Genomic DNA, 72,089 nt, shown 5'->3' with positions numbered 1-72,089 from the left:
AGACATGTCACTAGCACCGTTAAGCTTGATTGCATTTTCAGTTCAAAACAATTCACCTAGATTGTCAGTATATCGGTCCACTGAAATTTTCACACAAAGTTCAATTGATCCGAGATACGATATTAATGTCTTAAGAACTTAAACTTATCCGTGTGTCCCACTACTTCAATATACTCCCGTATCCAGATCCCAATATTCAGTCTTACAGGTGAGTATACCACAGATGATATCTGTTCAGGGGTTAAATGTGAAACCGTGAGAGCTCAAGTCAGAACTTCCGTTCAGCAGAGAGATGACGGCTCGACTTTTGGTGTGTCCCCTTTAGAGGATCTTTTGATTACAACAGCAGCGACTATCAATTTTATTGTTTCATCAGCTTGCTGAGGGCGATGCTGTGTTTCAAGCATTTGCGGAAAGCATTATCCGGGGACTAGGTCAGTACTTCCATACAGCAGAAGTCCCGGGATAATACCCCAGATATCACTGAGCATAAAGACCTAGTATCTCAGAATAAGGGACCTATCAAACAAGATTTCAGGGGTTACCTATATATCCAAGTTTGTGTTAACCCACAGAACAAGCAAGTTTGAAATTTAGTTTATATCTCGTCACAATTTACTAAATGTGTAAAAACCTACTGGCATATCCTCAGTGAGATTGTTTATCACATTTTATCTTTACATTTCTTTAGCATGTTGTGACAGCCTACTGATGTACTATCATTTCCTCTTTTCACAACGAAACTCATTTTTGAATTTTATCATGTTTTTGTCTTTTTCAAATTTTCTAATGTTTTTGGATTTTCTGAAATTTCCCTACTCCCCCTAAAATGCAAACACATTTCAAAGAAAATTTGAAAACTTCTAGACTCTTGACCCACTAGAAACATGAAAAGTAAAACAAACTGTACAGAAACTTGACAACTGACATCGAATCACATCAAATCGCCATTCACTAGGCATAAACAATCTGAACTCCCCCTTTCAACAAACCATTTTCTCATTTAGATCTCAAAACACTTAAGTTTGTTTTAATCGAAATGATTTTTCCGGAAAATGAGTTTGTGTTTACCACTTTTAAGTTTACCACTTATGAAGCATGGGGATATGGTTCATCATCTTGTTTATCAATCTCATATGAATAATAAATCAAGTACAACTTAATGTCCCTGATTTATCATTTGTAGTTCAGAATCACTGTACCACTTGTAAATGTAAATTCTTCAAGGTATAACCACAAATACCACTTGTAGATCAAAAATACCACTTGTAGGTTTTACTGTAGGAATGAAACATCTACTGAAACCTTTACCACTCGTCGAATTATTCAGAAAGATGCCGATTCCTGCTTCTCAATTACCAACCTGGAAGCTCCGGCGTAGTCCTTTCACCTGTAAACATTCAAACACTATTCAAAATCTTTCAAACAAACTTTTCAAACACTAGAATGATGCCGATTCCTGATCCACGATATAAACTTGGGATCTCTGGCATAGTCCTAAGACTATCATGGAAAGCATACATCCATCCAAGTCTTCTCAGACTTGATGGATTTCAACTCTTGAGCAGTAGGATTGTATGTTGCCTTTTTTGTGGCATAAAAATCTTTAACCCCCTTTGCTCTCCCACTCAGCATTTTCCCAAAAATCTTTTTAACATTCTCGTTGAATGTTTTCTCGACATCAAAATCTTTTTTCTCAATGTAAAACTGATTTGAAATCTCAGTTTTTCCAATTTTCTTCTTAACTTCCTCAAATTTTAGTGACGGAAATTCTTCATCATTCACTAAAATTTTCTTCTCAACTTGTGGCTCTTCTGGCTTTGTGGAACCAGATTCATCGCCGACATTCACATCAACCTTTTTAACAACGCACACCTGGTTGTCTTTTTCTTTCTTTTTGTAAAAATTCTTTTCCGAACACTCACCAACCTCATATTTAGAATTTTCAAAACAATTAAGTCTATCGGTTGGTGGTTCAACATCAACAACTTTTTCTTTTAGTTTCTGAGAAACTCCATGTTTTGTTTTTGCATTTGCAGAACAGTTCCATGCAATGTGACCAGTTTCATTGCATCTGTAACAGGTACGAGTCTCCCTTTGATAAAACACTTCAGTTCCATTCTTCTTTCGCTCAGCAAGAAACTCTTGGTTTGACTGTCTCCAGAATGGTTTCTTCTGTTCTTCATCTGAGCTTCCACCTGACACAAATTCTGTTTTTGTTTTAGAATTTTTATCATTTTTATAATTTTCTGGTGGAACAAAGCCTAAAACTTTCTTTTTGTAGCTACGATTTTGGTTAGGTTTCTTTTGAAAACCCGAACCAGAATTGTAACCTTTTTTCTTGTTTAGTCGTTGTTGAACTCTTGAGGTGTAAAATTTAGGTTTTACAATAAGATTTTCATCTTTTATTTCAGAAATATTAATTTCTGTTAGTTTGAAAACCTTTTTAATCATTTCAGTTTTGACACCTCTTATTGGAAACTCTTTGTTGTAATATAATTTGTCAGAACCATTCAAAGTATAAACAACTTCGAATGTTTCATCATTCAAATTTGACTTTGATAACAAAAATTCTAAACTATAAGACCGTTTGACCGATGAATTTGGACTGTTGACTGACGAATTTGACCCTCCAGACTCAGATTTCGACTCGGACTCCTCATCAGTATCCAACACCTGATCGACCACCTTTTTAATTAACTCAGACTCATGATCGGTATCGGACGAGGTAAACGTGATATCAATGTTATCTGGTAAAACGTCAATTGTGTCGGTTTTTAACTTTATATTGACTGCTTTCTCAAGTTGCTCCTCGTTTGGTTTCCTAGGAGAATACCCATCCCAAGTTGGAGGCGGACACTTGTTATAGCTAACAGTCGGTTTCTTACCATAGTCTTTCTTCTTCTTTGGCTTCTCGTCTTGAAAAGCTTCCAATCCTGCAACAGTTGGGTAAACACGATCAATGAGATAATAAGAAGTAGAATAGCTTAACAATAACCGCCTAATTCTCTCATTTTCGATCTTTTCAGTTTCCAACTCTTGCTTCCATTTGGCACTCTCTTCAATGTAGAAATTGATCGCTTTTTGTTTTGACATCAAAGTTGCATTCATCATTGTCAGTGCCTGTTCTCTTTCTGAGTTTGTCGTTTGGAGACCAGTTACTGTTTTGTTCAAGACATCGTACGATTCTTTCACATAATTAAGGTTGAACAGTAACTGCTCCTTCTTCTTCTCGTACTCAGCTATAATGTCGTCTTTTGTTGCACATTCCTTGCAGGTTTCCAAACACTTCTTACAAGGCTTGACGACTTCAACAATCTTCTCAACCTCGATTGTTTTCACAACTTTAATCACCTTTTCTACTCCGATCACCTTTTCTTCTTCTTTCTCAACCTCGGTAATTTTTTCAGCAACACTTTCAACATTCTGAACATCATCTTCAGATTCTTTCTGTTGTTCTCTAGCAGCTCTTTTCTCCTTTAGTTTCTCCATGCGATCTGCAAAATAAACATGAAAACTTTTAGGAGAAAGATGAGTTTCAGCAACATTTATATATTTTTCTTCTTCATCATCACTGCTTTTGTCAACCGATGATTGATCAAACTCTACAAATTTTTCAGAATCAGCATCTGATACACCAGAATCAGATGGTGTTTGATCAAATACAACTTCCTTTTCTGAAGTAACATCATTCTGTATACTCTCATCTGAACTCTCTGAAACCTCCCCAGATCTTTCTGAAAGTTCATCAACACTTTCTGTATTTTCATCAGAAGCAACGGATTTGACCGTTTCACCGATAGACTTCATCCAGGTGACAAACATGTCTGGCTCCCTCATAATCTTAGCAATGAAAGCTTTAAACTCTCCCTTCTCATCCACAAACATATCCCAACTAAAACCTTCTGGTAGTTTCTCATCATCTTGATCAATTATGCGTGCTGCTTTGCCTTCAGATGATATGTAATCACTCCAGCTGAAATCTACCAAACATGCTCTTTTGGGATCTTCAATCTTCCTCCCATGAGCCGTCTGTGGTTCTTGAGATTGACCAACTTGTTGATAGATAGCTTTGCGGTAATAATCATCTTTCCCAAATGGATTTTGTGCTCCGCTAGCTTCTCTTCCCTTGCACTCCCGTTTGAAATGGCCTTTCTCCCTGCATCGAAAACAAGTAACTTTAGATTTATCAAAACCTAAGGTAGATACATGAGCATCAAGAAAGTCATTTCTCCCGGTAATTGTTTTGAACTTCTCAGCACGTCGAAGAACACTTGCAAGACACCATTTAATATCCATGAGTTCCATTTCTTCGGCGTCTATCTGATCGTAATCCTCCTTTGTAAGCATAGGATTTCCGATCCGACCAGCAACAAGCCTTTCATAGGATAACAACACAGAACCCATAAGTGCCATGTGGTCTTTCGCAGTGTCTTCAGAGAAGCTTTGACATTCTGGAAGATTGACAGCTATGTTGCATTGAATCACATATCCATTTCCTGTTTTTGTACTCTGAGACTGAAAACTTGTGTTTGTCTCTTTAGGATTTACACTTGGAAATGATGAAAACCCGCTGCTATTATTGTTTGAACCCTGATCAGCTTTGTCTAATGAATCCCCAGCACTGAATGCAGTTTGTATTTTCGGACTTCTCTCAGACTCAGTGGCTGAAATGCTACCCTTGTAGTACATTTTCACATCTTGTTGACCACTCGGACTATTCATCCTGGTGATCTTTTGCTGTTCCAGATTCTGAGCCTCTAATTTTTCGATAAACTGTTCAATTTTCAGTCCGTCATAAACACCCGTGTTTTTCAATATCATCAAATACGTTCCCCACTCCTTCTGAGGTAATGCATCAGCCAACTTATCCACATACTCTTCACGACTTTTATCAACACCAATCATTGTCAATGATCGCACTAAGTGACAGTATCTTTCAATCAGCTTCTTAGTACCCTCTCCTGGTAAGCTGCTAAAAAGATCAAACTCTTTCTTAAGCAATGCCTTATTGCTTTTAATCATACTCTCACTTCCCTCGAATTTGACTTTAAGAGCATCCCATATCGACTTAGCAGTTTTGTCGTGTTCTAACAGAATGAATATATCTTCTTTAATCGCTTGTTGCAATAAACTGATCATCATTTTCTTCGTTCTGTACATTGCACGTTCTTGATCTGTGAATTCGGATATCTGTTTGATAACATTCACCTCCGTTCTCGGTAACACATACTTCTTCAAGATACATTCCCATGATCTAAGATGATTTGCTTGATCCCAGTTTTCAAATCTATCCTTCCACCCGTAGTATTCTTCGATACTCATCAATTTCGAGGGTTTCTGGGTGGTTCCCGTCTCGTTTTCTAGATTCATGGCTTGAGCAATCGCAGCTGGTGACGACGATGTTGCAAACGCGTTGTAAAACTCGGTATCCATGTTTCACACCTATATCACCTGACGTACACAAACAAACAAAACACAATTAGTTCTAAAAGTACTTATCAACCAACTGAATCAACCTGATACTTCGTGCGAACTGAAACACTCGAACTGATGAATATTCTGTGCAGACTGAAGTTTAACTTGGCAAACTGTGAGAACTGCTTTGACACAGATCACAACAATTAACTGATAATTGTGATTGAGTCAAAAAAACTGTAGTGGGCTGATGATATAATAGAAAATGTTGGGCTGAGAGCTTTGTTTACAACAGAGATTCACATGGACTACCCAAAATCACGTTATAACAATTGTGGTTTAATATGACTCCAATACTTGTTGACTGACAATTTGTACAGTAATATAGCCGACAATGATTATCTCTTTTTAAAAAAACTTTGATAGGACCTATTACAAGTGGGTTGCCAAACTGCTGATTGGACCATTTAACACAATCAATCACATGGGCTGCAGGGCCAAAGTTATGAATATTTAATAAGTGGGCCGCCAAACTGCTGATTGTTTACCGATTATAAAGACAAATCACATGAGCCGACAACTTCTTAAAAGCTTTACATACTCATTTGACCACCCTTCCATTAAGACAAAAGATTATTGGGCCTTTACCTCCACTACGTTAAAATTCAGCATATTCACATGTAAATGCTTATTTCAAGATATGGGCCGACAACTTCTTATAATCCAAACAATATGACTAGACCTTTTTTGTTTTTATATAATTGATTGATATCTTTTTATAAATGTGACCGATATGTTTGTATTTAGTCGATGACTGATAAACGAATCAACTGATGACCAAATAAACGAACCAGGTTGACCAGATAAGCACTTTGGAGCGGACCAAATTATGATGTCAGAAAAGCGAACCTAACTGTTGCCTTATGAGCGGACCTTGGTGTTGAATTGACATAAAAGCGAACCTGATGGTATTTATGAGCGAACCTAAAGTCATTTGAAGCGGATCTGTTTTTGAAGCGGACCTATGAAGGATTTGGAGCGAACCAAACACATTTTGAAGCGGATCTAACAATAATATGTCCTAAAGGCGAACCTGATCCAAATTTTGGAGCGAACCTATGACGATGCCGTAAAAGCGGACCTACATCGGAACACGTTTTGACCCGTTTTTATTTTGAATTTCAGCCTCAAACTTTCAAGGATTTGACAATATACTGTTTCGCACAATCTGTGAAATTTTTAGCAAATTCCGACCGTAAAATCTCGCTCTGACGAAGAAAGAAGGTGTAGAAGTAAGAATATGTGATAAATCCAGCAAATTCCAATAGAACTCCTCCTCCTGAAGCTCTGATACCACTTGTAGGATCGGATTCTGACCCGAACGAGTCAATCAGAGGAGTTTGATCAGATACAGGTGCGGAAAACAAGTACCTGACGTAGAAACAGCTAGATATCTTCTTAAATCTCTTTTCTGATTAATTTGACAGCTTTTACATTCAATTCTCACACCGGCAGCACCTCGGTATGGAAATCAGAAGGTTACAAATGAGGTCCTCTTTTGTGGTATATATAGGTGAGTAGGTTCCCTTATACGGCATGTCCATATAAGCGAACCTGATAGGTTCCCTTATACGGCATGTCCGTATAAGCGGACCTGACATAAAAGAGGACCTACTATGTCCGTATAAGCGGACCTACACACTAAAACACGTAAACTCTCCGGTTTTCTCGTAAAACACGCCCTAATCTATACATTATAATGAAAGACTCGATCTAAGACAAAATCAACAGATGCAGTGCACCAACATTTATTTGTAAAAATGTTTGTTTCCTGGATCTGGGTGTTTCGTGTATGCAATGAAAACATGTTGTGAAAACATTTTCGTGAGAGCCCTAAGGATTGTAGTCTAGACTCGAGAAGGAATCCTAGTTCGCTACAACCGAAGCTCTGATACCAAGCTGTCACACCCTGACTTTTGCGGAAGCGTGACTATGGTGTGACTTTCTTAATACCACTGCATTCAATCATAACAACAACTATATGATAAAACAGAAGATGCTCATCCAGAAATTTAGTTTGAAAATATCACAACATAATTGTTTGGAACGTAGACTTCGAATTTAAATTACAAACCATGCAACATGTTTTAAAAAGTTCACGAGGACTCGACAAAAGACCGTAAATAAAACCAAGTTTAGAACCATGTATCTCGTCCAGGATTAAGATACATATTCTAAACCCATTGACTTCGGATGACATCTTTTTGTTCTTAACGCAACTTGAAACATCCAACGCCCGCCAGATTCACTACTAATTCCCTGAACTACATGTATTTTGAAAACATCAACAAAAGTTGAGCGAGTTCATGTGTTGTTTGTATGAATGAATAAAACCTTTGTAATCACTGTATGTGTGTATGTTTGTAAATCCCGGTATGAAAGCAAAACAAGGAAACAGATCAATCAATGGTTTGCAAGGACATTAACATATGTGTAACGGTGTAGGAAGGCTCAAACCTAGCAAATTTGTACCGGGCCTCCGGCTGTAAGACATAGTCACCTCATGGGCCACCCTGGTCCTCATGGGTGTGGGTTCGCTACACCCAAATAGATCTATCACTCATGCCCCTCGATCCTAATACGAGGATTAATGGTATTAAGAGTGCGCCTACCCATTCACATGATCTACTGTACTTTCCGTAGCTAACCATACCAATTGTAATTGCTTTGTAAGCATTTTGTAAACATTTGAAACATGTACTTCACCCCCGAAGTTATAAAACTGTAAACAGTTAAAAGAAAAGGGGGACATGAACTCACAGTCTTGCGTCTTCAACAATCGTAACTCAAGTTCCTTCGGCGAACACGACCACCTACAATGTACTAATATCTATTAGACGGACCGGTCGTGCCTTGTCTTAGTATTAATGTTTTTGAGTTACGTTTCTTTTATGTCTTCGGTATCATCCCAAGTTATGTAAGTATTTGTTAAAATAATTTAATGAGTTAAATGCTTGGTTGGTCCCTATGGTTTGTAAAAATTTCATACTTGGTCCTAGTGGTTTACTAATTACATGCGTGGTCCCAAAAGATGTAAAAAATGAACTCGATTGGTCCCCTGACCTAACCTCTGTTAAATTTCTTAGTTAACTATGTGTGAAATGATTATATTACCCTTAAACAATTGAAAAAAAGGACATACCCATCATCTTCTTCTCCACCCTTTCTTCTCGACTCAACCTGCAACACCCCCACTCAATCCCCCATTTCTATTTCCCGCACACCATACCACAATCACCACCTCCTCATCTCCGCACACCATATCACAATCACCACCTCCTCATCTCTGGCTCAAACCTAGCCACGGCCACATACTAAAGATGCTTGCCTACTTTGTTTGAGGTGCTATTGTGCTCCGTCTTCAGTTACCACTATGACGCGTAATAGGTTGAGCGACTATAATTGAAAAAGAACCTGTTATAACCAAAATGAATACAACCAATGCTGAATCTGGAATCATTGATGGTAATAGAAAACTTGAAAACTTACCCTTGAAATTTCGATCGGAACTAGTTCGTCACAGCTCTTCATCCATTTTTTCGATTATGAGAAAAATTGAGATCTCTTTGCCTCTTGTTTGTTCTATTATTGCCCCCAAACTACGATTTCAGATCAGAACTCCATCAAATTTCAACTCAAATAAGATTTATACTTGCTGTTAGTTGGGTAATTATCTTGACTAAAGTAGCAACATACCTTCATTAATGTAAGATATGACACTAAACAAAGACGATTTTATACACATTCCTCATGAAGTTTCAAGATATTTCTCTGAGTTAAATGCTTGGGTGGGGGTGTTGCAGGTTGATTTGAGAAGAAAGGGTGGAGAAGAAGATGATAGGTACGTCTTTTTTTATTGTTCAAGGGTAATATAGTTATTTCACACATAGTTAACTGAGAAAGTTAACAGATGTTAGGTCAGGGGACCAACCGAGTTCACTTTTGACAACTTTTGGGACCACGCGTGTAATTAGTAAACCACTAGGACCAAGTATGAAATTTTTGCAAACCACAGGGACCAACCAAGCATTTAACTCTAATTTAATACTTTAACTCAAATTAATTTTTGGAATAATCGTTAAAACAATATATCTTAATTTAATACTTCCCAAGTATTTATAATTGCACTTCCTTCCCAAGGATGGGTATATTTGTATTTGTATTGAGATATTTTGCCATGTATTGGTGTCGTACTCCGGTGTGTATTTATACGTACGAGAATACGTATTTTCTTGTAATTGTTAAGTATTCTTATACTTAATTTTTGTGTTAAACTTTCCGGAATATTATTTCTAATAAAAGGTTCACCAATATTTATATATTTCCAAAATATATATATTCTTAAGAAATATTACTTAGAAAAATTATTTATAATTTTTCTTTTTGATAAAAATATCTGTAGTTCCAAAATAATATATTTTCAAGTCTAACTTTAGAAAATATATATAATCTTATTTTTATCCAAAAAAAATAACATATTTCAAGTTTATCAAAGAAAATATATATTTTTCCCAAAAATAGTATATCGCCTAATAACTCCAAGGAAACATATATGTGTATTTTTATTCACCAAAAAATATGTATTTCCTTCTTGTCAAAATATGATATAACTTTGTGATAATCATAAAAATCATATTTTCATTTCTTTGTGTCCAAAGTACTATTTACCAAAAATATACTTATAATGTATTTTTCGGAATATTTTGTAAGTTACATTCTTTCGTTCGGTTTCCCAATATTATGTGTGTAACTTGTATATTTATTCCTTGAGATTTTTGGTAATATTTTGGATTGTAATTTCTTGGTATTTTGTTAAGTTATATTATTTCAAATCCTAAAATAATATAACTAATACACAAAGTATACAAATAATCACACACATGTGTCTTCTAAATATATATCTCCTAAATACATATTTAGTTTTTTTTATTTACAAAACCCAACCTCCAATATTTATACTTTTTGTAATAAACATCATGGCAAACTCTTATATGAAAAACAATGGTTAAAATATACTTGTAAATACTTGTTTAAAAATATTTTTCTAAGTATTTAATTTTTTAGAAAAATTTTGCCATAGTTTCCCCTTAAAAATGGAGGTTTCCGTGCTTTCAAGGCATATCATTTTCTTTTGAAATCATCCCAAACAATTAACAACTCAATCAACACTTACTAAGTGCCAAAATTATGCAATTTACACAACAACATGAACTTGAACTTTTATAAAAACTTGTAGTAAGTTACTAGTGTGTTTAGTAAGCCTAGTTACCCTTTAAAGTATGGTTATTTATTTAATAACTTCATTCTTGAAGAAATTAGAACTTCACAACTTGTAAATCACTTTTCTAAAAATACTTCTTCTTGGGTTTTTCTTGTTAGATACATGATCCTACTCTTGATTAACCATTTAAAATGTGATTAATTTCCTTAAGAACCAGGTTTATGTAAATCTTGTTATTTAACTTAGTTTCTTGAGAAAACTATCTTTGAAGTTATCCACTTACAAGACTTATATTGTGTTTAAATCATCATCACACATGAAAACAATTTTTATTATTCAAGTTCATGTATACATAAAGTATGATCATCTTGGTTTTTCACAAGATCATCACCTCAACTTGCTAGATCATGTGTTTAATCACAGTCTAGTAAGTTTCATATGATGGTTTACATCATAAACACAAATAATCTATCATCAAGAAGCAAAACAACACTTAACAATATGTATTCTTATGGTTTTGAGCTTTTTGTTAAGAATTATCTTCTTATTCTTTAGTGTTCTTCATGATTAGTGATATACATATACTTTTAACCAACATAATAAGAAGTAAGAAGAGATTATAAGAGCCTTACTACTAGAACAAGGCTAGGGATGAAACTCAAGAAGATGAAGATTATAAACTAGGTGGTTAATAGCAAATGGTGAAGGTCCTTCAATCTCCAAAGCCACCAAACTCCTTTGTATGCCTTCTAGCACCCTTGTGAGTGTATGGATTGTATGATATCAAAGGAATGTAGGTGGTGGTGTGTGGGTTGGGTTCGGCCGAGAGGGGGAGGAGGAGAAGAGAGAGTAAGTGTGTGTTTGAGTGTGTGTAAGTTATGAGTTCAAGATCTCAAGGGTTCTTCTTATAACCATTCTAACATATTAACCTATGGTCCTTGTGTTCTAATCAACCCAACAAGATCAATTAAACAAATAAAAGAAATCAAGGGTGGGCCACCCTTGTCTAAGCGTCCATAGGTGGGGGGGTCTTGGTTAGGAATCAATGGTAAGTTAAGTTAGTTTGGTTGAAATCAAATGTCTAGTTAGTGTATTATGTGTGTTATATCTTTATAGGATATGTTATGATGTTCGGGGATCATAACTAGCTTGGTAATATTAAAATAGTGCTTCTAGTGTAATTTTGATTTTTCGGGTAGTGTCCGGTTGTTTGGTTAGATACTGGTTTGTTAATGTGCTAAACTTGCAGTTTAGTGTGCGTTATGTATCCTTTTGTGACATTTTTAATTCCTGCACTTAGGAAAGCATTCAGGACCATTTAGTCATATTTTTGCATGATACTAGCTTGTTAAAATGTCGATTTTTGCTGAATTTTGCAGAATTTTGCACTTTGGGTGAGTTTTAGGCATTTTCCGACACTTAAACTATCCTTAGAAATGCAGTTTTGTGATCCTTACTTTCCTACACACTATACTAGTGTAATCCTTGGTTTCTATCTCATTCTGTGTCTCATTGCACTGTCTGTCTATGTGCTGAGTTCTGTCAGCATTTTTCTGAGTTACCCGCCACTGTGCTAACTGTGCTTTGTGCATCATTCTTGTCAATAAGGTTTGTATGTAATAATGATGTGACATTATGCAATATGTGATGCACATGTAAGTATGATGCAGTAATCAGAAAGTAGTTAATTGTAATTCAGCACAGTCATTAGTCACTAATCATGGTTAATTAATTGTACGGATACCTAGATTTTTGACAGTTGTCACAAATTAAATACTCCACCTTTTTTAAATTCTCTAACAAATACGCTGCTTAGCCAAGTCCTAGTTAATTACGCTAGCTCAATAGAGCAGGTTCTAAATCACTTGTTCAAATGCACTGGCCATTCAGTCAAATTCTTTGGTCCAAATACGTTGAGATTAATTACGCCGGCTGATCAGTTCACTATTAAGACGACTAGTAAAGTCGCCAACAGTTACCAAAGTCATCTTTGGATTTAAATACACCGGTAATTACGTCGGGTCTTAAAAATGCTGGTTTGTCAGTAAATACGCCGGAGCAAACTCGATCAGCAATTCAGTCAAACAAATCCGCCGGAAAATGTGAAAATCCAATCTTTTCAAAATTTGAAAATATTCTCCAAATCCTTTTAACACTTTCCTGCAAAATCAACCAACCAAAGTCAGCAACTTTCAACAAAAAACTGAAGAACAGAATGAAGAACACAAAGAACAAATCTTCAAGTTTCCCGCAACAAAAACACTAAAAACAGCAAAATTGAATATGAAGAAAGATCAAAACAAGCCACAAAATTGTAGAACTATATCAAAAGTCCAAAATTTTGAAACCCTAATTTCAGCCTCCAAAATTTTCGAAAATTTCACCAAAATTCCACCCTTTTCTGCAGAACACAATTCTGAACCGAGCCAATTAAGAGCCTAATGCTCTGATACCAATTGTAGGTCCCCTAATCTGTATGGATCTTTAAAGAATTGTCGATCCAACCCAGAGTGCGGAATCCTCTAGATCAGGTTTCACAGAACCGAGTAGAAACAAAATTCTCACTTAAACCCGATCTTTATTGATTATCAATCACAAGAATTACAATCAATCTAGATCTCCCAAATTCGTTTAAGCCAATGTCTTTCACGAATTCTCTCTATAGTGACTAACTGAGCAACCTAAACCCTAATGCAAAGCTATGTATTTAAAGCACAAGTTTACAACATGGGCTAGGTCAAGACTCATGGGCTACGATTTGGACTAGGCCAATTCTCCTACCACCACCCTTATATGTGGGTTTAGTTAGCTCAATTGTCACACCCCCAAAATCCACACGCGGAGTACCACCGCTTGGGAGCGTGACTGACCAGGATCAAGCCACCAATCATATTGAACATGTAGTTAATATCAAGTAAAATAAATGTAAAACATACATCCAATACGATAGGTGTTCAAAACATAACCATAGTTTCAAAGTGTAGCGGAAGCATAGTAAATAATCCAACACTAGTTAATAGTTTTAAATGTCATAATAGTTCAACGTAGAAACCACGATCCTTGCCCACAACGACCCGCTTCTCCAGTGCAAGCTCCATAAGTACCTAAGGTCCTGCAAGGCATGCAGCAGAGAGTCAACAACTAGTTGAGCGAGTTCACAGATAACAGTTCAATAATAGTATAGTATGAGTAATAGCAAGTTCGTTCGTTTATATCATGTATCATATTTCCATCGCGGCCTCCCAGGCAGGTGTGCGAAGATATTAGGGAATGTTCATCCCAAGCATTCTAGACTAGGTTTATTTGTATCGCGGCCTCCCAGGCAGGTGTGCGAAGGTTAGTAAGTTTAGTTCGCGGCCTTCCAAAGGCAGGTGTGCGAAGATGTCATAGTATCGCGGCCAACCCGTGGCAGGTGTGCGAAGATCAGTTCAATGAGTGTTACTAGTCTAGTAGGTTCGTATCCGTTAAGTTCTACCATCTGAGTGTGCATAACAATCTATCAAATCCCATTCCCCACCCGGGAACCCATGCCTTGGCTGTGTGAACTCACCTTGGGTTTGCTCGGTATGCTAAGTATGTGCTCAAAGTAAATCAATCACGTCCTAAAGTATGCACGTATACAATCAGTTTGAATTCATACAGTTCACGTATAAGCATAATCAATGATCACCAAGTAGTGCACATCACTAATCAACATCACACAAGTCATGCATAGCGTTTGACATCAGTTAATTAACTCAGTTAACACTTAACAGAATTACATCAGTTACTGTGCAGGTTGTCCAGATTGGCGAAACAGAGGTTGGCGAAACATAGACTGTTTCGTCAACTATTCTTTGGCGAAACACAATTCAATTTCGTCGAAACCCTTGGCGAAACACATCCTTGTTTCGTCAAGCGTTCCATTCCGTCAATGACTCAATTTCGTCAAACATTCAAATTCGTCAAGACATCAGTTACGTCAACATGTCAGTTACGGATATCATGCAGTCAATTACAGAAACCCTAATCATGCTAACTGCCGTCATCAATCATCAAACCAAAATCATACAATCATCATGAAAATCATTTGTACCATAATGTAATCATACAGAAATCATCATACGCAATCATTATCATCATACAGAATTATCATTATAAAGGAATCTATCCATACCGCACATCATTATCCATCTAACACAAAATCAGCAAGGCATAACTATATAAACAGATTCATAACATGTAACGTGTATTCATTCCGTATACATTAACGAGTTTTGCAACACTAAATCGATGCTATAGACCATAGCCTAATCAAAACATCAACCAACACATGAATACGGTCATAATCTAGCATGCTCCTTCATGGTTACAACAAGAACAATAATAGGTGATATAGGCAAGCAATCACACATAGAGGAACACTAATCGTAAAGAACAAGGAAGCAACAAGATCGGTTCGGAGTTTCGGGTATGCGGGATCGCCGTCACAGGGAGAGGGAGTTCTAGGGTTTCAGTAGTTTTGACAAAAATGGCGAATGAATAGAGAGTTCGGTACATATATGATTACGTAACGTGTTGGGCCCTTACTGGGCTTCGGCGAGACTGGGCTCGGCGAAACACCCTGTCTCGTCGAGATTGGGTTTGGCGAAACAAGTTTCTGTTTCGTCGAGATGTTATTGGCGAGACACATTGTTTCTTTGTGAAGGTTATCCAGGACTTAAGGAGATCAAGTGTTTACTAGCAGGTTCACACAATAACATTAACACGATAACATTAACACATATCCAAATGATCATCACCATGCATTTTATCATATATCACGTAATATATCCAACAATCATAATATGTTTCATTATAACATAACGTATGCAATTACAAGTCAAACAAGTTAAACAGTCAAAGTCAATGGTCAAAGTCAACGTGCATTTAAAGTCAAAAGGTCGAGTTGTCACATTATCCCCAACTTGAAAGAAATTTCGTCCCGAAATTTGGTACGTACATACTGAGGAAGCTAGGTAGGTTGCATCGTTCACTGGTTTTCCTGGGGTGTCACATCCTCCCCCCGTTGATCTGGAATTTCGCCCCGAAATTCCGTAGTAGTAGCTTCAGCCTCAGCAGTGGTTGTATTGGTTTCGAATAACTGGGGATACTTTTCTTTCATTTGGTCTTCGCGTTCCCAGGTGTACTCTGGGCCACGTCGGGAGTTCCAACGAACTCGAACAAGAGGGATTCTCTTGTGTTTGAGGACCTTCACATCCCGGTCCGTAATTTCAACAGGTTCCTCGACGAACTGCAACCGCTCGTCGATAGTGAGTTCCTTAAAAGGAATGATAAGGGTCTCATCTGACAGACACTTCTTCAGATCGACACGTGAAAGACATTGTGAACTGCCCCGAGTTCTGCTGGTAAGTTCAATCTGTAGGCTACCTTGCCGATTTTCTCAATGATCTCGAATGGTCCAACATATCGCGGATTTAACTTACCCCGTTTGCCAAAACGTACCACACCCTTCCAGGGTGAAACTTTTAACAATACCCGGTCCCCAACCTGAAATTCCAAAGGCCTTTTACGCTTATCCGCGTAGGCTTTCTGACGGTCGCGTGCTGCCGCCATGCGTTGTCGTATCTGTGCAATCTTTTCTGTGGCGTCCACTACAATCTCTGGACCCGTAATCTGACTATCCCCCACCTCTGCCCAACAGAGAGGTGACCGGCATTTACGCCCGTACAATGCCTCGAATGGAGCGGCTTGAATGCTGGTGTGATAACTGTTATTGTATGAGAACTCCACCAAAGGGAGGTGCTTTTCCCAGCCGTTGCCGAAATCGATAACACATGCCCGGAGCATGTCTTCAAGAGTTTGGATCGTTCGCTCAGACTGCCCATCCGTCTGAGGGTGATATGCCGTGCTCATGTCTAACTTTGAGCCGAAAGATTTGTGCATTGCTTGCCATAGCTCTGACGTGAATCGTACGTCGCGATCTGAAATGATGGAGATGGGCACCCCGTGCCTCGAAACAACTTCTTTGAGATAAACGTCTGCGAGAGTGGAGAACTTATCTGTTTCCTTTATAGCCAGAAAGTGTGCAGACTTGGTGAGTCGATCCACGATCACCCATATGGTATCATTCCCGCGCTGGGATCTAGGTAAGCCTGTAACGAAATCCATGGAAATTTCTTCCCATTTCCATTGCGGAATCTTGGGTTGCTGAAGTAGACCCGCTGGTTTCTGATATTCCACTTTGACCCTTGCACATGTCAAACACTTGCCGACGTAGGTGGCGATGTGGGCCTTCATGCTTGGCCACCAATAAGTAGTTCTGATGTCGTGGTACATTTTGTCCGACCCTGGATGTACCGAATAACGGGACTTGTGAGCTTCATCCATTACAAGCTCTCGTAGACCGCCATAAAGTGGAACCCAAATACGACCCGTTACATAGTAGGCGCCGTCTTCCTTTTGTTCCATTTGTTGCCTCGAACCACGTAAAGCTTCAGCCTTTACGTTTTCTAGTTTCAATGCTTCCACCTGAGCATCTCGTATCTGGGCGGGTAGGCTAGACTGAATAGTGAGCTGCAAAGCTCGTATGCGTCTAGGTAGAGTGTCTTTCCGACTGAGGGCGTCAGCCACCACATTGGCTTTGCCAGGATGATACTTGATGGCGCATTCATAATCATTCAGTAATTCAACCCATCTTCGTTGACGCATGTTCAAGTCCTTCTGCTTGAGGATATGCTCGAGACTCCTGTGATCGGTGTAAATCGTGCACCTGGTACCGTAAAGGTAGTGTCGCCATATCTTAAGCGCGAAAACAACAGCTCCCAGCTCTAAATCGTGCGTCGTGTAGTTCCGTTCGTGAACCTTGAGTTGACGAGAGGCGTAGGCAATCACTTTATCCCGCTGCATCAATACGCAACCAAGACCCTGTATTGATGCGTCACAATAAACCACGAAATCTTCCGTGCCCTCTGGTAACGAGAGAATAGGCGCACTGCAAAGCCTATCCTTTAAGTACTGAAAAGCGGTTTCCTGGGATTCTCCCCAGCGATAGGTGACACCCTTCTGTGTCAGCAGTGTAAGCGGTTGAGCGATCTTTGAAAAGTCTTTGATGAATCGCCGATAGTAACCCGCCAAACCCAAGAATTGGCGTATTTCCGTTGGTGTACGCGGTGCAGGCCAGTTCCTGATCGAATCTACCTTGGATGGATCGACATGGATCCCATCCCTGTTCATCACATGGCCTAAGAAGTGGACTTCACGAAGCCAGAAGTCACATTTAGAAAACTTGGCGTACAATTGCTCCTTTCGAAGGAGTTCCAAAATAAGACGTAAGTGCTGCTCGTGCTCCTCCTGACTCTTGGAGTAAATCAAAATGTCGTCGATGAAAACAATGACGAACTTGTCAAGATAGGGTTTACACACCCTGTTCATAAGATCCATGAATACGGCAGGCGCGTTCGTTAACCCGAATGGCATGACAAGAAACTCGTAGTGACCGTAGCGAGTTCTGAATGCGGTTTTGGAGACGTCCTCATCCCGGACTCTCAGCTGATGGTAACCCGACCTCAAGTCTATCTTGGAGTAGTAACTCGACCCTTGCAACTGGTCGAATAGGTCGTCTATACGCGGAAGAGGATAACGGTTCTTCACCGTCACCTTGTTCAGTTCACGGTAGTCGATGCACATCCTGAAGGTACCATCTTTCTTTTTCACGAAAAGTACCGGAGCTCCCCAAGGCGATGAGCTTGGACGAATAAAACCCTTCTCCAAGAGTTCTTGTAGCTGCTTCGACAGTTCTTCCAGTTCGGTTGGAGCTAAACGATACGGTGCGCGGGCTATTGGTGCTGCTCCAGGAGCTAACTCAATCTGAAACTCGACTTGACGATGAGGAGGTAAACCAGGTAAATCTTCAGGAAACACTTGAGGAAAATCGCGCACAACTGGTATATCCCCCAGTTTCTTTTCCTTTGCTGATGCGTCAGTAACGAGTGCCAAGATGGCTGTGTGCCCTTTTCGTAAACATTTCTGCGCCTTTAAGAAAGAGATGATGCCAACCACAGCACCACTCTTGTCACCTTGAACTTCGAGAGGTTCCTGACTAGAGCGAGGAATACGAATAACCTTCTCCTTGCATAAAATCTCTGCGCGATGTTGGGATAACCAATCCATACCGATGACGACGTCGAAACTACCCAAGACTATGGGTATAAGATCAATCGAGAAAGTCTGACCAGCTAGAACGATGTTACAGCCCTTGATCACATGTGCCGCTTCTACACTTTTACCATTTGCCAGTTCTACGACGTGTTTAGTGTTTAGGGGTGTTGGTGTACGTTTTAACAATTTACTCATTTTCAATGACATATAACTTGTATCAGCACCCGAATCAAATAAGACAGTAACATAAATATCGTCGAGAAGAAACTTACCCATAACCACATTGGGATCATTCACTGCGTCACCCCGACCTAGCACAAACATACGACCACGAGCTTCGTTGCCATTGTTGTTGTTGTTTCCCCCATTGTTGTTGTTATTGTTGTTATTCCCGTTGCCCTGGTTGTTGTTGTTGTTGCGATTCTGGTTCAACTGTGGGCAATCGCGTTTGTAGTGGCCTTCAGCCCCACACTGGAAACATCCCCGGTTTCCACGCTGTGGCTGCTGCTGCTGGTTCTGTGGAGCTGGCGGTGGGAGTTGCTGGTTTTGGTTTGCTGGTCGCGAGCTTCTACAATCTTTAGCCTCATGGCCCGGCTTGTGGCATCTTTGACAACGTTCCCTCCGACATCTTCCACTGTGGTGTTTGTTGCACCTGTTACACCACGGGTGAGTTCCCCTATAACCACTCTGCCCCTGGTTGCCCGATGATTGCTGATTCGGGCTCTGATAATCGTTGGTGCGACGCTGCTGAGTTTGGGACTGAACCGAAACTGATCCCTTGCTGGAATCCCCATCCCACTTTCTTTTGTTCTCGCTGGTTGTGGCAGAAGTAGTAGCAGCTGGAGTGGCTGAAGTAGTAACTGTAGCAGTAGCGTTGACACGCTTAGGCAGTTTATTCTGGTCCACTGCCTGGTCGGTGATGCGATGAGCGAGGCGTTGAATAGCCTGGATGTTGTCGAGATTAGCCGATGTTACGTGGCTCTGGATTTCCGGTGCCAAACCCTTGAGATACAACTCAATACGCTTGTATGGAGGGTCCACCATAGTTGGGCACAGCACGGCCAACTCATTTGACCGTTTAGTATACGCTTCAATTTCTGATCCAACCATTTTCAGGTTATACAGTTCGTCTTCCAGTTTGTGAATATCTTCACGCGTGCAATACTCTCTCTTGATAAGTTCCTTAAAATCGTTCCAGGGTGTGGCGTTAGCAGCTGCCAACCCGAGAATCTGAACTTGGGCGTTCCACCAAGTTAGTGCTATTCCTTCCAAAGTACCGGTTGCATACTTGACCTTGCGAGCCTCAGGGCACTCGCACATCTCGAATACTGACTCTAGCTTTTCGAACCAATGGAGGAGTCCCACTGCCCCCTCGGTGCCACTGAAAGAATTTGGACGACAGTCCATGAAGTTCTTGAATGTGCAGACAGGCTGCTGCGCGTGTTGACCTGCTTGGGCGGCTGCAACTGCCGCAGCAACGAGAGCCTCTAGCTGGGCTTGAGTCATGTTAATTCGTGCGGCCATTGATCTTCACATCAAAGGCAACATAAGTGAGAAAGGTTCGCGAATAGTGCGATGACAGAAGAGTGTAAGCACATAAGTGTTCTCAAGCAGTAATAGATAGCGAGCAATAGTAGGGTAAGCATACTACGAGCAAAGTTCTAAGCAGTTCTAGCAAGCAGGTAATAAACGTAAACCTTATTACCTAGGATGTCGAGTCTTGCACGTGGAGCGAAGCGTCGTTGTGGATCGTTGAGAGCACTGTTCTGGTTATAGTCTGGTTTTAATAAAAATGTTTTCCCATATTAAAACCAAGTTCTCTATAACCAATGGCTCTGATACCAATCTGTCGCACCCCCAAAATCCACACGCGGAGTACCACCGCTTGGGAGCGTGACTGACCAGGATCAAGCCACCAATCATATTGAACATGTAGTTAATATCAAGTAAAATAAATGTAAAACATACATCCAATACGATAGGTGTTCAAAACATAACCATAGTTTCAAAGTGTAGCGGAAGCATAGTAAATAATCCAACACTAGTTAATAGTTTTAAATGTCATAATAGTTCAACGTAGAAACCACGATCCTTGCCCACAACGACCCGCTTCTCCAGTGCAAGCTCCATAAGTACCTAAGGTCCTGCAAGGCATGCAGCAGAGAGTCAACAACTAGTTGAGCGAGTTCACAGATAACAGTTCAATAATAGTATAGTATGAGTAATAGCAAGTTCGTTCGTTTATATCATGTATCATATTTCCATCGCGGCCTCCCAGGCAGGTGTGCGAAGATATTAGGGAATGTTCATCCCAAGCATTCTAGACTAGGTTTATTTGTATCGCGGCCTCCCAGGCAGGTGTGCGAAGGTTAGTAAGTTTAGTTCGCGGCCTTCCAAAGGCAGGTGTGCGAAGATGTCATAGTATCGCGGCCAACCCGTGGCAGGTGTGCGAAGATCAGTTCAATGAGTGTTACTAGTCTAGTAGGTTCGTATCCGTTAAGTTCTACCATCTGAGTGTGCATAACAATCTATCAAATCCCATTCCCCACCCGGGAACCCATGCCTTGGCTGTGTGAACTCACCTTGGGTTTGCTCGGTATGCTAAGTATGTGCTCAAAGTAAATCAATCACGTCCTAAAGTATGCACGTATACAATCAGTTTGAATTCATACAGTTCACGTATAAGCATAATCAATGATCACCAAGTAGTGCACATCACAAATCAACATCACACAAGTCATGCATAGCGTTTGACATCAGTTAATTAAATCAGTTAACACTTAACAGAATTACATCAGTTACTGTGCAGGTTGTCCAGATTGGCGAAACAGAGGTTGGCGAAACATAGACTGTTTCGTCAACTATTCTTTGGCGAAACACAATTCAATTTCGTCGAAACCCTTGGCGAAACACATCCTTGTTTCGTCAAGCGTTCCATTCCGTCAATGACTCAATTTCGTCAAACATTCAAATTCGTCAAGACATCAGTTACGTCAACATGTCAGTTACGGATATCATGCAGTCAATTACAGAAACCCTAATCATGCTAACTGCCGTCATCAATCATCAAACCAAAATCATACAATCATCATGAAAATCATTTGTACCATAATGTAATCATACAGAAATCATCATACGCAATCATTATCATCATACAGAATTATCATTATAAAGGAATCTATCCATACCGCACATCATTATCCATCTAACACAAAATCAGCAAGGCATAACTATATAAACAGATTCATAACATGTAACGTGTATTCATTCCGTATACATTAACGAGTTTTGCAACACTAAATCGATGCTATAGACCATAGCCTAATCAAAACATCAACCAACACATGAATACGGTCATAATCTAGCATGCTCCTTCATGGTTACAACAAGAACAATAATAGGTGATATAGGCAAGCAATCACACATAGAGGAACACTAATCGTAAAGAACAAGGAAGCAACAAGATCGGTTCGGAGTTTCGGGTATGCGGGATCGCCGTCACAGGGAGAGGGAGTTCTAGGGTTTCAGTAGTTTTGACAAAAATGGCGAATGAATAGAGAGTTCGGTACATATATGATTACGTAACGTGTTGGGCCCTTACTGGGCTTCGGCGAGACTGGGCTCGGCGAAACACCCTGTCTCGTCGAGATTGGGTTTGGCGAAACAAGTTTCTGTTTCGTCGAGATGTTATTGGCGAGACACATTGTTTCTTTGTGAAGGTTATCCAGGACTTAAGGAGATCAAGTGTTTACTAGCAGGTTCACACAATAACATTAACACGATAACATTAACACATATCCAAATGATCATCACCATGCGTTTTATCATATATCACGTAATATATCCAACAATCATAATATGTTTCATTATAACATAACGTATGCAATTACAAGTCAAACAAGTCAAACAGTCAAAGTCAATGGTCAAAGTCAACGTGCATTTAAAGTCAAAAGGTCGAGTTGTCACATCAATCACTACAACTAACTATTACAAACCGAAACCTGCTAACCGATTATCGTTTTACTAATTACAAGATATCCAAAGACCAAATCTAAAAGCTTTTGTCACAAATATGCACCAACATTCGGTATCGAGAGGGCTAAGTACAGGCAGGAGCGTAGTGCCGATGAAGCAGTCACGGAAGAGCTGAGGCAGCGAGTGAAGCATTTGGAAGATGATAGGAAGTGGTTGATTGGATCCGGGGTTCGTCGTTTTATAACTTACCTCCTTCATAGCCAAGAGTTTAATCTCCATTTTGAAGGTATATGTTCTAAGGCAATGGTTCATGGTTACCGTACGGGCCTTATTGTAGGGTTTGATTATGCTTCTAGGGGGAAGCTATAGAGAAGCTTCCTTCCTTCAAGCCAAACTCTCTCCCTGATTTTGTGGATGCAGTGAAGAAGATGGAGGCTCTTTCTTACCTTACGTGGAGGCCTTGTCCCAAATAGTTGATCATCTCATAGCCAAATTGGAAGCTTTAGAACCAGCAGGCTTAAACAAGGAGCTATGTAAGCAGTTGCTTTTGGTAGCTTTCATTAAGCGGGCCTTGTTTGGGACCAGTGATGAGGAGGGTGATGATGTTGGTCCTTCTTGAAAGAGGTTGAAAGTAATTCAAGATCCTGAGCCAGTTTCTTCCATGTCTATTCCTATTGATGTTCCCCATTTGTCCTCTGTGAGGGTTTAAACAACTTTTGTTGCTTCTAGTGATGATTAAGGTGATGACCTAGATGGTTTATATTATAACCTTCCCATAAGCATGAATCCCCTCTTCACTGGCGCTGGTGGTTCTAGTTCGGCTAGATAATCCTTGTTAGTTTTTTGTTGTGGTTGTTGTATGAACAATTCTAACTCTTTTGTGGTTGTTTGTTGTACCCCTGTGAGGGCTTATGATGTTTGAACTTATGCTTTTAATCAAATGGGAGCTACCCAGCTAGGGGTGTTAGTTTCCCTTAATGTTTTATACTTTTGCATTTGTATTGCTTTTTTCTTTCTATCATTTTTTTAGCAAACTTGTGTTTGGCATGTATCATGGGAGAATTTGCACTTTAGCTTTCCTTTTGATAGTTGTGTTTTTGCAATATCTTTTCCACAAAGATTTCAAAACTAAGTGCTGCAGTCACCTGGTTTGAGTCTTTTCGAAGAGAATCAAAGCAAATTGTTGTAGTTCTATCTCTTTTCTAGTCCACATTTCATTTTGTTTTTGTGGTATATTGGACATAAGCTTATTATGTTTTATAGTGTTAGCCTATGAAGCATAATTGGTGTGAGGTGCTTACCCTCTTTCATGAACTTTCTTTGTGATTTCATAATGTTTAATTCGTTTCTTCTTTGTAAGTTTGTGTTTACTTGCTTTTTTTGCAAGGGAATAAGCTGTAGTTTTTGTGCTTATTTTTTTGTAAAGAAACTGGAAGAACCTTCCTTGAGTCCATGGAGTTGTATTGTTTTAGGAACTCACCTTATATACAGGAAGGTATAGCTGCTTGTTCCCTGTTGAGCGATATAGCCTAGGAGGTCATCCCCGTTTCATGGGTTGATATAGCATCGGATCCCATGGAGCTTTGTTTTGGGGAGATCACTCTTAGGATAGAATAATGAAAAAGAATTTTTTAACAAAAGTGCTATTCTTTGTTTCGATTAAACTGATCCAGTCAAGTACAAGTTTGTTTTTGTCATTACATTAATCGTTTAGACTACGAATTTCTTGAGGTGCTTTCCGTTCCAATGCCCCGGTACCTTTTTGCCATCAGGTGTTTCAAGCTTGTAGGAACCTCCTTTGTGTACCTCACTGATAATGTATGGACCTTCCCATTTCGGGCCCATTTTTCCATGATCTTCTTGCCTACATGCCTCGTTGTTTCTGAGTACCAGGTCACCAGGTTTGAAGGCTTCCTTCTTGACCCTTGCGTTGTAGTAGGCTTCCATTTTCTGTTTGTAGCTTGCTTCTCATATCAAAGCAGTTTCTCTGGCTTCCTCACGTAGGTCAAGATTCAAGATTATCTCTGAATCATTCGAGGTGTTGTCTTTCCTTGAACTTCTCAATGTTCTAACTCCAATCTCTACAGGTATCGCAGCTTCTGAGCCATATACGAGGCTGTACAGGGTTTTTTGATGGCTTGTCTTTTCTAGAGTGTGAATGGCCCATAATACACTGGGGAGCTCCTCTACCCATTGTTTGCCATATCTCCCTAGCCGAGTCTTTAACTCCGATACTATGATGCGATTCATCCGCTCTACTTGTCCGTTTGATTATGGATAACAGATAGAGCTGAATACCTGCTTGATCTAAAGGTCTTGGCATCGGGTAGTAAATAGTTTTTCTGCGAACTTTTTCCCGTTGTCGGTTATTATCTGTCACGGTAGCCCGAACCTGCACACTATATGTTCCCAGACGAAGTTGATGGCATTCTTTCCTGAGACTTTTGCCAATGACTTAACTTCTGGCAATTTTGTGAAATAGTCTACCGCATCCAGGAGGAACATTACTTGTCTGGCTGCCTGAGGGAAGGGTCCCACTATGTCCATTGCCCACTTATAGAATGGCCAGGAAGCTAGGATAGGAACAAGGTCATGCTTCAGGCTTGCTTTGACTGGGGCATGTAGTTGACATGATTCACATTTGTGGACAATTTCGGCCATATCTTTATGCATTGTGCTCCAGAAGTAACCTATTCATTAGCTTTGCCACAATCGTTCTTACTCCCGCGTGTGATCCATAGGATGCACTCGTGAACTTTTCTTATCAAATAGTTGCTTTGGTTTGTGCCTACACATCATAGTAACGGGGGGAGGTAACCTTTCTTGTAAAGCTTCCCTTCTAGGACATATTGCTTGGCTTTTGCCCTATCTTGGCAGCTTCTGATTCTATGGGGGCTGTTAGGATCTGAGGCTGTCCTGATTGTGTTTGTTTGATAATTATGAATAAATGAATGAATATAAAATGTGATTAAATGCAGCGGAAATAGAAACAAACTTTATAACACAATCAAGGAGAAATAGTTTTCAGTAAACACAAGCTTTTCATTAGTCATAGGATTACTAACATAATGATTACAACATGCTTACATACCAAGCTCCCCCTAAGCCTGGCTCAATGGTTGATCATACAAGATGAAGATTGGAGGAGAAAACTTGCTCAAATAGAATAGTACAAACTGTTCTATTTATAGTACAAATCAAACCACTGAGAATCAAAGCTGACGTCACCATGAAAGGGACATCTAACTATCTAACAAACTCTAACCACTGATCTATAACTACTGACATTACAGACACTGATTACATTCTAAACACTGACACATAAACACTGATTCTTCATTCCACTGTTGCAGTCTAAGCACTGATGTTGAGCATCAGTGCTTTCTTTAGAGGGTGATCAATCCTTGAATGAGCAGTGCTTTGATCTTCAACAGTGGTTGGATCCCATCAGTAGATTGAGCTTCAGTCTATATGATCAGCGCTTTGGCTTAACAGTTGTTGCAGTATCAGTACTTGGAGTCTATCAGCTGTTAGAGAACCACTGTCAAGGGGAGAATCTAGTGTAAACACTGCTTATGATAGATCAGCAGTTCTGAACCAGTTTTGGCTTTTATCATCTATTCCTCTGTAGGGTTCAATCTGTCACACCCCGACCACGATAAAACAACAAATCGTGGCGGAAACATCGAGGGAGTGTTGTAACAGAATCATTGTTTCAAAACACACGGAAATTTGAAGTTTCGTTTTATTAAACATTAAACGTTTACATCGTCTTGAAATCTAGCAAACAAGTTAAACATAGTCTATCATTGTTATTAAGTCACTAAGGCCTCGTCCAGTCCTATATGAGTGTGCATCCTAGCAATCGACATCATTCAACAATACCTGAAACATATGTGAAAACAAAGTCAGTAAAGAAATGCTGGCGAGTATATAGGTTTTATGAGAGTGTCAGATTCATGGCTAGTTTATATGTTGCAGTACCTCGTTAGACTACAAGAGTCAAAATACAAACCTTGTTTTGAAAAGTGTATTGCAACATAAACAACCAACTCAAATCAAATTGGCTATAGTTTGTTATAAAATCTCATAGCCATGATTCTTAACCCAAAACATTTGTTATCAAATCAAATTGTAAAACATCTCGTAAAAACTCGTTAACAAAACTCGTATGGTTTATATCATTTCAAAAACCTCGTTGTATGACATCGATTTAAAATCGTTTCCCTAGTGAACTAAATAATGACACAAAATGTATTATGATAAGTGTAATACCCATAAATTTAAAGTTGTAATACCCATAAATTTAAAATTATTATTCTAGAAATAAAAAGAATAATAGTAAATATAAACCACTAGAAAACCCTAATTAAGACACCCAAGCATGTCAATCAAGCAAGTAGGTAGGCATGTCAAGCAGGTAGGTAGGCATGTTAAGCAGGTAGGTAGGCATGTCAATCAAGCAAGTAGGTAGGCATGTCAATCAAGCAGGTAGGTAGGCATGTCAATCAAGCAAGTAGGTAGGCATGTCAAGCAGGTAGGTAGGCATGTCAAGCAAGCAGGTAGGTAGGCATGTCAAGCAGGTAGGTAGGCATGTCAAGCAGGTAGGTAGGCATGTCAATCAAGCAGGTAGGTAGGCATGTCAATCAAGCAGGTAGGTAGGCATGTCAAGCAGGTAGGTAGGCATGTCAAGCAGGTAGGTAGGCATGTCAATCAAGCAGGTAGGTAGGCATGTCAAGCAGGTAGGTAGGCATGTCAAGCAGGTAGGTAGGCATGTCCCAAAAATTAGTATAAATAGAGGACATTGGGACTTGATCTGGGAAGTTGAAACGACGCTCATAAGTTTTGTGCACGTCGAGTTATAGTTAAATCAGTCCACAACACACACTAATTCACGAAGTGCTGCCGCAATCAGGGTAATAACTCGATCGCTATTACGATTCATTTTCCGATTGATCAATATATCCAATGGATGTTTAAGTGCCGCCCACATTAGGGTTATACTTTGTCGTTCGTCGTTAGTTCGATGGATGAGTTTAAGTATCGTACTTTGTCGTTCGTCGTTAATTCGATGGATGAGTTTAAGTATCGTACTTTGTCGTTCGTCGTTAATTCGATGGATGTTTAAGTATCGCACTTTGTCGTTCGTTGTGAGAATTTGATCTCGTGAGTTATCGTAAATGCTGTATTAAGTTACTAACCTAGTTTGTGTGCATGTTATTTAAATTAGGTTAAAAGATTAATCAGTAGTCTAAACTCTGCCCATATAAATCTAAAATATTAGCACAAGGTAGTTTCACTTTGGAGTTATTAAGGTACGGATCCTTACCCCACTCTTTATTGCTTCATATTCAAATTGTTATAAACCACTAAGTTACTATATCTTATAAAAAACTCCTCACGTCTTTGATTATCGATTCATTTGACAGTCCGTTCGATTCCTATCCTAAACATTTGATTTAACTTTCATGTCATGCGATAGTATTATGTTGTTATACTCATTATCGCATGTTCCAATATATGTTCCGTTTTGTTATGAAAATAAGTTTTATAAGTTATGTGAATAAGACCATTTGTACTCTGATACCCTGAGTATCGCTTCTCGTGGAGTGTCCCACGAGCATGTTCTTGTGGCATCAACATCATGTGCTCCATCCGTGACGGAGAGATCAGTTCACGACGTCTCTTAAGTACAAGTGTGGTACATAAGGCTATTAGGAGGCGTATGGATCGATCCTAGAATTTAAGTATAAGGAAGTGGATAACGGGTATGCCAATTCGCCATCTCATGTGATAATTATGCAGGAGTAGCTACCTGTGTATTGTCACGTTTTAAGTTTGCTCATGGGTACATCCGTAAGATATGATTATGAAATTATGTTCTTGCATCGTATCATTTTCGCATAAGGTTCCATCCGGATAAGATTTCATATAAAGCATTATTTGTTATTTGAGCCTAAAATTCAGTACTGAGCATTCGGCTCATTCCGTAAACTTTGTGTATATACAGGTCCACAGGTTACTTTGGGAGGGGAAAAGAGAGGAGAATAAAGCCTAGGAATAAATCTGAAGATGTTAGTTAATTAAGATGAATGTCTCCGCTTGTATATTAATCTTAATTTTAATGGTCGTGTGGTTGTATCATTATCAAATAAATGGAATTACGACTTTTGTTTATGTTACCGTTATTGTGACACGTCTGCCCTTCCGGGTTGGGGCTATGGTATCAGAGCAAAGGCTCTTTCCTGTAGAAAACTTGAAGATAGTAATTAAGACCTGTGAGGAATGGGTAGATATCTATGATAGGATTCAACTTGATCTCTTATTTGGTTTAACTCCTATGTCTATTCTTATAGATGCCTCCTCGTTGTCCGCCATGTAGGAGTACTCTTACCTTAGTTATGAATTTCAGATACACATGTGTGGTTAGGAGATTCTGGTTATATAAGTTAGTAACTTTGCTATAAAAGTTTCGTTTCTGTTACTTTAGGTTGTATTCTTATTTGAAAATTTTCGAGGACGAAATTTCTTTTAAGGGGGTAATAGTTGTAATACCCATAAATTTAAAGTTGTAATACCCATAAATTTAAAATTATTATTCTAGAAATAAAAAGAATAATAGTAAATATAAACCACTAGAAAACCCTAATTAAGACACCCAAGCATGTCAATTAAGCAAGTAGGTAGGCATGTCAAGCAGGTAGGTAGGCATGTCAAGCAGGTAGGTAGGCATGTCAAGCAGGTAGGTAGGCATGTCAATCAAGCAGGTAGGTAGGCATGTCAATCAAGCAGGTAGGTAGGCATGTCAATCAAGCAAGTAGGTAGGCATGTCAAGCAGGTAGGTAGGCATGTCAAGCAGGTAGGTAGGCATGTCAATCAAGCAGGTAGGTAGGCATGTCAAGCAGGTAGGTAGGCATGTCAAGCAAGCAGGGAGGTAGGCATGTCAATCAAGCATGTAGGTAGGCATGTCAAGCAGGTAGGTAGGCATGTCAAGCAGGTAGGTAGGCATGTCAATCAAGCAGGTAGGTAGGCATGTCAAGCAGGTAGGTAGGCGTGTCCCAAAAATTAGTATAAATAGAGGACATTGGGACTTGATCTGGGAAGTTGAAACGACGCTCATAAGTTCTGTGTACGTCGAGTTATAGTTAAATCAGTCCACAACACACACTAATTCACGAAGTGCTGCCGCAATCAGGGTAATAACTCGATCGCTATTACGATTCATTTTCCGACTGATCAATATATCCAATGGATGTTTAAGTGCCGCCCACATTAGAGTTATACTTTGTCGTTCGTCGTTAGTTCGATGGATGAGTTTAAGTATCGTACTTTGTCGTTCGTCGTTAATTCGATGGATGAGTTTAAGTATCGTACTTTGTCGTTCGTCGTTAATTCGATGGATGTTTAAGTATCGCACTTTGTCGTTCGTTGTGAGAATTTGATCTCGTGAGTTATCGTAAATGCTGTATTAAGTTACTAACCTAGTTTGTGTGAATGTTATTTAAATTAGGTTAAAAGATTAATCAGTAGTCTAAACTCTGCCCATATAAATCTAAAATATTAGCACAAGGTAGTTTCACTTTGGAGTTATTAAGGTACGGATCCTTACCCCACTCTTTATTGCTTCATATTCAAATTGTTATAAACCACTAACTTACTATATCTTTTAAAAAACTCCTCACGTCTTTGATTATCGATTCATTTGACAGTCCGTTCGATTCCTATCCTAAACATTTGATTTAACTTTCATGTCATGCGATAGTATTATGTTGTTATACTCATTATCGCATGTTCCAATATATGTTCCGTTTTGTTATGAAAATAAGTTTTATAAGTTATGTGAATAAGACCATTTGTACTCTGATACCTTGAGTATCGCTTCTCGTGGAGTGTCCCACGAGCATGTTCTTGTGGCATCCCTACATCATGTGCTCCATCCGTGACGGAGAGATCAGTTCACGGCGTCTCTTAAGTACAAGTGTGGTACATAAGGCTATTAGGAGGCGTATGGATCGATCCTAGAATTTAAGTATAAGGAGGTGGATAACAGGTATGCCAATTCGCCATCTCATGTGATAATTATGCAGGAGTAGCTACCTGTGTATTGTCACGTTTTAAGTTTGCTCATGGGTACATCCGTAAGATATGATTATGAAATTATGTTCTTGCATCGTATCATTTTCGCATAAGGTTCCATCCGGATAAGATTTCATATAAAGCATTATTTGTTATTTGAGACTAAAATTCCGTACTGAGCATTCGGCTCATTCCGTAAACTTTTTGTATATACAGGTCCACAGGTTACTTTGGGAGGGGAAAAGAGAGAAGAATAAAGCCTATGAATAAATCTGAAGATGTTAGTTAATTAAGATGAATGTCTCCGCTTGTATATTAATCTTAATTTTAATGGTCGTGTGGTTGTACCATTATCAAATAAATGGAATTATGACTTTTGTTTATGTTACCGTTATTGTGACACGTCTGCCCTTCCGGGTTGGGGTGTTACAACTATGGTATCAGAGCAAAGGCTCTTTCCTGTAGAAAACTTGAAGATAGTAATTAAGACCTGTGAGGAATGGGTAGATATCTATGATAGGATTCAACTTGATCTCTTATTTGGTTTAACTCCTATGTCTATTCTTATAGATGCCTCCTCGTCGTCCGCCACGTAGGAGTACTCTTACCTTAGTTATGAATTTCAGATACACATGTGTGGTTAGGAGATTCTGGTTATATAAGTTAGTAACTCTGCTATAAAAGTTTCGTTTCTGTTACTTTAGGTTATATTCTTATTTGAAAAATTTCGAGGACGAAATTTCCTTTAAGGGGGTAATAGTTGTAATACCCATAAATTTAAAGTTGTAATACCCATAAATTTAAAATTATTATTCTAGAAATAAAAAGAATAATAGTGAATATAAACCACTAGAAAACCCTAATTAAGACACCCAAGCATGTCAATCAAGCAAGTAGGTAGGCATGTCAAGCAGGTAGGTAGGCATGTCAATCAAGCAAGTAGGTAGGCATGTCAATCAAGCAGGTAGGCAGGCATGTCAATCAAGCAAGTAGGTAGGCATGTCAAGCAGGTAGGTAGGCATGTCAAGCAGGTAGGTAGGCATGTCAATCAAGCAGGTAGGTAGGCATGTCAAGCAGGTAGGTAGGCATGTCAAGCAGGTAGGTAGGCATGTCAATCAAGCAGGTAGGTAGGCATGTCAAGCAGGTAGGTAGGCATGTCAAGCAGGTAGGTAGGCATGTCAATCAAGCAGGTAGGTAGGCATGTCAAGCAGGTAGGTAGGCATGTCAAGCAGGTAGGTAGGCATGTCCCAAAAATTAGTATAAATAGAGGACATTGGGACTTGATCTGGGAAGTTGAAACGACGCTCATAAGTTCTGTGTACGTCGAGTTATAGTTAAATCAGTCCACAACACACACTAATTCACGAAGTGCTGCCGCAATCAGGGTAATAACTCGATCGCTATTACGATTCATTTTCCTACTGATCAATATATCCAATGGATGTTTAAGTGCCGCCCACATTAGGGTTATACTTTGTCGTTCGTCGTTAGTTCGATGGATGAGTTTAAGTATCGTACTTTGTCGTTCGTCGTTAATTCGATGGATGAGTTTAAGTATCGTACTTTGTCGTTCGTCGTTAATTCGATGGATGTTTAAGTATCGCACTTTGTCGTTCGTTGTGAGAATTTGATCTCGTGAGTTATCGTAAATGCTGTATTAAGTTACTAACCTAGTTTGTGTGCATGTTATTTAAATTAGGTTAAAAGATTAATCAGTAGTCTAAACTCTGCCCATATAAATCTAAAATATTAGCACAAGGTAGTTTCACTTTGGAGTTATTAAGGTACGGATCCTTACCCCACTCTTTATTGCTTCATATTCAAATTGTTATAAACCACTAAGTTACTATATCTTTTAAAAAACTCCTCACGTCTTTGATTATCGATTCATTTGACAGTCCGTTCGATTCCTATCCTAAACATTTGATTTAACTTTCATGTCATGCGATAGTATTATGTTGTTATACTCATTATCGCATGTTCCAATATATGTTCTGTTTTGTTATGAAAATAAGTTTTATAAGTTATGTGAATAAGACCATTTGTACTTTGATACCCTGAGTATCGCTTCTCGTGGAGTGTCCCACGAGCATGTTGTTGTGGCATCAACATCATGTGCTCCATCCGTGACGGAGAGATCAGTTCACGGCGTCTCTTAAGTACAAGTGTGGTACATAAGGCTATTAGGAGGCGTATGGATCGATCCTAGAATTTATGTATAAGGAGGTGGATAACGGGTATGCCAATTCGCAATCTCATGTGATAATTATGCAGGAGTAGCTACCTGCGTATTGTCACGTTTTAAGTTTGCTCATGGGTACATCCGTAAGATATGATTATGAAATTATGTTCTTGCATCGTATCATTTTCGCATAAGGTTCCATCCGGATAAGATTTCATATAAAGCATTATTTGTTATTTGAGACTAAAATTCCGTACTGAGCATTCGGCTCATTCCGTAAACTTTTTGTATATACAGGTCCACAGGTTACTTTGGGAGGGGAAAAGAGAGAAGAATAAAGCCTATGAATAAATCTGAAGATGTTAGTTAATTAAGATGAATGTCTCCGCTTGTATATTAATCTTAATTTTAATGGTCGTGTGGTTGTACCATTATCAAATAAATGGAATTATGACTTTTGTTTATGTTACCGTTATTGTGACACGTCTGCCCTTCCGGGTTGGGGTGTTACAACTATGGTATCAAAGCAAAGGCTCTTTCCTGTAGAAAACTTGAAGATAGTAATTAAGACCTGTGAGGAATGGGTAGATATCTATGATAGGATTCAACTTGATCTCTTATTTGGTTTAACTCCTATGTCTATTCTTATAGATGCCTCCTCGTCGTCCGCCACGTAGGAGTACTCTTACCTTAGTTATGAATTTCAGATACACATGTGTGGTTAGGAGATTCTGGTTATAAAAGTTAGTAACTCTGCTATAAAAGTTTCGTTTCTGTTACTTTAGGTTATATTCTTATTTGAAAAATTTTGAGGACGAAATTTCCTTTAAGGGGGTAATAGTTGTAATACCCATAAATTTAAAGTTGTAATACCCATAAATTTAAAATTATTATTCTAGAAATAAAAAGAATAATAGTGAATATAAACCACTAGAAAACCCTAATTAAGACACCCAAGCATGTCAATCAAGCAAGTAGGTAGGCATGTCAAGCAGGTAGGTAGGCATGTCAATCAAGCAAGTGGGTAGGCATGTCAATCAAGCAGGTAGGCAGGCATGTCAATCAAGCAAGTAGGTAGGCATGTCAAGCAGGTAGGTAGGCATGTCAAGCAGGTAGATAGGCATGTCAATCAAGCAGGTAGGTAGGCATGTCAAGCAGGTAGGTAGGCATGTCAAGCAGGTAGGTAGGCATGTCAATCAAGCAGGTAGGTAGGCATGTCAAGCAGGTAGGTAGGCATGTCAAGCAGGTAGGTAGGCATGTCAATCAAGCAGGTAGGTAGGCATGTCAAGCAGGTAGGTAGGCATGTCAAGCAGGTAGGTAGGCATGTCCCAAAAATTAGTATAAATAGAGGACATTGGGACTTGATCTGGGAAGTTGAAACGACGCTCATAAGTTCTGTGTACGTCGAGTTATAGTTAAATCAGTCCACAACACACACTAATTCACGAAGTGCTGCCGCAATCAGGGTAATAACTCGATCGCTATTACGATTCATTTTCCGACTGATCAATATATCCAATGGATGTTTAAGTGCCGCCCACATTAGGGTTATACTTTGTCGTTCGTCGTTAGTTCGATGGATGAGTTTAAGTATCGTACCTTGTCGTTCGTCGTTAATTCGATGGATGAGTTTAAGTATCGTACTTTGTCGTTCGTCGTTAATTCGATGGGTGTTTAAGTATCGCACTTTGTCGTTCGTTGTGAGAATTTGATCACGTGAGTTATCGTAAATGCTGTATTAAGTTACTAAACTAGTTTGTGTGCATGTTATTTAAATTAGGTTAAAAGATTAATCAGTAGTCTAAACTCTGCCCATATAAATCTAAAATATTAGCACAAGGTAGTTTCACTTTGGAGTTATTAAGGTACGGATCCTTACCCCACTCTTTATTGCTTCATATTCAAATTGTTATAAACCACTAAGTTACTATATCTTTTAAAAAACTCCTCACGTCTTTGATTATCGATTCATTTGACAGTCCGTTCGATTCCTATCCTAAACATTTGATTTAACTTTCATGTCATGCGATAGTATTATGTTGTTATACTCATTATCGCATGTTCCAATATATGTTCTGTTTTGTTATGAAAATAAGTTTTATAAGTTATGTGAATAAGACCATTTGTACTCTGATACCCTGAGTATCGCTTCTCGTGGAGTGTCCCACGAGCATGTTGTTGTGGCATCAACATCATGTGCTCCATCCGTGACGGAGAGATCAGTTCACGGCGTCTCTTAAGTACAAGTGTGGTACATAAGGCTATTAGGAGGCGTATGGATCGATCCTAGAATTTAAGTATAAGGAGGTGGATAACGGGTATGCCAATTCGCCATCTCATGTGATAATTATGCAGGAGTAGCTACCTGTGTATTGTCACGTTTTAAGTTTGCTTATGGGTATATCCGTAAGATATGATTATGAAATTATGTTCTTGCATCGTATCATTTTCGCATAAGGTTCCATCCGGATAAGATTTCATATAAAGCATTATTTGTTATTTGAGCCTAAAATTCCGTACTGAGCATTCGGCTCATTCCGTAAACTTTTTGTATATACAGGTCCAAAGGTTACTTTGGGAGGGGAAAAGAGAGAAGAATAAAGCCTAGGAATAAATCTGAAGATGTTAGTTAATTAAGATGAATGTCTCCGCTTGTATATTAATCTTAATGTTAATGGTCGTGTGGTTGTATCATTATCAAATAAATGGAATTATGACTTTTGTTTATGCTACCGTTATTGTGACACGTCTGCCCTTCCGGGTTGGGGTGTTACAATAAGAGCATTTATATATAAGATGTACCAGCAGCGTATCTACCATGCTTTTGTCTTGCTACACCTGTCCCATGATTTAATCACATCCTAAAACCAATCGTTTAACCAAATCGTTTAATTCGTTTTAAATCGTGTAACTCATCCCAAAATCGTTTAACTCGTTTTAATAGTGAAACTACTTTTGGTCGCCTCGCTAATAACATTCAAACCTTCGTGACTTACCTATCGCCAATCTCGTATTAACTAACCACCAAAGGGTAAGTTAACAATCTCGCATTAACTAACCCCCAAAGGGTAAGTTAACAATTACAGATTCGGTCGCTACCCACCTAACCCACACATAACAATGGGTGCAGTCTGATAACGGGATTTGTCAGATCCTATGGTACCATAACCTAATACTGGTCGGTTTGGCCAAAATTAATGAATGTTATTCGTTATGTAATTACAACCAACAAGTTTGTTCACTTTATCAAAATCGTTATTAATTTAATATAAACCATTTCAATCGTTTTCAAAAACCATCGTTAAAACATTGAAATCATTTAACACATATGGATCACCCCAAAACAATTGAAAACAGTAAAATAGGGGAACTATGTACTCGCCTGAGAATGCTTAGCGGTCTTTGAACAACAACCAAGCAAAGCTAGAGGGAGCACGGAATCAATCGGCAACCTAATAACTATATAAATAAACCGGATCTAAGTCGGAGGATCGGATAGGATGAGGTCTTGGAAACCAAAATGAGTTATAGGAACTCACATGACATGGTCTAACAATGCCTACATACTAGATTGAAACCTACCTAAGTGCTTTCGACCCATTACGACCCATTAAGGTAGCTTATGCTACTTTAACGCGTCGTTCGCGCAAATGCGCGTTCGAGACGTCTAACTAGTCCTATGACAAATATTATATGCCTAAACATGTTTAAATATGTTGTATAATCAGTTAAGTGACAAAATTTTAGGTTACATATGCTTAAAGTCCAATTATGCATGAAAAGGGCATTTTGGTAATTTACCTAAGGCATATAATCTACCTATCATACAACTACTTAAACTCAGTGACCACAAGGTATAACCTCGGAAGGTTATTCTCTATACAACTATGGTCACTAAACATGCTTGGTCGGATCCTAAAGATCGACCAAACGGGTCGAGTTTGAAAGTCTAAGCGGTGGTTTAGACCGCTTGACTTACGACTCTAAACAAACACTAAACTAAAAGTGACGAGCTAAGCATGTTAAAACATGCTTAACTAAGTTAGAAAACAGGTTTTGATATCAAAACAAACTGTTTTGATACCTAAAGTAGTTTGGTTGCAAAATACGCTTAAATGCGCATTTTGACCGAAACTACGACTCGTCACTATGCCTAGTAAACGTGGTAATTAGTAGGTATAGTCACTAAGGACTATAACCATCGTGATTACGCTCACGTTGCGAAGTTCAAACGAAGTTCTCGTTGACTAACTCGTGGTCAAAACTGAAAGTCAAACAAAGTTTGACTTTCGAGCTAGGTAAGCAATAAAAGAATGAAAGAGGACTTACAAAGGGTCCAAAGAGATTTGGTTCCAAGTATTCTCAGGTAGGAAGTGAATAATCACAACCACTTAGAGAAATCTCAGACCAAATGCAAGGAGAATGAAATGAAAGCATGGCCTATATATAGTTTTCGTAAAACCGTTAAGATCATTTCTTGGAGAGGAGGGAATGATCTAGGCCATACACTTGTTATAGACTGATTGGGGAACTTGGGGAACACACAAACCAGCCCATAGCATGAAAAACTAGAGATCAAAACCATCAAAATCGAGCTGAATGACCAGATTCAATGTTTCTGTCTGATAGGCTCACGCGCCCCGCGTAAGAATATGGCTTGGGTTTACTCGGGCCGCCTGGACAACTTTGGCAGATTGACAATTTCAGTCCCTGCAGCTTAGAAACTTGCATTTTGGCCCATTTTTGACACGTTTAAGCCCCGTTAACCTCATTTCAAGGCTCTAAAATGAAGCTAAAGTATTGGGAACTCAAAAAATGCTCAAAAACATCTCGGATGTCGGTTCGTTTGGTCGTACGGTCGCGTTGTTCGGTTAATTACGACGGAAGTCGTAACGAACGCAAAAACGATACAAATTGAGCGACGAATGGAATTTTATCATGCAAATCATTAAAATATAATATTTTAATGATTACATAAGTTTTTGGAAGTCCGGATATATTCAGAACGTAAGATATGCGTGAAAATGCAAACATGTGCACTTTTTGACGCTTTTAGTCCCTGAATGACCAATAAGTTTATTTTTGCACACCAAACATCTCAAAGCCTATTTCTAAGCTATGTAAAGGATATTTAGGGCATGTTTAACTTATGATAAAGTTCCAGAATGTTCATTACAGTACGAATCGGCATACTTTCGTAGTTTGTCGAAATTAGTCCCTGTAAGCGAATAAACTTGATTTCGACACACCAAACCTTTCAAAATTTATTTCTAAGTTATGTAAAGGTTATTTAAGGTATGTTAAGCCTATGTCACTATTCCGGAGTGTTTGTCGTGTTAAACTGATTACGTTTACGCATCAGTTTGCGTATAACTTTCTAGAAAGCGGTTTAGAGCTCGAAATCGAACGAGAATTGATATGTGCAAATGATACACATATTTATACAAATATCAAGTATGAAATACAATATTTCATTGATTTGGTATCTGTTCGATGGCCGTGGAGGCACAGATGTTACAGTCTCCCCTACTTCAGGAAATTTCGTCCCAAAATTTTAACTAGAGGAAACTTATGAGAACAATTGCGGATGTTTCGCTTTCATTTGGTCCTCACGTTCCCAAGTAAATTCTGGGCCATGCTTAGATTCCCAACGAATCTTGACCAAACGAATCCGTTTGTTCTTCTATTGTACGGTCCGCTATCTCCACTGGTTTCTCGACAAAGTGCATCATTTCATCGATTCGGATTTCGTTGAGAGAAATGTGAAGATCAGCGTCAGCTAAACACTTTCGCAAATTGGACACGTGAAAAGTCGGATGAATATTTCCAAGCTTTGGAGGTAGCTCTAGTCGATAGGCAACCTTTCCAACTCTTTCAACAACCTTAAATGGTCCAACATATCGGGGTGCGAGTTTATCATCAGATAGATCTTCGCGAGTCGGAATAAAATGAGCTGTCTTCGTTAATCGATCGATAACAACCCATACAACATCGTGACCTTTAGATGTACGCGGTAATTTAGTGATGAGATCCATAGCAACGTTCTCCCACTTCCAAACCGGTATCTCTGGTTGTATAAGCAAACCAGAAGGTCGTTGATGTTCAGCCTTGACTTTGAGACAAGTTAGGCATTTCGAAATATGAAGTCGGAAAGATAAGACAGCACCGGTTAGGGTTATGAACTTCTAGTAACTTTAATAACATTATGCTTGCAATGTAAGAGGGACACTTATATACAAGTATATGAAGCGTCATTGGTGCGTCCACCGTACCTCCATTACATTTTTCACGTTCCGTTATTGTCGTCACTATCGGTTCTTACACATGATAAATCTTACTGTGGTTTCTGTGCACTGAATTTCATAATCATGTATGCATCCATAATTACGCAATTCCTTGCATAGTCCACATAGTGCATTCTATAATGTGTAGGGGAAAACCCAATAAACAAACCTGTGAAGAGTGTGACTAGACCACCATGGAGTCCTTTAGATCAGTAATTGATCTTTTAAAACAGACCACCAAGGAGTCTTTGCAGCTATATCATCACATGTCATTCCTAACCAGATTTGAATCAGTCTTTTTACTAGACCACCCAAAGGGTCTCTTTTTCGAATTATGGAATGGTACTATAAAATCCAAGGGTCTTAACCACCACGTAGAAACCCATTAAGGTTTTAAGGTAGTACCTTTGGATATCCTACTATGAATCCCTCATATGAAGATATGGAAGGTTCTACGAGGATTTGGATGACGAATAACTCGGATTACATAAAAACATAAAAGAAACATATAATCACATAATCGTTTAACCTTACCTTTAATTTGTTATCATTGGAAAAGGGTTATATAAAGCATACCAGGAATCCAATCCGTGGATTTCATTTGGCACTTTAAACATCTTCAAAATTCTAACTATGAAGATAGAGAGATCTTAATAGGAATTCGGCTTGTCCTTATTGAATTGTAATGTACGTATTAAGGCATACAAAGAATCCAATCAAGGGTTCCAATTTGAGTGATAATCATCAACAAGGATCTAATTGCAAAGATAATAAGATCCTATATGGATTTTGGAATTCGAATAGCAGGAGACGCTTCGAAACCTTGCACTAGACGTGCTTAAGTCGACGCACGAGGTAGAATCCTCATGAAGTTGAGGTGCTAGATCTGCCAAGGTGACATATGAAGCAGAATTTGGAGGTTGGGTACATGATCGAAAAAGTAATACCCTTAGTTATCTAACCAAGGATTTAAAGTGATTACTCCAAATGTCACTTGTATTCGGTACTTCGTTTCTTGAAACGAGTATTTAGAATTTTCGAGGAAATCATGACGATCACATGAATGGAAGAACTACAAGAGTAGTTTGTAAAGAACATAATTCGTTGGTGTAGGTATTATAGGGGTATGCCATACACATGTGTAACTACACTTGTACATCAGAATTGTGAACAATGATTTATTTAGAAACCAAACAGGTTGTTTCAGAGTTCAACAAAAGAAACAAAAGCATAAGTTTCTAATTATTTCAAGCATCAGCTTCTTCTAATCAGCCCAATGCTTATTCGTGGGTCAGATTTGCATTGACAAACTTTGGGTATTCGTCCAAGAAATAACTCGTCTCATCATAGAAGTAGCAAGTTCCAGGAGGAAAACGAGCTTGTGCTAGGTTTGCTTGAAGTTGAACAGGGTTCTGAATAGTTTGGTTTAACATAGCGACTGAACGACAGTCTCTTGCCAAATAACCAACAAGTCCACACTTGAAGCATATTTGGCATTTGACACTAGCATGGTGATGGAGGTTACACTGATGGCACAAAGGGGTTGTTCCTTCGTATGGTGCTCGAGTAACAGTAGGACCTGCAATAGCTTTGTTTTGGATGACAAAGCGGCACATGTTAACCAAATGTCCCCATCGCCCGCAGTGGGTACATTTGAAACAAGGTGCTTGATTCGGATGATGGCCATTGCATTGATTGCAGAAAGGAGCAGTTCCCAAGTACCGCTTCTTGGCTGGTGGTGTTGCCACTTGACCAGGTTCTGCTTGATTTGGTGCAATGGCTGGAGGATTCTTTAAGGTCTTACGCTTCTTTGACCTTTTTGAAGGCTTGGCTTTTGCTTCCTTTGATGCTTCTCGGGTGGTTTCGTCCTGGAGACGGGACATGGCAACAGCTAATTCAGCAGTCTTCAGGATTACTTCGCCTATTCGTTGGGCAACATTAGTAGCCTGTTCGGACATCTGAGCGTCGTTGCGATGAAGTGACATTCCAGAGGAAAGGGAAGACATAGGGGGAAATGAATGAAAGGCTACCGGGTAATCAAAATAGAATGGCAATGCATAAAAATTGCGATCATTTGTTTGTTACCTAAGGCACACAAATGAAACAGTGACTAATCAAAGTAAATGGGTCATGTTAATGTATCACCGAAGACATGTTCGCCTATAAGTGAACACTCACCCCAAGAGTTCCAGGTAAGAGTGACTGGTCCGATACTGCGGATTTGTACGAACACACTAGCCTTAGACAGAAAACTCAGGGTACAGGCATTCACTTTTCCAGTTTGAACGTGTTCACATTATTTAGACCCGAACTTTGACGAGATTTTGAAAACTCAAAAGGCATAAAGCCAAAGATGAATCAAACCGGAAGGATTCAAAACCATATAACAGAGGGTTTAAAACCTAGTAATCAATCATCCTAGAACAGATGATTAATTTTCAAAGCGGATTCGAAATTTATGTTCTTATTGTGGTTGTCACCTAAGGATAGGTGACAGTATTGTTTTAAGATCTAAACACAAGAATCTTGTGTTAGGGTCCTAGGAAGGTTATAGACTAGGTCAAAGCATTACTAATAACCTAATTCCCTATAACCATGGCTTTGATACCAACTTTTCTGTCACACCCCGACCACGATAAAACAAAAAATCGTGGCGGAAACATCGGGGAGTGTTGTAACAGAATCATTGTTTCAAAACACACGGAAATTTGAAGTTTCGTTTTATTAAAAATTAAACGTTCACATCGTCTTGAAATCTAACAAACAAGTTAAACATAGTCTATCATTGTTATTAAGTCACTAAGGCCTCGTCCAGTCCTATATGAGTGTGCATCCTAGCAATCGACATCATTCAACAATACCTGAAACATATGTGAAAACAAAGTCAGCAAAGAAATGCAGGCGAGTATATAGGTTTTATGGGAGTGTCGGATTCATGGCTAGTTTATATGTTGCAGTACCTCGTTAGACTACAAGAGTCAAAATACAAACCTTGTTTTGAAAAGTGTATTGCAACATAAATAACCAACTCAAATCAAATTGGCTATAGTTTGTTATAAAATCTCGTAGCCATGATTCTTAACCCAAAACATTTGTTTTATCAAATCAAATTGTAAAACATATCGTAAAAACTCGTTAACAAAACTCGTATGGTTTATATCATTTCAAAAACCTCGTTGTATGACATCGTTTTAAAATCATTTCCCTAGTGAACTAAATAATGACACAAAATGTAATATGATAAGAGCATTTATATATAAGATGTACCAGCGGCGTATCTACCATGCTTTTATCATGCTACACCTGTCCCATGATTTAATCACATCCTAAAACCAATCGTTTAACCAAATCATTTATCTCGTTTAATTCGTTTTAAATCGTGTAACTCATCCCAAAATCGTTTAACTCGTTTTAATAGTGAATCTACTTTTGGTCGCCTCGCTAATAACATTCAAACCTTCGTGACTCACCTATCGCCAATCTCGCATTAACTAACCACCAAAGGGTAAGTTAACAATCTCGCATTAACTAACCACCAAAGGGTAAGTTAACAATTACAGATTCGGTCGCTACCCACCTAACCCACACATAACAATGGGTGTAGTCTAATAACGAGATTTGTCAGATCCTATGGTACCATAACCTAATACTAGTCGGTTTGGCCAAAATTAATGAATGTTATTCGTTATGTAATTACAACCAACAAGTTTGTTCACTTTATCAAAATAGTTATTAATTTAATATAAACCATTTCAATCGTTTTCTAAAACCATCGTTAAAACCTTGAAATCATTTAACACATATGGATCACCCCAAAACAATTGAAAACAGTAAAATAGGGGAACTATGTACTCGCCTGAGAATGCTTAGCGGTCTTTGAACAACAACCAAGCAAAGCTAGAGGGAGCACGGAATCAATCGGCAACCTAATAACTGTATAAATAAACCGGACCTAAGTCGAAGGATCGGATAGGATGAGGTCTTGTTGTTAGGACCGGTTTGACTCCGAAACGATTGCGTATGAACTCGTACGACGTGCGGAATCCGTGTACGAGCTAAACCGAAACACACGAGACGTACTATTAACGTGATTCTTTGATAGATCTGAAAAGATACAAGAACCGTGAATCACCTTTTGCCTTTCTCTCTCTACTTTCTCTCTCTAGCTTCTCTCTCTAACCTCTAAGCTCCAAAGATCAAAATGGCAAAAAAGTCTCTAACTAAAAGCCTAAGGCTTCTATTTATAGGCCAAAGGTGATAAGGAAACTTTCCTTATTTACAATAATGCCACCTTGCCTTTTAGTAACAAGATATTACATTGTAAACACAAAGTTCTTCTGTTTCTGCTACGAACTGAGATGACGGAGGCGATAGACATTAATGTACCAACAGACTCCCCCTTGGATATTGCCGTAGTCAATCTCAAATCTTCAGACTTGTAGCTTCTTTTCTTTTCTTTCTCTCATTTTAGCTTAAATATAATCCCGGTGGATTTATCTTCAGCTTCAGCTCCCCCTTTCGGTAAACTCTTTAGGCTCCCCCTTTCGATAAGCTTCCGTGCTTTGGGATCGACACCTGGCTTTCCAGTTACAAGCTCTTCCAGGAACGATACCTGGCTCCTTACACGCTTCCGTTAGCATTGAGCTCGTCTTCAGACTCCCCCTCAGACTCGGCTGTCGGGATCGTAGTCTGGAATAACATCTGCAACACTCATACGTTTATAAGTGACAGTGTTTTGAAATTGTCCAGAAATCGTAATCTGGCTCTTTAAACTTTCTAAATCAAGATTCTGGCTTTAAGATATAATAATATGAAAATATCCAGGATTATCTTGACACTCTCTCCCTATCAAAATGCTTTATAGATTTGACAGCGTTAAAGAATCCAAATCGAAAAACTGACTCTTTTAATATTTTAACAATATGAGCATCCAAATCCTTTACGGTTAATCATCCAAGTCCAAATTAATGACCTTGGAGATATCACAAACTGTTTTTGAATTTTGATTTTAAATTTTAAAAACTTCAAGTTTCAAATTAATGAACTTGATTTATTTCCAGAAACATGATTAGCATACTTAGATCTTGAAACTTAGCACTCAGACATCGGTTGTCGAAAATAAAACAGAAATCAAAATCCTTTTGTATTTTAAAGAAATATGTACAAACATATTTACAGACAATATTTTTGTTTGAGTTCGTGGAAGAGGATCATATCAGTTTTTGAAACAAATCACTAGCACCGTTAAGCTTTAATCATTTTAAGTTCTAAACGATTCACCTCGATTGACGATATAGTTGTCCTCTTAAGTTTTCACACAATTTTCAATCTATTCAGGATACATTTTAGATGTTTTAGGAACTTAGCTCGATTTATGTGTCCCACCTCTTGAATATACTCCCGTATCCAGAATCTCAATATTCAGTCTTACAGGCAAAAGTACTACAATGATGTCTGTACATAAATTAGGGGTTTAATGCGAGAATTGAGGGATCTCAGGTCAGAACTTCCGTTCAGCAGAGAGATATCAATTTCGACTTTGCGGTGTGTCCCCTTTAGAGAATCTTTTAGCTACAACAGATGATTATCAATTTTATTGTCTAATCACTGAGGGCTAGAATGCTATGTTTCAAGCATTTACATCAAAGCATTATCCAAGGACTAGGTCAGAACTACCGTTCAGCAGAAGTCCCGGAATAATACCCCAGACATCATAGAGTATTAATACCTAGTATATCAGAATACGAGACCTTTCAAACGAGATTTCAGGGGTTACCTATATATCCAAGTAGTGTTCCCCACAAATTTCGTAAGTTTGAAATTTTAGGTTTATATCCCGAATAAATCTACTAAATGTACGAAAACCTATCGTCACATCATCAGTGAGACCATTTATCACATTTGACATTACATTTCTTTAGCGTGCTGTGATAGTCCACTGATGTACTATCATTTCCTCTTTTATCAACAAAAACTCAAATTTTTTTTTTTTTTTTTTTTAATTTTATCATGTTTTTGGCTTTTTCAAATTTTCTAATGTTTTTGGATTTTCTGACAATAATATCTCTTACTCCCCCTAAAATTCAAAACCATTTAAAGAAAATTTGACAACCTGATACTGATAGCTTTGTCTCGCCATCCATTTTCTGCATCTCATGCATAGATTTGCAGATGTACCCCCATGATTTACAACACATTGATCTTTTATAGTTTGAAAACCGTTTTTCAATCTTGTGAAATTAATCATGTTTGCTCAGCCGTGAGGGTTTCGGCGTATTCAATCAGAACTTCCCCTGAAAACAAACTATTTTCCCATTGTGATTTCAAAACACTTAAGTTTGTTTTAATCAAAATGGTTTTTCCGGAAAATAAGTGTTGTTTAATTCAGACACAGGGTTTATACATCACCTTGTTCTTTCATCAACTAATTCGAAAGTTAAATCAAGTACAATTTAATGTCCTTGATAAAACATTTCTCAAGAAAGATGCCGATTCCTACTCCTCAATTACCAACCTGGGAGTTCCGGCAAATTCAAGCAACATATTTTTGAATTTTTGCATTTTTGACAAATTTAAAAACAAACATATTTTTGATTTTCAAATTTTTGACAAAATGAAAACATATTTTTGGTTTTTAAATTTTTAAATTTTTTAGAGTTTTTGAAAATATTGTTTATTTATGTACAAAAATCAAACAAACTCCCTGTTTAACCGTTGCAGGGATCAGCAGCCTCCGGTGCCAGGCTGCTTCGTTTCTCCTTTGGTTGATATTCAGTTTTCTTCAGAAACACCTGCACAATCAAATTTTATCAAATACGACCCAATAATTTTCTTTTCATTAAAGATGGATGCCGATTCATGCTTCGCGATAAAGGAAGCTCCGGCAAATCAAATTGTTTAATCAAACATTGTATCCACCCAAGCCTCATCAGCCTTGGGTGTAACCTTGACTCTAGCAATCTGAATTTTAAAGTTTTCAGCCTTAAGTGGTGGAAAATTTGCATCATAATCAATCGAAATTGACTCCTCAGCCTTTTTCACCTCATAAGTTGAACTTTCTGTTTCTGTTTTCGATTTCCAGATTTGTTTTTGTTTCTCATTTTTAATCAAATCAACATGTTTCTTAACACTCCATGTTTGACCTTTTGGAGTCCCACGTTTGTAAAAATGTGACTCTTTTTGAACATTTGGACTCTGAACAACATCTTTTGGTTTCCAAAATTGGTTTGGTTTTGTTGCATCAACAGTTGTTTTCCAACTTTGTGTTGTTCTAAGTTCGGGTGTCACTGGTTTCCAAGTTTGTTGTGAGTCAGCCTTTGACAATTTTGGCTTCCAAGTTTGCTTTGATTCAAACTTGGTTGACTTTTGATTCACAACTTCATATTTCTGTTTTTGAACATAAACAGACTTCTTTTTCGTCTCAACACCAACAGGTTTCAGATTTGGACATTTGCGAGCAAGATGTCCTGTTTGATCACATTTAAAGCATGTTCTCTTTGAAACATCTTTGACCTGTTGTTGTTGCTTTTTCTGGGCCTGAAACTCTTCATTTGACTGTTGTCTAAATTTGAGTTCTTTCTCTTCTTCTGAACTTGTTCCGTGAACGAAGTTCATTTTTGCCTGAAAATTCGGAGTTTTATTTTGATTCCAATTTTGTTTCTTCTTATAACCCAACCCAGCCTTCATGTTTTTCTTCTTGTAACCAGATTTGTTATAAAAAGTTTTGTGACCTTTACCAGCAAATTTTGGAATTTCAGATTTTTCAATCTCAACCATCTTGAAAACTTTGTCAATCTTTTCTGAAATCACATTCTGAATCGGGAATACAACGTCTAAGAATAATTTGTCCGATCCAATCATGGTATAAACCAATCCCTTTGAATCATCATTCAAACTTTTCTCAGATTTTGTGTTCTTCAGATATGCATCATGAAGATTTCCTTCATCTTCATCATGTGATTCAGATTTACCTGTATGAACCGACTCTTCGTTCAAGACACTTTCAACGACTTTACCTACCACCTCTGAATCATGAATATCATCAGATTTGGAATAGGTTATGTCAATGTTGTCTGGCAATTTGTCTACCATGTTAAAAGCTTTTTCGACCTTTTCCTCATCATAAAATGCAAACTTTTCCGGTGGTGGAACTTGATGAAACTCTGAGCCAATGCCTTTCTTGTTCTGCTCAGACTCACCATCACCCGGTTTTATATTGAAAATTCGTTCAAGCACATATGACGACACATGGTAACTTTTTAACTTGTTGTTTTCCTGTTCTAAATCAACAATCTGTTGCTTTAGCTTAGCAATATCCTCAATATATGAATTAACAACATCTTGTTTTATAGCATACATTCGTTTTAGCTCTTTTGTTGTTTCAGACATATAATTCATTCTAGATTGAGCATATTTCATTTCGTCTTTCACTTTTTCATATGACTCTTTTATAATCTCATATGATAATTTCATTGAATCATATTCCTTTTTCATTTCTTGACAAGCAATCTCTTTTTGTTCACATTCATTTGTTATTTTCAAAACGTTTTCTTTCAAAACTTTATTTTCTTTTTCCAATTTGTTACATCTTTCAGAAAGTTTTTCATCATTTTCTTTAAAAACCTTTTCTTTTTCTAACATTTCTTTGCATTTATTTTTGAAAATGTTTTCGATTTTTGTGAATTCAAGTTCTTTTGTTCTGAATTGCTCATCTTTTTCAGTACAAGTGATGTGTGTAAAATGCAACATATAAAACACATCATTTAAGGCATAAAACTAACCCTTTTTAAGTACTAATGTTGGAAAAAGAGTGTTTTTGTCTTCCTTTTGTATTTTCAGGATGAAATGAGCTCAAAATCACAAAAGAAGCAAAAAGACCACTAATTCTACCATAAATACAAGAAAAGGGACAAAAAGTAAACTGCCCGGACCCTCAACGGCACCTCCCAAGACAAAGAGAAGAGAACAGAGCCTGAACACGCCCCGTGTCCAGTGAACACGGGGGCGTGCCCAGGAAGCAGCAGAAAAGACAAACCAGTAGAAGCTTCCATTGCTCACCACGGGGCCGTGCCCAGCGGACACGGGGGCGTGTTGAAAGTACAGCAGGCGCATTAATTGTAATTCGCAATTACAATTAATGAAGAGAGAGAATGTCAGACGGGCACGGGGCCGTGTTCAGCGAACACGGGGCCGTGTCCAGCGTTCTGTTCAGCCTATAAATAGAGGAGCTTGGTTTCATTCTCTCTCATCCCTTGGCACACCACCTCTCTCACACTTCATCCACCACCCATCACCACCATAACACCATCATCCACCACCATCATCCATTGTCCATCATAGAGTGTGTGAGTCGTCTCGGGATCCAAGATTGATCGTAAGAGTTCTTGACAATCAAGGCCATGTTTGCCTAAGTCTCTTACATCACTTGGTGAAGACAAGTGTTTAGTATAATACTTTTTATTTTTAATCTTTTGCACTTTTTATTTGGTTTTGTATTAATGACTTTAATAACTAGTTACTTATGTTGAAGGTGATCTTTCCTTATCGTTTGTCCGTGGTGTCTTGGCGTTATTTTACTGTCTATATAAAATAAAAGATTTTCACCATTCATATCTCCACGGTCTATATGGAGGTATGTTGGCTACCTGGTCGGGGGTTAAGGGAACGGTTTGGTAAAGGTCTTGCCCTTGTTCAGCGTTTAGAGGTCCTGCTTGGGACCTGGGTCAAATTTAGTAGGATCTCCTTCAATGCCCATAGGTATTGGATGGCGGGGATCCAAACTCTTTGACCCCCTCATAAGCTAACTACTATTAATACTATAACCCGGCTATTTAGGACTGTATCCCTGCTGACTCAGACTACTTAGCCGAGGGTAACGTCACCGCCAAAAGCGGGGCCTACCATAATTTGCATTAATAACTTAATTCATTATCTTTCAATAATCCGACCCTTTAGGATTGTATCCTTGCTGACTCAAACTACTGGGTTGAGGGTAACGTCGCCTTCAAAAGAGGGGCCTACTACAATAACTAAGATAATCTCTTAAACAAGTGCAAAAGTGCGAAAATAATCAAAGGTTATACTAATACACGTGTCGGATCCAAGTGATTCATCTTGTCTATCTGTTTTTATTTTATTTTATTTTTCAGCATTTAGTTAGTTTTTATTTTTCTTAGTTTAAAACATTTTTCTAACTTTTTGATTTGATTAGACGTTGAGGATAAACCGGTATTAAAAGCTCTTGTGTCCTTGGACGACCTCGGTATCTTACCAACACTATACTACGTCCACGATGGGTGCACTTGCCCATATGTGTGTTTAGTGTTAGTAAATATCGTGTTTTATAAATTTAAAACTTGGCTAAAAGTGTAAAAAGGGCTTAAATATATATCTAAAAATATAACACACTTCACGCACATCAACAAGCTCTGCACTGTTCCATGCATTTCTTGCACTGTTCAGCTGGTTTTAAGAATTTAGAATCAGAATGTACCTCAGTGTTTGGCACTTCGGTGTTTTCAGCTTCCTCTGGCTGCTTCATCTCAGCATCATTCAGCTTTTGTTCAACACTGACTTCTTCGCCAACATCACCAGCATCTGACTTGACATCCTTCATTTCTTCTTCTTCAATTTGCTGTTCTTCAACTTCTTTCACAGCTTCAACTTTTACAGCTTCTGTTTCGACTTCTTCAGCAACCTTCTTCAGATTAACTACCATCTCTTCAACACTCTTCTTCATTTTCTCTTCATCCCTTTTTCTCAAGCATGACAGCATAGCATATCGGATATCTTTCTCGTATTGTTTAACATATGCATCATCTTTCGTCACTCTTCTGTAATATTCAGCTCTCAAAGGAACAGCGAGAAGAACATCATCAAAGATTATATCTTTCTTTGGAACAACTGGTTCTCCTTCTCTGTTGTAATAACACTCTTTCTTCTTGTCCCATCGTTTGTTGCTGACAGCATTCTCATATTCTTCCTGCATCTCATCCATTCTTCTGTAAACCACATCTCTTTCTTTATGTGTTTTCTCACTCAAGATCTCTTCTCGAGTTTTCTCTTTGTTCTCAATCTTTTCTTCATGGTTTTTAGCAGGTTCTTTTTCTTCTTTAATTTCAGCAACATTCGCAAACTTTCTTGGTGCTGTCGTAGCTTTCCCATGAGCTGTTTTGCGAACAATATCATTTCGATCTTCTTCTGGACAAATTTGAGACCAATCATATCCTTCATCAGGATATATGACAGGACAAGCTCTTGAAGTTGTTTTTGGTCTATCTTCAATCAACTTTGGCTCTTCTCTGCTTCGATGGTAGATCGCCTTTTGATAATAATCATCATTGAAAGGACGTTCATTTCTTTCAGCAACTTCTGCATTCTTACACTCTCTTTTGAAATGACCCTTTTGCTTGCATTTGAAACAGGTCACTTTTGACTTGTCAAAACCGAGCTTTGTTGACGGACCACCAAGAGATTGTTTCCCAGTAATTTCCATGTATCTTTGAGCTCTCCGAATGCAGCTTGCTAAACACCAACGAATATCAATAAGTTCCATCTCCTCTGGATCAATCTGGTCGTAGTCTTCTTTCGTCAGTTCAGAATTACCGATTTTTCCAGCTACCAGACCTTCATATGATTCCAGGACAGATGCAAGAAAGCTCATTTGCTGCTTCGCTGCATTGATACTCATTGCTGGAGAATTTTTCAGTTTAAGAGCAATGTTGCATAAAATTTCATCTGTGTCTTCTGAATTTGTTTGTGAAGATGAATGATATCCAGAATGATGACTTGTTGACGTTGTTTGAGATTCATTCATCTTTTCACCAACGAATGCTGTTTTTGGTGAACCAACGCCTTTCTCTGAAAGTACACTACTTTTGTAATACAAGCCGACATTCTGTTGACGTGAAGACTCTGTCATCTTACTTTGCTTCTGCAGCTCTAGATCATGACTCTCAATCTTTTCAAACAATGCATCAAGAGAAATTGTATCATATGAATCATCATTTTTCAAAATAAACACAAACGTTTGCCACTGATCAACTCGTGGTAACGCTTCAATCACTTTATCGATGATTTCTTCTCTTGTTTTAGCAATTTCAAATCTTTCGAGTTCGATTTTTAGGTGACAGAATCTTTCTATCATTTGTCTCACCGATTCTCCTTTTAAACTATCAAAAAGATCAAATTCTTTTTTAATTAGCGCGATTTTGTTCTTTTTAATTTGTTTGCCACCCTCAGCTTTAATACGTAGAGCTTCCCAAACCGATTTGGATGTCCCGCTATGATTTAATAATGCAAATATATCGTTTCTAATTGCTGACTGTATCAATGCGATCATCCTTTGTTCGGCGGCAAATTCTGCTCTGTCGTCTCTGGAGAATTTTTTGAACTGTAAATCTTCACCTTTGTCATCTTTTGGCTTTTCGTATCCGTATTCTAGACAAAACCAACTTTCATGCGCATACGCTTTTGCCCAATTAATGAATCTTTCTTTCCACCAAGTGTAATCTTCAATGCTTTCAAGCGTTGGTGGTTTAGAATGCGTTCCGTAAAAGTTATCATGCTTGATGTTCTCATTGATTGCCTTTGTGATGGTTTTTGGTGTAACAGTTGTAACTTCGGATGATTCAGATGTGAATGCGTTGAAAAACGTGTTATAAAATTCTTCAGCCATGATGCTTTTTCTTTGAATTACCTCGAATCACCTGAATGAATTTTGTAAACAACTGATTAGTTCAAAGATTTTTAACAAACTTAATTTTGAAAGTTAATTGATTTGATATGATTAAAAATTTTTATGATTCAAATCAATTCTAAAATATTTATTCAATTTGATTTTTGTCAACCGAAATTGGATGGGGGTTTGCTAGCCGATCGGGTGGAAATGAATGCTAGTCGATCGGGTGAGAAGTGAATGCTAGTCGATCGGGTGGGAGGTGTTGTTAGCTGATCGAGTGGGAAAAGGTCTCTGTTCGATCGAGTAGGAAGGTATTGCTGTTCGAGTGGGACTTTGCTAGCCAATCGAACAGCTGTTCGATTGAAGTATTTTAGCGGTGGTGCTAGCCGTTCGGCTAGGAATGCTGTGCTGTTCGATCGAACAGAGTCAAAAAGTCAAAGTGTTTAATGAATGTTATGCTGTTCTAGTGAATGACTTTCTAGCCGATCGAACAGCTGTTCGATCGAGTTACCTACTCGATTCACACAACCTTCTGTTCGATCGAGTAGTAAGTAGTGTTCACTCGGTTAGGGACAAATGCTGGCCGTTCGGTTAGCACTTGCTAGCCGATCGGTTAGGATTATTACTAAAAGCTTTAACACTTCTCAAAGACCTGCTATTCGATCGAATAGCTGTTCGAACCAAAGTCTCTCCTGTTCGATCGAATAAAAAGATGTGCTGTTCGATCCAAATCGCTGTTCGATCCAAATTTCTAGCCGATCGAACAGCTGTTCGATTGAATGAAATTCTAGTCGTTCGAGTAGCTGTTCGAGTGATAATTTCCTGTTCGAACGGTTAGCACTTTGCTAGCCGTTCGACTAGCCTAACCGAACGGTTGGTCTACTCGATTCAAGTTCCTGTTCGATTAAACTTCCTGTTCGAACCAAAATCCTATTCGATCGAGTGACCTGTTCGAACGAGTTGCTAGTTCGATCGAACAAGAACTGATGAACAGTTTGACGAACGGTTTCAGCAAAAAGTTCACAAAAACGCAGATTTCTCCCAAACGGCTTGGAATTTTGACCTGAAAATTTGTAGGATCATAGATCAGATATAGGCGCACAATATATCAAAATTTCATCCAAATTCAACCGTAAAAACACTGTTAATTTTGAGATTTTCAGATAAAAACGTGAAGAACAAGAAAGTATGAAGAAATTTGACAAATCTGAGTAAATTCGACTCTGAATCTGAAGGATTTCTGTGCGAATTCGTGCGTTTGATCTGTGCAATCGAGCTCCTGCTCTGATACCACTTGTTAGGACCGGTTTGACTCCGAAACGATTGCGTATGAACTCGTACGACGTGCGGAATCCGTGTACGAGCTAAACTGAAACACACGAGACGTACTATTAACGTGATTCTTTGATAGATCTGAAAAGATACAAGAACCGTGAATCACCTTTTGCCTTTCTCTCTCTACTTTCTCTCTCTAGCTTCTCTCTCTAACCTCTAAGCTCCAAAGATCAAAATGGCAAAAAAGTCTCTAACTAAAAGCCTAAGGCTTCTATTTATAGGCCAAAGGTGATAAGGAAACTTTCCTTATTTACAATAATGCCACCTTGCCTTTTAGTAACAAGATATTACATTGTAAACACAAAGTTCTTCTGTTTCTGCTACGAACTGAGATGACGGAGGCGATAGACATTAATGTACCAACACTTGTAAACCAAAATGAATTATAGGAACTCACATGACATGGTTTAAGAATGCCTACATACTAGATTGAAACCTACCTATGTGCTTTCGACCCGTTACGACCCATTAAGGTAGCTTATGCTACTTTAACGCGTCGTTCGCGCAAATGCGCGTTCGAGACGTCTAACTAGTCCTATGACAAGTATTATATGCCTAAACATGTTTAAATATGTTGTATAATCAGTTAAGTGACAAAAGTTTAGGTTACATATGCTTAAAGTCCAATTATGCATGAAAAGGGCATTTTGGTAATTTACCTAAGGCATGTAATCTACCTATCATACAACTACTTAAACTCAGTGACCATAAGGTATAACCTCGGAAGGTTATTCCCTATACAACTATGGTCACTAAACATGCTTGGTTGGATCCTAAAGATCGACCAAACGGGTCGAGTTCGAAAGTCTAAGCGGTGGTTTAGACCGCTTGACTTACGACTCTAAACAAGCACTAAACTAAAAGTGACGAGCTAAGCATGTTAAAACATGCTTAACTAAGTTAGAAAACAGGTTTTGATATCAAAACAAACTGTTTTGATACCTAAAGTAGTTTGGTTGCAAAATACGCTTAAATGCGCATTTTGACCGAAACTACGACTCGTCACTACGCCTAGTCAACGTGGTAATCAGTAGGTATAGTCACTAAGAACTATAACCATGGTGATTACGCTCACGTTGCAAAGTTCAAACGAACTTCTCGTTGACCAACTCGTGGTCAAAGCTGAAAGTCAAACAAAGTTTGACTTTCGAGCTAGGTAAGCAATAAAAGAATGAAAGAGGACTTACAAAGGGTCCAAAGAGATTTGGTTCCAAGTATTCTCAGGTAGGAAGTGAATAATCACAACCACTTAGAGAAATCTCAGACCAAATGCAAGGAGAATGGAATGAAAGCATGGCCTATATATAGTTTTTGTAAATCCGTTAAGATCATTTCTTGGAGAGGAGGGAATGATCTAGGAGATACACTTGTTATAAACTGATTGGGGAACTTGGAGAACACACAAACCAGCCCATAGCATGAAAAACTAGAGATCAAAACCATCAAAATCGAGCAGAATGACCAGATATGTTTCTGTCTGATAGGCTCACGCGCCCCGCGTAAGAATATGGCTTGGGTTTACGTGGGCCGCCTGGCCAACTTTGGCAGATTGACAATTTCAGTCCCTGCAGCTTAGAAACTTGCATTTTGGCCCATTTTTGACACGTTTAAGCCCCGTTAACCTCATTTCAAGGCTCTAAAATGAAGTTAAAGTATTGGGAACTCAAAACATGCTCAAAATATCTCGGATGTCGGTTCGTTTGGTCGTGCAGTTGCGTTGTTCGGTTAATTACGACGGAAGTCGTAACGAACGAAAAAACGATCCAAATTGAGCGACGAATGGAATTTTATCATGCAAATCACTAAAATATAATATTTTAATGATTACATAAATTTTTGGAAGTCCGGATATATTCAGAACGTAAGATATGCGCGAAAATGCAAACTTCTGCACTTTTTAACGCTTTTAGTTCCTGAATGACCAATAAGTTTATTTTTGCACACCAAACACCTCAAAGCCTATTTCTAAGCTATGTAAAGGATATTTAGGGCATGTTTAACTTATGATAAAGTTCCAGAATGTTCGTTACAGTACGAATCGGCATACTTTCGTAGTTTGTCGAAATTAGTCCCTATAAGCGAATAAACTTGATTTCGACACACCAAACCTTCCAAAACTTATTTCTAAGTTATGTAAAGGTTATTTAAGGTATGTTAAGCCTATGTCACTATTCCGGAGTGTTCGTCGTGTTAAACTGATTGCGTTTACGCATCAGTTTGCGTATAACTTTCCAGAAAGCGATTTAGAGCTCGAAATCGAACGAGAATTGATATGTGTAAATGATACACATATTTATACAAATCCCAAGTATTAAATACAATATTTCATTGATTTGGTATTTGTTCGATGGCCGTGGAGGCACAGATGTTACACAATCCCAACAATCTCCCCCTGGAACAGATGATACCAAAACCCTTCATTATTTTGATCCTTATTATTATCTCATAAATAATTCCCTAACTTGCCCTTTGAATTATTATTCAATGTTCATGGAATCCTCATCATCTTCATCCCTGCACACTGTAGGCTCAAGGAGATCTTGTAAATCTTCTACACCCAGGCCAAGTGCATTTTCCCTTGATATATGCTTCACTTCACCACTGGATTTGAGCACTGTCAATACATGGGTCTGTTTATCAGATTTCCACTTTAGTATTTTTGAATTCAGTGGGTTTCTTGGGAGAGTCTTTATTGGCTGAGAGTTTGGAGATGAAGGCCAGCTCAAAAGACTTTTTGCTACTTCTTGTAATTTTGCTGAGTCAGGATGATTTTCTTCAATCATTCTTTTGAGAGCCTCTTTCATATAAACAGCTTCTTGTTTTGCCTCTTTTGCATCAGTCTGTTTTTGCCTCTTTCTCTAATTTAAAACAATGATTGAGGTGTCAGATGATGTGAACAGTGTTGCTGAAAGAAGGGCCTGCTGTTTTGGATCATCAGCTTTCTTGTCTTTGTATATTGGCTTCTTTGGAAGATTGGGATCTGCTTTTCTCCTTTTTTCCAGCCTTTCATATGCTGCATCAGTATATTGCTTTGACCATTTTGCTATGGTTTTGGCTGGGCCAACTTTTGCTGCAATCAACTCTTGCTTCTTTCTTTTTTATTCCAAGGTAAGATCTTCAATTATCTTTTTGTACTTACTCCAATTTGGTGTAGATATTTTCATCGTTGGATTCTTTTTTATTTTTTCAATTCTATTCAATTCTGCCTTGAGAGCATTGAGTGGCCAATCTTTGAATTGTTCATCTTTGGCAAAGTAAAACTTCTCTGACATGATCCTTTTGTAACCCAGCTTCTGGCGGCAAATTAGACATCTCTTTACTTAAATCTCTTGCATAATCCTCCAATTCTCTGACTTTACCAAGTAGAATCTGCAATCGGCATGAGATGCTGGTATCACTCCCTCCTTGACCTTCATATTTAGCTTTCCATTTAGCTTGTTTGGCTTTGTATTTTAAATACTAATCCATATTCTTTGGAGGTCTAAAGCCAATAAGAGAGGGAAAATTTCTTTTTGCAGGATCATCCTCAATGTAGAATTGCTTCATTTCATTTTTAACTGCATGCAATTCCAGTGGATAACTTACTGCTACAGGAATGACATCTGAAGGGTCATATCCTTGAAGGGTAACTTGATCAGTGATTTGGTTTGCCAAAGTTGATGGGATGAATGGTTGAGGTTTGACGACATTGTAAGGTACAGATGGTATTGGAATAGGTGCTGGTATTTCATCATTATGTACTTGAAATCTCCTTTTTCTGGTATAAGTCTTTTTGGGTGAAGGAGGTGTAGTTTGAGGTTTGGGAGTAAAAGTGGTTAAGACTTGGGAAGGAATATTTGGAGTGGTGGATGGCTGACTAACAACTGTTGAGTCAACTGGTGTCTCAACCACTGTTGTCACTACAACTATTGATGTATCAACTGTTGTCTTCTGCTTTTTGGCAGGTGGTTTTTGAGATGGTGGTGTTATTTTTGGTATGGCAGTTGATTGAGTAGTGATTGGTGAAATGATGGTGGCAGTGGTTGACACAACATTTGTTCAAACCACTGAAGTATCAACAACTATTGATACAATAGGTGTCTTAACATATGTTGGTTTGGAGGTTTTATGTGAGGAACTTTTGGGGATTTTTGGAGGAGGTTTAGTGGTTTTGGGAGGTGTGGTTTTGGGTTGGCTAACCTATCCGGTAGTCTTTCTTCTGTTTGACGTACCCTATGCCTCCTTTGCCATAAAAACTTTCTTTTCCTCTTCAAATCTTTTATCTCCCTTTCTTTCCATTTTCTCTTTTAACTTTGCTTTTTCTTCAGCAAAAGCATTTAGAGTCACATCAACCTTCTTTGATCCAAATGGCTTGGGAATTTCCACAACTGCTTTAGCCATTGGATCTGGTGGCATGTATAGACCTTCTTTTTCCTTCTTTCATTTCTCCCCCTTTTTGGCCTCATCAGGGTTTTCAACATAGATGATTGAAGGAGGAGCAGTGCCAGTGGTTTGTTACAGATGAGCTTTAATGGCTTTAATATATGCTGAGTATCTTTGTACCTAGCTTCCATGGCATTTCTGATCATTTAAGTTGAACTTCATGCTGTTGATCCGCATATTGTCTTTGTTTGTGAAGCAGAGGTTGAAACAGATGCCATAACTTAGTGGGGGATGGAGCAGATGTTGAAGCAGATGAAACAATTGATGAAGCTTTTTGAGATTGTAACAACTGTTAAAGCATATTTTTGATATCTGCAACATATGTTTCAATCTTATCAACCCTCTGCGTCAATTCTTTGTATTTTAAACCATCACCCAAATGAATGGGATCATCTGATTTCCCACTAGCAGCGGTTGTATCAGCAGTTAACTTAGGGGAAGTTTCCCAAAAGTCATCCATTGATGCCCCTATTTCTTGATACTAGGGACTTCTTTCTTCAACAGTTGATACCTTTGAAATCTCACCAGTGGTTAGAATAAATACACCAGTAGATAACAAAGTTACCATAGAAGAAATTGCCTTCAAGGGAGTCTTATTGATGAACCAACTGGCCAAGTGTAAATCAGTTGATTCAACACCTGAAGTTGGTGCTCCACTTGAACTACGGACAGGAATTACTTGTAATTCCTGCAGTGTAGCCTCCTCAACTGTTGGTGGGTTAGCAATGATAGAGGAACCAGACTCAGTCACTTGTTGAGGTATGTTCTCAGTGATAGGTGGTTGAGAAGAACTGATTTGTGTCTGATCTATATCAAGTGCATCCAACAGAGGTATAAATGATGGTGGAATTTATGCAGTGAGAATGAGAATAGAAAGAGAATTTTCCCCGGGAGCAGGGATGTGGAAGATGGATTCAAGTGGATCCAGAGCATCATAATGTGGTGTCCCTGTGGATACAACCTGATCCTTTTGAGAGGATGTAGGAGGAGTTTGAGGCTCAGGTTGAGATCTTTCTACCAACTGTTGTGAGGAAGTAGCAGCAGTGGTTTCAGGTGACTTTTGTTTGGTCATAAGAAATAATTCTGAGATCTCATCTTCCAGAATTTCCTTATTTGAAGGTTTGGGGGTTTTTTTGGATTTCTTTTTGATGGTCTTTTTGGGAAGTGAAGGTGGGGGTTGCACAGCAGTGGTGGTGCTACTGTGTTCACCTTGAGCAGTGGGCTCAACAGTAGAAACCTGAGGAGCAGAGGTTGTCTCAGCTAAATTCTGCTTAGGTTCCACTGTTTGTGTTTTCAAAGGTTTTGACTCTGACAGCCTTGTAAAAGTTTAAGAAGAAAGGTTGTTGATTTGAAAAGGAGCACCTTTGATAAGTACATTTGCACTATCTTTTAGTACTTTCTTTTGTAAATAATAGCTTAAAAACCTTGGAAACAAGAGAAATAGTTTTTTCTTTTCTTTTATATTATTAACATTTGTGACCATATCATCAAAAATTTTTGAGAATAATTGAAATCCACTTTTGCCATGATAGCATATCACAAATATTGTATTTTCAACGGAATTTCATTAAAAACAGTTGTTTTATTTGAAACACACATGAGCAGGGTATGAAACAGGAACTTCATGGGAGGGGGAAAACCTCCCTTTTGTAAAGTTGCTTTGTCCATTTGTCCCACATACCCTCTCTCAATCAAGTCACTTTGTGTCACACCCCTACCACGTAGGACAACAAACCGTGGCGGAAACGTCGAGGAGTGTTGCAACAGAAGCTATTGTTTCACAACCATGGATACAAAGTAGTTTTGTTTTATTGATAAAATTAAACATTATATTGTCTTAACACATAGAGCATACAAGTTTTATATCGTCTATCATAGTTATTATGTCACTAAGGCCTTGTCCAGATCCTACGTGACACATGCATCCTAAAATCAATCAAGCATCAACACCTGAAACATATGTAAAAACTTAGTCAGCAAAGAAATGCTGGCGAGTACATAGGTTTTATAAGAGTATCAGAATCATGGCTCGTTTATATGTTGCAGTACTTTATTAGACTACAAGAGTCAAAATACAAACCTTGTTTTGAAAAGTGTATTGCAACATAATTAACTAACTCAAATCAAGTGGGTTATAGTTTGTAAAATCCAATAGCCATGCTTCTTAACCCAAAACCGTTTGTTTTAGAAGGCCAACTTGTAAAATATCTTGCAAAAACTTGTTAAAAACTCGTATGGTTTATATCTTTTAGAAAACATCTTTGTGTGACATCGTTTCAAAATCGTTTACCTAAGTGAACTAGATAACGCCACGGTATGTAATATGTTGAAAACACTTATATATAGGAACTACCAGCGGCGTATCCACCATGCTTTCATCACATTACACCCGTCCCATTATCTAAACACTAACCAGAAACCAATCGTTTACCCAAATCGTTTAACTTGTTAAAATCATTTCAAAATCGTTAACTTGTTTAAAATCGTATAAATCATCCTCGTTTTAATTTGTGAAAAACTATTTATGGTCGTCTCGCTAACAACATTCAAACCTTCGTGACTCGATCACCTCGCTTCTCGCTTCTCGAATTAACAAACCACCAAAGGGTAAGTTAACAAACATCAGATTCAGTCGCTACCCACAACCCACACACATAACCATGGGTGTAGTAAAGTAACGGGATTTGTCAGATCCTATGGTACCATAACCTAATACTGGTCGGCTTGATCAATGCTAATGAATGTCATTTGTTATGTAACTACAACCAACAAGTTTGTTCACTTTATTGAAATCGTTATTAGTTTTGTAAAAAACGTTTTAATCGTTTTTGAAACCATCGTTTAAACCTTGAAAACATTTTGTACATATGAATCACCCCAAAACAATTGAAAACAATAAAATAGGGGAACTATGTACTCACATGAAGTGCAAAGTATCCTCAATCAATAGAACTTAAATCTAACTCAAGCAAACCAGAGAAATCAAGTAGCACCTAGTAATCGAACCACTAGTCAAACAATAGACGCCTAAATCGGACGATCGGATAGAATGGAGTCTTGTAAACCAATTGAGTGTTGGAACTCATGTGATATGGTTTAACAAAGCCTACATCCTAAATTGAAACCTAACCTAAGTGCTTTCGACCGATTGCGACCCATTAAGGTAGCTTACACTACTTTAACGTGCCGTGCGCGCAAAAGCGCGTTCAAGACGTCTAACTAGTCCTGTGACAAGTATTATATGCCCATACATGTTTAATTATGTTACATAATCAGTTACGTGTCAGAAGTTTAGGTTACATATGCTTAATTACCAATTATGTATGAAAAGGGTATTTTGGTAATTTACCAAAGGCATATAAACTACCTATCATGCGACTAATCAAACCTAAGTGACCATAAGGTATAACCTCGGAAGGTTATTCCCTACGCTACTATGGTCACTTAACATGTTTGGTCGGATCCTAATGATCGACCAAATGGGTCGTGTTCGAAAGTCTAGGCGGGTGTTTAGTCCGCTTTGACTTTCGACTCTAGACAAGCACTAAACTAAAAGTGACGAGCTAAACATGCTAAAACATGTTTAGTGAAGTTAGAAAACAGGTTTGGTATCAAAAAAAACGGTTTTGATACCTAAAAGTAGCTTGGTTACAAAATACGCGAGAATACGCATTCTGGCCGAAGCTACGACTCGTCACTGAGCCTAGATAACGTGGTAATCAGTAGGTATAGTCACTAGGGACTATAACCATCGTGATTATGCTCACGTTATGAAGTTCAAACGAACTTCGCATTGACCATAAACTGGTTAATGCAGAAAGTCAAACGCAGTTTGACTTTAACGATAGAAACGAATGAAAAACGCGAAAGAATACTTACAGAGGGTCCCCGCAAGATTTGATTCCGATTTTTCTCTCAGGTAGGAAGCATATACTTCCACTTAGAGAGCATAAATCAGATTTCAAATTGTGGGTTTTGAAGTGAAATGGATGGGGTATATATAGGATTTCTAGGACCGTTAAGATCGTTCCTCGAAAACTGAGCTTTGATCTGGACCTTACATGTGTGCCCATGGTTTTCTAAAACCATGGGAGCCCCTAATTTGGACTATGTTCATTGAATACCAGCCCATGGTTTTGCAAAACCATGGGTGAAAACCATCACACTTCAAAATGGACTAGGTTCATTGAATCTGCTAGAAATTTCAAAAATGGCCCCTGCACTTGTAAAACTTGATTTTTTTTTGCACTTTTAAGTCCCGTTAACCCCATTTCAAGGCTCTAAAATAAAGTTAACGTATAGGGATCTTAAAATATGCTCAAAACATCTCGGATGTCGGTTCGTTTGGTCGTACGGTTGCGTTGTTCGGTTAAATATGACGGAAATCGTAATGAACGCAAAAACGATCCAAATTACGCGACGAATGGAATTTTATCATGCCAATCACTAAAATAAAATATTTTAATGATTACATAAATTTTTGGATGTCCGGATATATTCAGAATGTAAGATATGCGCGAAAATGCAAACTTATGCACTTTTGACGCTTTTAGTCTCTATTGATCAAATAAGTTCATTTTAGCATACCGAACCCCTCAAAGCCTATTTCTAAGCTATGTAAAGGATATTTAGTGCATGTTTAACTTATGATCAAGTTCCGGAACGTTCGTTACTATACAAATCGGTATAGCTTCAATTGTTTGAAAGTACGGTCCATGATCTCCACGGGTTTCTCGACAAGGTGCATCGTTTCATCGATTCGGATCTCGTCGAGAGGAATGTGAAGTTCAGCGTCGGCTAAACACTTTCGCAAATTGGACACGTGAAAAGTCGGGTGAATATCCCAAGCTCTGGAGGTAGCTCTAATCATATCCTCCAAAGTTTGAATCGTTCTCTCAGATTGACTATCTGTTTGGGGATGATAAGCAGTGCTTAGATTTAGTTGGGTTCCCAAAGCAGATTGCATGGTCTTCTAGAAATGAGATGATAATCGAGCATCACGATCAGAAGTGATATCCAAAGGAACACCATGTCGTGATACAATCTCATCAACATAAATCTTTGCAAGTTTATCAGCAGATAGATCCTTGCGAATTGGAATAAAATGAGCTGATTTCGTTAATCGATCGATAACAACCCAAATAGCATCGTGACCTTTAGATATACGCAGTAACTTAGTGATGAGATCCATCGCAAGGCTCTCCCACTTCCAAATCGATATCTCGGGTTGTACAAGCAAACCAGAAGGTCATTGATGTTCAGCCTTGACTTTAAGACAAGTTAGGCATTTTGATACATACAAGGCAACATCCTTTTTAATACCAGGCTACTAGCACTGAGTACGAAAATCCTTGTACACTTTATCAGCACCAGGATGGATAGAATATCGAGACTTATGAGATTCGTCCATTACCAAGGTGCGAAGGTCGTCTTGTTTTGGAATCCACAAACGATCCTTGAAATAGAGCAACCCATCATCCTTCGTTTCGAGTTTAAGCTCAAGCTGATGTGGTAATTCCGTACCCATCAAATTTTGTGAAACACAAAATTGCTGAGCTCGAAGAACACGAGTTTGAAGATTAAATAGCGTTTGGAGCGTTTCTTCTTGTTTAGGTCTCTACTCAAAAGGCTTATTCTTTTGAGTCAAAGCATTGAGTGGAACTGCGATTTTTGAGAAGTTTGAAATGAATCGACGATAATAACCAGCAAGACCAAGAAAAGATCGAATCTCTGTAGGTGTTGTTGGTGTATTCTAGTCTTTAATAGCAACAATCTTGGATGGATCCACATGAATACCCTGCTCATTGACTATATGACCCAAGAATTGAACTTCTTTAAGCCGGAATTCACACTTGGAGAATTTAGCAAAAAGTTGTTCCTTCTTTAGGAGTTCCAATGTTAAGCGAAGGTGTTGCTCGTGCTCGGCTCGAGACTTCGAATAGACAAAAAAAATATCGTCGATGAACACAATGATGAACTTGTCTAAATAAGGTTTATAGACCCTATTCATTAAGTCCATAAAGATGGTTGGAGCATTTGTCAAACCAAAAGGCATGACAGAGAACTCATAATGCCCATAACTCGTGCGGAGAGCAGTTTTGGGAATATCTTCTTCGAGAACACGAAGTTGATGATACCCAGAACGCAGGTTGATCATTGGAAAGCATGAAACACCTTGCAGCTGATCAAAGAGATCATCAATTCGAGGTAGGGGATATCGATTCTTGATGGTGAGCTTATTAAGCTCACGATAATCGATACACATTCGAGAAAAAAACCCATATTTCTTTTTCACGAAGAGGACAGGAGCTCCCCAGGGTGAAAAGCTTAGACGGATGAATTCCTTATCAGATAACTCTTGAAGATGCTTCGATAATTCTTGCATCTTCGACGGTGCAAGACGATAAGGCGCTTTTGCAATTGGGTTGGCATTGGGTACAAGGTAAAAATGAAATAGGACTTGACGAACTGGAGGCAAACCAGGCAGTTCATCAGGAAACGCCTCTGGATAATCCCGAACAGTCGGAATATCCTGAATACTCTTGCGCTTGACTTTCTCCTCGGTGACATGTGCTGGGAAAGCAACATATCTTTTTCGTAGATAGCTTTGGGCTTTTGTTTCTTAAAAGAAAAGGGCGTTTAAGGTTCTAGGGGAGATCACAAGTGATCATAAAAAGACAGAACCACACGAGTAGTTTATTTTTGTATTGACATCATAAGGTTGCATCAAACATTCATACAATTGCATTGGTTCACAAAAATAAAAACCACAAATTTTTATTTATATAACAACCGCATTGTCTTTAAATGTTAAAAGATAGAAACCAGAGGAAATACAAAATACTAATCATTCATTGCTGCGTCATTGATTGCCTCATTGATGTTATACACTCGTGCACGTGCTGGATTCACATTGACGATGACGTTCGCATTTGGGTTCGCATTAGCATTCACGTTTGCATTCACCAGTCTTGGACAGTTGTTGCGGAAGTGACCAAACTCTCCACAGTTGAAACATGAACCCGGTGGGAATCTTGCAGCATTCCCTTGAACCAGAGCTTGAAGCTGAGCAACCTGATTTTGTCCCACACGACAAATATTGGCCAAATGCCCAAGTTTTCCACACGTTGTGCATTTCTTACAAGCTTGTTGTGCAACGTGATGACCGTTGCAGCGTGCACAATGAGGTGCGGTACCTGCATACGCCTTCTTCGCAGGAGGCTGAGCCGGTGGGTTCTTATCAGTCTGTGTTGTAACGGCGAAATTCTGGGCATCCTTCCGCTTCCTCGACTTCTTCGACGTCTCACCTTCCTTACCCTTACCCTTTTTCTTGTCTTTTTCAGAATCAGTCACCTTCTTTTTATCACCCTAGCGGGTGAGTTTACCCTTCCTGACTTGAGATTCAGTCAGGGTAGCAGACAACTCGATCACTTGACGAAGGGTAGTAGGATTGACACCGGTCACAATATCCATAATAGAATCGGGTAAACCATCGATATACCTCTCGATTGCCTTCTCCAGAGGGGTAACCATGGTGGGACACAATAGACTGAGTTCTTCAAAACGATCCATGTACGCACGGTGTTCAGCCCCATCTTGCTTTAAATCGTCAAACTCTCGTTCCAAAGCTCGAACCTCGTGACGGGGACAAAACTCTTTCATCATGAGAGCCCGAAGCTCATCCCACGTTTGTGCCAATGCCACTTCGGCACCCCTATCGCGCATAATACCATTCTACCAGGTAAGCGCTCGCTTCTCAAACACACTAGAAGCAAATTCAACCTTCCGCGCATTCGGACACTAGACGTGTCTGAATGTGCTCTCGATACTCTCAAACCACTGTAAGAGCGCAGTTGCTCCTTGCGACCCAGAAAACTTTAGAGGCTTAGCAGAATTGAAATTCTTGAAATTACACTGTGCATTGTTGTTATTATTATTGTTGTTGAATATCTCGTGGACTTGGGTCTCAACGCCTGGAAGCACAGCAGCCACTTGCTGAGAAACCAAGGCTGCGATTTCTTCAATAGTGAAAGATTGTGCTTCACGTCGAGGAGGCATTTTCTAATAAGGACATAAGAGAAACGAGTGAGGTTGAAAAGCAAAAGAGGTATTGAAAATACCGTCAAAACACAAGAAAGGCGATCATTTGTTCGTTACCTCGAACAAACAAACGACACGGAGAGACTAATCAAAGTAAATGGATCAAAAATAATGTATCGCCGAAGACATGCTCTCCTATAAGTGGACACTCACCCCAAGAGTTCCCAGGTAAGAGTGACTGGTCCGATACTGCGGATTTGTACGAACACTCTAGCCTTAGACAGAAAACTCAGAGTACAGGCACCCACTCTTCCAGTTTGCACGTGTTCACACTATTTAGACCCAAACTCTGACGAGATTTTGAAAACTTAAAGGGTTTAAAACCTTATAACAAAGGGTTCAAAACCTAGTAATCAATCATCCTAGAACAGAAGATTAGTTTTCAAAGCGGATTCGAACTAAGCGTTCTCATTGTGGTTACCACCTAAGGATAGGTGATGGTATAGTTTTAAAATCTAAACGCAAGTAAACTTGCGTTGGGGTCCTAAAAGTTATAGTCTAGGTCAAAGTATTACTAATAACCTAATTCCCTATAACCATTGGCTCTGATACCAACTTCTTCTGTCACACCCCGACCACGTAGGACAACAAACCGTGGCGGAAACGTCGGGGAGTGTTGCAACAGAAGCTATTGTTTCACAACCATGGATACAAAGTAGTTTTGTTTTATTGATAAAATTAAACATTATATTGTCTTAACACATAGAGCATACAAGTTTTATATCGTCTATCATAGTTATTATGTCACTAAGGCCTTGTCCAGATCCTACGTGACACATGCATCCTAAAATCAATCAAGCATCAACACCTGAAACATATGTAAAAACTTAGTCAGCAAAGAAATGTTGGCGAGTACATAGGTTTTATAAGAGTATCAGAATCATGGCTCGTTTATATGTTGCAGTACTTTATTAGACTACAAGAGTCAAAATACAAACCTTGTTTTGAAAAGTGTATTGCAACATAATTAACTAACTCAAATCAAGTGGGTTATAGTTTGTAAAATCCCATAGTCATGCTTCTTAACCCAAAAACGTTTGTTTTAGAAGGCCAACTTGTAAAATATCTTGCAAAAACTTGTTAAAAACTCGTATGGTTTATATCTTTTAGAAAACATCATTGTGTGACATCGTTTCAAAATCGTTTACCTAAGTGAACTAGAAAAGGCACGGTATGTAATATGTTGAAAACACTTATATATAGGAACTACCAGCGGCGTATCCACCATGCTTTCATCACATTACACCCGTCCCGTTATCTAAACACTAACCAGAAACCAATCGTTTACCCAAATCGTTTAACTTGTTAAAATCATTTCAAAATCGTTAACTCGTTTAAAATCGTATAAATCATCCTCGTTTTAATTTGTGAAAAACTATTTATGGTCGTCTCGCTAACAACATTCAAACCTTCGTGACTCGATCACCTCGCTTCTCGGTTCTCGAATTAACAAACCACCAAAGGGTAAGTTAACAAACATCAGATTCAGTCGCTACCCAAAACCCCCACACAAAGCCATGGGTGTAGTAAAGTAACGGGATTTGTCAGATCCTATGGTACCATAACCTAATACTGGTCGGCTTGATCAATGCTAATGAATGCCATTTGTTATGTAACTACAACCAACAAGTTTGTTCACTTTATTGAAATCGTTATTAGTTTTGTAAAAATCGTTTTAATCGTTTTTGAAACCATCGTTTAAACCTTGAAAACATTTTGTACATATGAATCACCCCAAAACAATTGAAAACAATAAAATAGGGGAACTATGTACTCACATGAAGTGCAAAGTATCCTCAATTAATAGAACTTCAATCAAACTCAAGCAAACCAGAGTAATCAAGTAGCACCTAGTAATCGAACCACTAGTCAAACAATAGACGCCTAAATCGGACGATCGGATAGAATGGAGTCTTGTAAACCAAATGAGTGTTGGAACTCATGTGATATGGTTTAACAAAGCCTACATCCTAAATTGAAACCTAACCTAAGTGCTTTCGACCCATTGCGACCCATTAAGGTAGCTTACACTACTTTAACGTGCCGTGCGCGCAAAAGCGCGTTCAAGACGTCTAACTAGTCCTGTGACAAGTATTATATGCCCATACATGTTTAATTATGTTACATAATTAGTTACGTGTCAGAAGTTTAGGTTACATATGCTTAATTACCAATTATGTATGAAAAGGGTATTTTGGTAATTTACCAAAGGCATATAAACTACCTATCATGCGACTAATCAAACCTAAGTGACCATAAGGTATAACCTCGGAAGGTTATTCCCTACGCTACTATGGTCACTAAACATGTTTGGTCGGATCCTAATGATCGACCAAACGGGTCGTGTTCGAAAGTCTAGGCGGGTGTTTAGTCCGCTTTGACTTTCGACTCTAGACAAGCACTAAACTAAAAGTGACGAGCTAAACATGCTAAAACATGTATAGTTAAGTTAGAAAACAGGTTTGGTATCGAAACAAACGGTTTTGATACCTAAAAGTAGCTTGGTTACAAAATACGCGAGAATACGCATTCTGGCCGAAGCTACGACTCGTCACTGAGCCTAGATAACGTGGTAATCAGTAGGTATAGTCACTAGGGACTATAACCATCGTGATTATGCTCATGTTGTGAAGTTCAAACGAACTTTGCATTGACCATAAACTGGTTAATGCAGAAAGTCAAAGGCAGTTTGACTTTAACGATAGAAACGAATGAAAAACGCGAAAGAATACTTACAGAGGGTCCCCGCAAGATTTGATTCCAATTTTTCTCTCAGGTAGGAAGCATATACTTCCACTTAGAGAGCATAAATCAGATTTCAAATTGTGGGTTTTGAAGTGAAATGGATGGGGTATATATAGGATTTCTAGAACCGTTAAGATCGTTCCTCGAAAACTGAGCTTTGATCTGGACCTTACATGTGTGCCCATGGTTTTCTAAAACCATGGGAGCCCCTAATTTGGACTATGATCATTGAATACTAGCCCATGGTTTTGCAAAACCATGGGTGAAAACGATCACACTTCAAAATGGACTAGGTTCATTGAATATGTTAGAAATTTCAAAAATGGCCCCTGCACTTGTAAAACTTGATTTTTTTTGCACTTTTAAATTCCGTTAACCCCATTTCAAGGATCTAAAATAAAGTTAATGTATAGGGATCCTAAAATATGCTCAAAACATCTCGGATGTCGGTTCGTTTGGTCGTACGGTTGCGTTGTTCGGTTAATTATGACGGAAATCGTAATGAACGCAAACACGATCCAAATTACGCGACGAATGGAATTTTATCTTGCCAATCAGTAAAATAAAATATTTTAATGATTACATAAATTTTTGGATGTCCGGATATATTCAGAACGTAAGATATGCGCGAAAATGCAAACTTATGCACTTTTGACGCTTTTAGTCTCTATTGATCAAATAAGTTCATTTTAGCATACCGAACCCCTCAAAGCCTATTTCTAAGCTATGTAAAGGATATTTAGGGCATGTTTAACTTATGATCAAGTTCCGGAACATTCGTTACTATGCAAATCGGTATAGTTTCGCAGTTTGACACAAATAGTCCCTACGATCAAACAAACTTGATTTCAACACACCAAACCATCCAAAACTTATTTCTAAGTTATGTGGAGGTTATTTAAGGTATGTTAAGCCTATTTCACTATTCCGGAGTGTTTGTTGCATTAAACTGGTTATATTTTACGCATCCGTGCGCGTGTAACCTTCCAGAAAGCGATCTAGAGCTTGAAATTGGAATCTAATTAAATTGCAAAATCACCAAACACAAATACACATATAATAGCACAAAAACACATATAATAGTACCAAAGCACATTGTTTTATTAAAAATCAACATTGTTTTATATTGAACCACGACTACAGAACACAGTTGTCACACTTTGATACTCATTTTTGGGAAAAGAAGTGTTAGCGGTATGATTATTCATTTCAAAAGCATCTGAGATTGTTTGAGGTGTGATATAGATAGAGATTTCACCTACTTTTGATGTGATTTTAGAAGCCTTTTTGCCTTGAAGTTCTAATTTTGCATTCTTCCAAAAATCACGTAGGGTTTCTTGATAAATGGGGGCGTTGCAAGTCAACAGAGTTTTGTATTTTGATGAGGAAAGAGCATCTATAATGGAGTGAAAATCTGTGTTTTGACTTGTTTTCTTAAGGGTACACAGGTAGTTATGCGGGCTTTTTAGTGCAAGAGCCATGGTGATTTGAAAGTAGTTGAAAGATGGAACTGCTTTCGAAAGGAATTTTGAATTTGATTCGACAGTGAAAACCCTGTTTGAGGTTTTGATCAGGGTTTTTTAGTGGGGAGAAGTGAATGCTGACGTGGCAGCAGTTACAAAGATCAGATGGCTAATAACTGACCACGTGACAACCTCTGATGAATAATGGATGACAGTTGTTTAGGAAACCACTGATGATCAATATCAGTGGTTTACAATGGTGAAAATGAAAACAGTGGCTGACTCTTGACTATTAGTGGATAGCCATTAGTGGGTTAAAAACACTGATGTTTGACAACAATGATTAACAAGGGAAATGGATAAATACAGGTTATCTTTCAGTAGTGGATGTCATCAACAAATCAGATGTTTGAAACAGAACAGTGGTTGTGACAGGCTTTTAAGGATTAATGAAAATTTTCATTTTTAGCTATTTTTAAGGATGAAATTATGATTTTCTAAAAACATTTTAATGCTTTTTATTCATAGAGAAACAGGATTTTGCCTGTTAATCCATGTTAAGCATGCCAACCAAAGATCAAGCTTTTAAAGGTGGATGTCTCTAATGCTTTTGTTAGCACATCTGCCAGCTGATCCTTAGTATGAATATGATGCAAAGAAATCAAACCTTTCTCATAGCAATCCCTGACAAAGTGATTTCTGATGTCAGGTGATAGTGGATAGATGAGATACTGAATTTTTGATGATATATTTCAGCTACTTGACGGTCCTGCATAAAAGAAGTCTATTGAGCACTTATACCAAAATCCAATAACATATGTTGAAGTTACAAACAGTTGGACTGTTTATCTTGCAGCAGCAATATAATCCTCTTTAATCAGTGGTTGTGGAAACATCTGCTTGCTTGTGCTTAGTCAAATTCACTAGGCTTATAGCATAGGAATTGACATCCTTCTGATGTAAGTTTCCACACTCTTGGTGTAGTAATTTTCTGGATGACATGAATCTTGACAACCATGCTCCTAACATATGCTATGTTCTTTGAGGGCCCACTTTTTTGCCAATTAGATTCTCCTCCTTTGGCAGTGGTACAAGTTTTTAAGCTTGTTGTCCCTGAACTGTTGAAGCTCCTCTTAAATAACTGCTACCCAACTTTCTGTCTTTTAGTGCCACATGGTACTTGACTTGTTTATGGGATGGTAGAATGCCAATAAGTGGACAAATGTTTTAGGATACACCTTTTATAAGAATACTTTTTCATTGATGTTGTCAAATGTTTGATAAAATGGATGAGTTTCACAAAGGTTTGATGTTTAAAGGGGAGGCTGCAGATGTGAATCATCTGAGCTAACAATTGTTGGTGACTTTGATGATCCAACAGTTATTTGAAGTGAAGACAGAAGGTTTTGAAGGATAGGAATGACACACTGAGGATTTTTATCCATTTTTGATGGATTTTTATCAACAGTGCTTAGGGGTGAGGTAGTGACAGAGGTTAGAAGGCTACTTTGGTCAAGCACTATTTGTGCATCAGTGGGTGAGCTTTAACAGCTGTTTTGAACATCTGCTGTCACGACCCCCGTGCCCGATTTGACCCGGTCCAGGAGCCGCGGGACAGAAAACCCGTGGTATTCATTTTCACAACGGAAGTCTTAACAGGATCGTTTAAACTTGAAAATGCCCGAGTATTATTTATTTATAATTCGGGATAAACCCGTAATTTACAGTGGAGGAATCTCATAGGAATTCCCCTTTTTATTTTACAAAACATGTTTATTTATTTATTCGAGCCACTACTTTAAGCTTTGGAGTGCTCCTGGGCACTTGCACTCGATTCAAAGTAGGCCACCTGAAACATGTTGTAAAAATATTTTGTCAGCGGGGAAATACTGAGTGAATCATTCATTTTAATAAAATGACCTGTTGTTATAATTTACATTATTAAGGGAGATTACAATGTTTCTATCAACCAATTACCCCAAATCGGTAT

General features: G+C 38.5%; 1 protein-coding gene across 1 annotated transcript; it reads right to left on the bottom strand.

Annotated features, from left to right (window-relative positions):
• Nucleotides 1–46,062: 46,062 nt before the first annotated feature.
• On the bottom strand, nucleotides 46,063–57,764 carry LOC110870540 (triadin-like). The gene is made up of 8 exons (XM_035976119.1): nucleotides 57,588–57,764; nucleotides 56,656–56,828; nucleotides 56,288–56,462; nucleotides 55,994–56,227; nucleotides 51,179–51,314; nucleotides 50,259–50,554; nucleotides 49,848–50,051; nucleotides 46,063–46,146 (listed from the first exon to the last, which is right to left on the bottom strand). The coding sequence occupies exons 1-8, from the start codon at nucleotides 57,762–57,764 to the stop codon at nucleotides 46,063–46,065; spliced, it is 1,479 nt and encodes a 492-aa protein (XP_035832012.1).
• Nucleotides 57,765–72,089: the final 14,325 nt, after the last annotated feature.

This window comes from Helianthus annuus, chromosome 8 (assembly GCF_002127325.2).
Source record: "Helianthus annuus cultivar XRQ/B chromosome 8, HanXRQr2.0-SUNRISE, whole genome shotgun sequence".
NCBI classification, from domain to species: domain Eukaryota; kingdom Viridiplantae; phylum Streptophyta; class Magnoliopsida; order Asterales; family Asteraceae; genus Helianthus; species Helianthus annuus.
The sequence above is the reverse complement of the archived record's forward strand: the minus strand, read 5'-3'. Positions and strand labels throughout refer to the sequence as shown.

Coding starts and splice junctions, on each gene's coding strand:
- LOC110870540 (XM_035976119.1), bottom strand. CDS start 57,764: ATGCCACCAGATCCAATGGCTAAAGCAGTTGTGGAAATTCCCAAGCCA. Junction 56,228..56,287: donor CTGATGATCCAAAACAGCAG/GCCCTTCTTTCA, acceptor GTTTTAAATTAG/AGAAAGAGGCAAAAACAGAC. Junction 51,315..55,993: donor AATCTGATAAACAGACCCAT/GTATTGACAGTG, acceptor TTGTTTGAAAAG/ATTGAGAGTCATGATCTAGA.